Here is a 60948-nt window from a genome sequence, read left to right on the forward strand (position 1 = left end):
GTGTAGCGTGGCGCCACTCTTCCCTCTCCTCCGTTGGCCAAGGTGACTAACGCTCAGATTCTGCTCTCCCACACTAGCCTTCACACCGAGTCGCCGGTCCACTATTGGAGAAGGATGAGATCTGGGACGCCGTGGAGATAGACACGAGCCATAGCTGGGACGTCCTGCAACTCTACTTCCCGTGCCGCGCAGCCCTCCACTGCTAGAGGTGTCAAGCCCATCTCGTCGACGAGCAACAAAAATCACCTGCAGAGCGCGCATTGATATGCTTTCCCACGAGAAGCAAGCTTCAGCTCCGTCGTACTCGCCGCGCCGCCAGCTGTCAAGCCAGGCAGCCCCACTGACACTTCCATCTCCACCTCGTAGTTCGCCATGTCCGCACACTAAATAGCGCGCAGGGCGGATGGTGCCGGCCTGGCCCGCGCTGTGAGGGGACGGTTGTCGGGCATACACCCCAGGCCCACGAGTAGACCTTGGACGGCCCACTCAGGGGCGTTTTCAGACACGATCAGAACAAGGGATAGGCGTATCCCACTCGGACTAGTCAAGTATGTTTATGAAAAACTACTCGGGCCTTACCGAGTAGAACTCTGTAATAGTACCCGACTAGGACTCAAGACTTGTAACCCTGCCCTCCCGTGTATATAAGGGCAGATGGTGCCGGCCTAGCCCGCGCTGTGAGGGGACGGTCGGTGCTGTGAGGGGACGGCAAAAAATCTATGGCACTGGAGAGATTGATGTTAATTTTTGTGGCATCGAGAAAATTGACTCAAGAAAAAAAGAGAGAAAAGTGTAAAAATTCGTAGACAGGCCTTAAACTTGACATCCCTTAAAATTTGGCTTCATGGATTCCAAACAGAATTCGACCTGCTTTGGTTATGCTCTACTACGATGTTTACTATCATCGTTTGCCGCTCGCTGCTGTGTTATTAATAGGAGTTAGATAAGGTTAATGCATCAATGCAGCCGCTAGATAGCGGCCGGAGCTACACCTGAAGTCAGTCAAAATGACGTGATGTGATATTTATCCGGCCGTCAAAACAAAATCCGTACGCACTACTGCCGACGTGTGACGCAGAACGAAACGCCACACCTGCTTTGACTACTCCACCTCTACCATCCTTTTTTAAAAAAACTAAAATCTACTACTCCATTTATTAAAAAAACATGTTGATCGATGAGAATGAAGGTTTTGCTTCTCAATCAGTAGTAGCACGTGCGTGATCGCCGACCTTGTTGCTTTATCCTGCACCCTTGAAAGAATAGATCGACATCGTCGTACAGTGATGTTGTTAGCTGCTGCTGCCGCTGCCTCTGCCACGTCACACACACGGACAAACACAACAAGAAGCAGAGAACGTACAGTGATGGAATTCGAATCCAACAGCAGCTACCGTCCGGCCGTCACGCATGAGCTGACTCAGCATGCATGCATGCCAGTGTGTTCTTCTGGGTATCCTATTCTGCCGATCCCATCCTTTCAACTGCATACTGATCCATCAGGACATCATCATGCGTCGTACCGGTCACATTCAGCTCGTAACCAAACATTATATAACCTGTTGCGCGTTGCGGTGCAACAAAACTCTACAATTATCCTGCATGCAAAACCTATCACGTACGAGGTTTTTATTTTTTATTTGTTCAAAAAAAATCTAGCACTTACCAAATTTTGACTTCTTGTACGTGCATTTATAATTGCTTTGCTTCTAGGCACCGTAGTGGGTGGTGGATCGGAATCACTTGTCTGCAAAACCATGTCAATTTCCGTTCATCTTTAAGCGCTTAGGCAGAGGTTCCACAGGCAAAAAATGCAAAACTTTAAATGATATGGTGTGCCAAAAATGGCCTCTTCAGCAAGAGTCTTTTCATGTCAAAACGGTGTCTTTGAAAATCCCACGCGATTCAAATTTCAAAATGAGGTAATGATCTCTTCCTACTTTAATCATTGCATCTATTTACAGATATAATAATGATCACTAGTATAGTTTCTCTTTTATTTTATTTTTATGATGAGGGACTAGTACAGTTTCTCTTCTAGGGCCCAAGCAACAAAAAGTTATATACAATAGGCCGAGCAAGAGGGGATGGAGAGGAAAGCCCATTACGCTCTGAAAGTGAAGAATTTAGAGCCATTCTTTGGTGTCCCGTATTTCATTCATAGGCTTTCCCTAATTATTGTCAGCAGACGCCTCGCTTCTCTCCACCGCCCGCCGCGCCGAGCACGCCTCCACCTCCCCCCCCTCCCCTTCCCCCGATCCAGATCCACCCATCCCTCCGCCGCGGCTGCTGCGCCACCGCTCTCCCTCCCCTCCGCTCCTCCTCCTCCCGGGCGGCGTCGGCGCTGCGCAGGTCCCTCCCTCCGGTAAGAAACAAGATCCTACCTTGCCTGCTTCCGTGGGTGGATTTTCATCTTGCTCTCAACAAAAATCGAATCTTTCCATCGCCAGTAGGGTGGCACCAAGAATCTAATCTTTCTCAGTATGCACGTACAATTTGTCGTTGATTTGCCTGACACCCCCGGGTGAAATCAGTAGGTATATGGGTTCGAAATCGGTGGACCAAGTGCTTGATGCCGCCGCCGCGGGGGTCCATTACTCCGCGCTCCGTTTGGACGACCTGAGCCTCCAAGGTTCCATGTCTGCCGAGGAACAACCGACGACGTCAGGCCTGGAAAATGGCCACCAGGAGCCCTTTGTTATAGGTTAGTATACTTGATTGCTTTTTTTTTTGCTGTGCCATAATAATTCAATAGGACAAGCCAATTGCTTAACATAGTGTAGCCAGTTGCCCCCGAATGCGGCACGCTCTAATGCAGCTTCGGGTGCAGGTGTTGCTGGGGGTGCATCTTCAGGCAAAAGTACTGTTTGCAAAATGATCATTGATCAGCTGCGCGATCAGCGCGTGGTGGTTGTTACACAGGTTGGTGCTTTACTGCTTTGGTTATGTCTTCTGCTCTAACCTCTCATCTTGTGGCATATACATGTGCATTATACTAATAATACTAGTTCTGCATTACTGACGATGTCGTGTGATACTATGATATCTTGCTTGAAAATGAACTATATGCTAAATTATCGTGACATTCTGACCGATATATTTGCAAATCTTGCACAAGCAATGAGACTGTTTCTCTGATGTTTTTGCAGGAGTCCTTTTACTATGGACTGACTGATGAGGAATTAATCCATGTTCATGATTATAACTTTGATCATCCAGGTCGAATTCATCCTTCCACAAGAATTTATAACTTTGTCCCGAGAGATTGTCACTGATTATTCTGCTGTTCATGCTCCAATTTCAGATGCATTTGATACAGAGTTACTTCTGTCCTGTATGAAAAACTTGAAACATGGCAAAGCTGTTGACATTCCTAACTACAACTTCAAGACATACAAGAGTGTCCCAAACGCAAGGAAGGTACTACCCTTTAAGTTTGGAGCTATCCATAATCCACAAACCTGGTATACTGATGGTTGCATAGTCCTGAGCTCTATAAACTCTGAATATCCAGCTTTAAATTGCCAATGAACATCTGCACATTGTGCTGAAGAATTTTCAATGTTCTGACTTCTCCCAATTACAGCTTACTCCAAAAATATTATTGTAAAAACCATCTATAGTGTTATCTGACACACTATTTGGCCAACAACTTATTTCTTCACATTGGTTTCATATTGTAATTTTTTTTGGGCAAAAGAGCTAGCTTTCTTCTGATCTCTTCACGTTATTTATTGATCTATTGTTCAACTTGATTTTTACAAGCAGCGCTAATTTTACTATTGCTGCCAGGTTAATCCTTCGGATGTGATTATTTTGGAAGGCATTCTAGTTTTTCATGATTCCCGTCTCCGGGATTTGATGAATATGAAGATCTTCGTTGATACAGGTACTGATATTTGCATTATGAGATGATGATATTTAACTGTCCCTCTCTTGCCTATAGATATTCTGGAAATTCATTTTTATCTATTACATGAATTAGAAATATTTTATACAGCGCTGCTAATATTTTCCATCCTATCGATTTAATTTATTTTGATCCGTTCATGTTTATTTGATACTGTTCACTAGGATATTCTGACATCACGGTAAGAGTTTTTCTTTTGTTTGTTGTGAACTTTCAGCAATGGATATCAAGATAACTGTAAATTATCAATTCAATATATGCCCAACTGGTTCATTGTGAGCTTTGTTTCATTGCCACATGTTGAACATAGTATTTGCCTGTCAGTGAACTCTAGGATTTCAATGTGCACTAGTCCGTTTCATGGGAGTGTATAGCTTTTATTACATTCACTTCTATTGATTTCTCAGATGCTGATGTGCGGTTAACAAGGAGGATCCGTCGTGATACCATTGAGAAGGGTAGAGATATCAAAACTGTGTTAGATCAGGTTGCACAGCTTCTTCCATTTCAATTTTCCCCCATTACATCTAACAACATTTAGCTGAACTTGAATGTCTGTCCTCTTCATCTGTTATGTACACCCTTGACGACTTTGCTAGTTTTATCACTGAATGCAACTCTTTTTCTGCAGTACTCAAAGTTTGTTAAGCCTGCTTTTGAAGATTTCATCCTGCCAACGAAGAAATATGCTGATATTATAATCCCACGAGGTGGAGATAATGATGTGGCGATTGACCTAATTGTTCAGCATATCCGGACTAAACTTGGACAACATGATCTATGTAAAATACACCCCAATTTGTATGTAATTCAGACTACTTATCAGGTACCTAATGTAAACATATATTTTCTATTTTTGCAAAACCTGCGTGTTGTTTGATTCATTGTAGTAAAATTGAATGTAATATGCAATTCTTTAATCAGCTTTCATTTTGTATAACTGTGTTCTTGCTGCTTTCTTTCAGATAAGAGGCATGCACACAATTATACGGGATGCTGCCACAGCAACACATGATTTCATATTTTATGCTGATCGGTTGATTCGATTGGTCAGTATATACATGTATTTGATGAGTTTTCTTTTATATGGGTTCGCATGGTAGCTTGAATTTCCCTGTGGAAAATAGGTTGTCGAGCATGGTCTTGGTCATCTTCCGTTCCAGGAAAAGCAGGTCATTACTCCTACCGGTAAGTAGTATTGCACAGTGGTTATCTTCGTATAGTTCCTGGTGTTCTTGTAGTGCATATGAGTTACCTCTTCAAACACAATGGGAGTACATGCTTCAAGAGAACGTGGCAAAGTATAAAGCTTATGGTTTTTGAATCTTGACAAAGTCGTTGCATGCTACAGCTGTTACCATCCTATTTGCTTTAATATGGTTTGTCCTTATTAGCTAATTCGATTATCTTGCACACAAGCAAAAAGAAATGATCATTTGCTTAATATTTCAAACTTATACTCAAGCTAAATTGGAAAGTTCCTGGACCAATATTTTTACTGATCCAAACTGGGAGGGCCAAAGTACAGCCATGTTTTGGTCCTCAGTTGACTGAGACTTGATGCAAATTTTGTACAAAAGTGTGAATAAGACTTGCTAGAAATTATTTATATCGCTTGTTCAGTGTTGCTTGCATACTCAAAATTCCATGCTTTAGCAGCATAGGAAAAGTTTGACATGGTTGGTACAAATAGTGCATGTTATTGCTATGGTTATTGGGGACAGTGATTTATCTTCTTCCATAGTTCTTAATTATGTTTTCTTGTAACAAACCTATTTGGTAGGCCTACATGTGCTTGTACTCTTTATGGTCGGTGCTTTATATATTTTCCCTGATGCAGTTTCTTATGCATTCAGGATCTGTTTACACTGGTGTGGAGTTCTCCAAAAGATTGTGTGGTATCTCAGTGATTAGGAGGTACCGACTGTTTCTAAAATATTTCCCTTGTATGCTTTCTGAGGCTCTAATTGAACTAATGAATGGCACTCACATAGTGCCAAAACTTCCTGATTTTACGCCATGATAGTATCTTAGTGATATCATTATGCTGACAGTATGTCCTGGACAGCCTGTGCAAAAATGATCCATCAACACTTACGAATTCTATTGGTTGTACTGAACTTCGTTTTCAGCCTCATTTATGTGTGCTGTATGATCTACTCCCTACAAATACAATATAGTTGCATTGTCTATAGAAATGCTTTGCTGAACCCTCAGCACTAGAATTTAGCACATATTAAGGCATCTATGTTGTGTTTTGCTAATGATTTGTTACAATTGCTTTCCAGTGGTGAAAGCATGGAGAATGCACTACGGGCTTGCTGTAAAGGTATAAAGATTGGGAAGATTCTTATTCATAGGGAAGGAGACAATGGGCAACAGGTCTGTTTATTCGACTTTTGCCGCATGTGTTAGGTTGAGTCAAATTACTAAGATCTAAATCTCTTTGCAGCTCATCTATCATAATTTACCGAAAGATATTGCAAATAGGCATGTTCTGCTTTTGGACCCCATACTGGGAACAGGTTTGTTGTTTATTCCTACATACCTATGCACTGGACTACACTACTTTTCATGTGGATGAAATTACAAAAATCTGAATCGCCCTCTCCCCTCCATGCACATGACACAATAGTACCATTCTGTCAATAATCAATATGCATGCAACCTGCAAAAACTTTTCGATCTCCCTAATTTTATTATATCCTTACCTAAGCCTGTGTGATTTAACTGTGGAATCCTTTTGTCAATGGGGTCAATCTGTAGATAAAGCAATCCTTCTAGCCAAGTCCTAGCAACGAGCACTCACCAGTGCTGGCTATTGAGTTTATTTGAAAAGCTCAAGCCATTCGAGCTCCAGCTGAGTTGTAGCCAGCTAAAACTTGGGGCTCAAACCCTCACTAATCTTAAGCTTTTTTTTCCTCAACAAACCTTTACTAGGAAGGCTCGAGCACATAGAAGGGAGGTACTTCAGTGCTCTTTAGTAAAAGGCATCATTTTCCTATGCAAATATTTCTAGTTCTCTACTATTGTGTTCATTGGACAAAAAATCCGTTCTCAATATATGTTTATGTACTATTGGATATTAATGTCATCTCATTTAATCATGTTTTCATCAGGAAATTCAGCAGTTCAAGCCATCTCGCTTCTATTGAAGAAGGGTGTCCAGGAAGCAAATATTATATTCCTCAATCTTATTTCAGTAAGTCGTCTGAACTGCTGAGCATTTTCTTTTATTGGAGTGTTGTGCCATTTAGACTCGCCTACTCTTTGAAGCTCACGGGTTGTGCTTGTTACTCCATGGGAGAAATAACATATTATAAAAAAATATCATGGTTTACTGGAGCTTATTGTCTCCTAGCTTTATCATCTTAATTGTCCATTGTGACTAATACCACTGAAGCAATTTGGTAACTGTAACTACTAGTTAATAATAATCTTCGTATTACAATTTGACAACCTTTTTATATGTTGTTCCATCAGGAGGGTTCAGAAAATGATACTTTTCTAATTTCAGTGTGAAGTTAGTTATTAGATTTAGTTTCTCATCACTGATATACATGGTCGCATGTTTACCGAGGCATTACCTTCGCAGTTAGTGTGCAGTGGTTGAAAACCATAAAACTCATCACTTTTTTGCTGCTATCCCAGGCCCCCCAAGGAGTGCATGTGGTGAGCAAGAGATTCCCTAGAGTGAAGATCGTGACATCAGAGATTGAGTTTGGTCTAAATGATGATTTCCGTGTGATCCCTGGAATGGGTGAGTTTGGAGACAGATACTTTGGAACAGACGACTATCAGTCATCAACTCCTTTATTCTGCGAGGATAAAAATCGTGTCAGGTGAGCTGTTACTACAAGTGTCTTAATTCATTCATCATGACATCACACACTCGTCTTATCACTTAGCTAGCACATCTGCAAGAACATATCCTTGAGAATTGTCATGCAAGTGATTGACAGGCTCACTGTTAAACTTTGCAGGCTTTTGTGAGAGTTTTGCCCAGACACAAAGCAAGCCCCAGCTGCGGCATAATCTCCAATTTTGGGAAACTTATATCCGCATTTCAAAACTCTGGAATGCCCATATTATAATCAATGTATTCGTTACCGGGAAAACTGTGTACCATGGAACATCACAGACTGATCTCGCCTCTTAATATAATTGGAGCAATTCCATTTTCCGGTGCCATGAGACGTCTCGTCTCTTAAGCAGCCTTGTCTCCAGCCCATTTTGGAACTACAGAGGGCCGTGTTCTGCAGCCTCTACAGGGGATGGAATATATGTTGAGTTTTGCTTTCATTTCATGTAAACTAGGAAAAGGTGTCCTGGTTCATCGGAACTTCCAGCGCTAGCGCTGAACCAAAGGATTTGATCTTTCACCAACAAATTCGTCTTGTCTTGAAAGGCCCTCAAAGGCAATTCAAGCTTAGTGTAGTTCGTTGGTCGGTCTTAGAGGAACTCGTCTGTTGGCTGGGTTACCCATCCGTGTCTTGTATATTTACCACCTCTTTATTCACAAACCCCGGAGGTCAATATAAATCCTGAAAAATGTAGCCAGCCAGCCATCAAATTTTCCTTGTGATCACTGGAATGCTCTGGTCTGTCTCCATGCGTTGTGGCGTTAATCTTTGTCGAGAGATGAAGGTTCCTTCCTACTCCGACTAGTATTGTACTCCATCCGTCCACAAAAAAAAAAAGTCATCCTGATTTGTTTTTAAACAAATTTTGAATCGCAGAATGACTTAATTTTTTCTTTTTTCTTTTTGCATGTTGGCATGTCGCCACGAGTTGGAGATCAATTAGCAACAATGCTGTATGTAGCTGGTCAGGATGGCTGAAGAAGTCGTTTGGACTCATCAGGGCCACATGGCTGGCGCCCATCATCATAGGATCCATCATCTCACTACGATCGACAGCAGGGTATCCATGTGATGACAAGTTAATCAGATAATCATTGGCTAGATAGCTTCCAAATTAAAGAGCTGGCATCCTGTGATCTGGTTGCTTCTCCATTAATTGTTAAAAAGGAAAAAATCATCATACCCTCCTTGTTTTCCTTATTATACAGGTGGTTACAAGATCAGCTAAGAACCATGGACCATTATATGTGTAAAGTAGTGCTAGCAAGTTTAGATGTGTGTTAGGATAAGTGGTTGTGATTGTATTGAGTGAGTTGGATTTATACCCGGGAAAAAAATATAAGGGATGTGAGGGTATGAGATGCTTTATTCGAAAACTTGTGTATTCCTTCTTCATTCCGTCCGAAATTACACCGCATGCACATGTGCCTGTCTAGTCCACTCATCAGCAAATGAGAGAGAGAAAAAGGAAATCCTATCTAAATTCCTTAACCTTTTTTTTGTTACGTTTGCTCTGAAAGGCCAACGCAACAACCTCTTTCGTCAGCAGTACCACACGATTTTTATTTCTTCCATGGCTGTTTGGCAATAAAATAAAGCACCCCTTACTAAAGAGGAGGTGTTTGCATTGGTTCTACTCCTTTTAATGAATACTAGATTGTGCTCATCTTAATTCCTATTCCTTTTGGTTTAATCCTAAATTAAAAAGACATTAAAACTTTTGTGTTAGCCAAGATTTCAAAATTAAGAGCATAAATGTATGGAATTACTCCTTAATAGGAGCAGGAAAAAGCATATATGTTGGTTCTAAATGACAAGAAAAAGGAAAATGATGAGATGAATTGTGTGACCATGCGTTCAGGCCTTCTTGTAAGTGAAACAACAAACATAAAGTAATGATGAGCAGGCCCAAAGATATACAAATCGGCGTTACCTAAAGTGCATGACTGTGATTGCACCACCTAAAGTGCATTGTCGTTAGTTCATTTCACCTTTGATTGGGCCTTTCTGAAAATTATAGGCACACCATGTTGCTTTGTCTTTCTGAAAAGAAGAAGAGGGAAAGGGTTGAAAGGTTTTTCTTTTTCTTTTTCTTAAACAAAAAGCAAGGCCTGAACCTGACCAAGTTTACTTTGTTCTCTTCTCTTGTGCCCCCCTTATTTTTTTTATTGGAACATCTGGATGCAGTTTGATCTGCACTGTATGTATGCAGAATGCTGTGCTGTGACCAGCAACTCAAATCATTTTGTATTATTTTTCTTTTAAACGAAACCATCATAGTATAGGAATAGGTTGTACCTTGCCTGGTTGCAAATAACTAATAATGGACTGATTCGAGTTTTTCTATATGTTTGTGGTGAACAACTACTTGGATTGCAATATCTCATTTTGTGATCCACTACTTTGTAAGCAATCTATCCATCCAACGTGGGCGCTAATTACTACTTCCGTGCACTGTAAAGTACCAAATTAAAGGCTGAAAGGAATGTCAAAATTGTTGTGATTGCCAACTTGCTAATGATCGTCATGATTCCGTAAGCGGCAGATTGTTACGATCCAAATGACGCCACATCGATCATGCACAATGCATATGATTTTCAACTCAATTGGTTGGATCATTATTGGCAAATAATTAAATGGATCCATGCTCTCACATATATACTGTGTATATGTGTAGTTGTTTTCAGCTAGCTGTCAGTAGAGATCTCCTCCCCCTGCTTGGTGTGCTTGCGTTGCCAAATCAATGCAACCATATCCCCGCTGATCTTGTTTGTGGCCTGCATGTTGTACTACCGAATCTTCTTCTTCTTCTTCTTCTTCCTCCTTTGTCTACAACGACACAACTAAGCTAGCTAATGACTGGGGCAGGCGTAAACAACAAGTAAATTTGTTTAATTATGGAGTAATTGGAGGAAAGCTAGCTAGGTTTTTTTTCATTATTCAGCTGTCACGCTTATTACTATTAGTAGAAGGACCGGGCTTGTATGATACAGAATTTACATATATCCATGCATTTTCCTTTTACTTACCGGCAGATCACCAATAATGGAGTGTGATCACGTAGATGTCATTTGTCACCTACCGGCTGTGCTTACCAACCATGCATATCCACCAGCGGCGTCGGAGAGTGAAAGCAGGGAGGACAGGTGGCGCGAATTAAGCGACAAGCGATCCAGCCATCCGGGGGCAAGAGCAGCTGTCAATTTTTATCCTTTTTTTCTTTTATCTTTTGTGTTGCCAGGCTTTGGGAATGATTTTTTAAAACGAATCGGCCGGAGAGCTTTGGGAATGATTTGGACCGCCAACACTTTGACCTAATCTTTCCATTACGGTATAAATTAATTCAATTAGAGGAAGTAGCAGGCGATCGATGCGCGCCACATGCCCTTCTCTAACTCGATGCTCCCAGTTTTATAAACCCAGGGCCAGCTTCACAAGAAACGATCATCTTCTCATCAATTCAAAAGACGCCGTCCGCTTTGCATTCTTCTGAAATCTTTAAAAACGGCTCATCGAAGATTTGGCAATAACCTTCGTTGTAATGTCTTTTTAATTTTCGTTTCAGACAAACAGAGCAATACAAGGAAATCTTTAAAAACGGCTCATCGTTATCTTGAGAAGGTTAATTTGAACCCGCTGTGTGCCCGTAGAAGTCTTCTCCGATCCAGTGAGATTGATCGTTTGCTGGAAGAAAAGGAGAGGAGGGGGATATTGTGGAGTAGTAAGGGCCTGTTTAGTTCCCTCAAAATTCCAATTTTGGCACTATGTAAAAAGAAGATTCCCCATAACATCAAACTTGCGGTACATGCATGGAGTACTAAATGTAGATGAAATCAAAAACTAATTGTACAGTTTTGTTGTACTTTACGAGACGAATCTTTTGAGCCTAATTAGTCAATGTTTGGACAATAATTCACAGATACAAACGAAATACTACAGTTGCGTATTTATAGCAAAATCTCAACTTTGACACTCCCAAATTGAAAACTGCCTGAGTTGAACTTCAGCACGAGATTTGATAGGCCACCACCAGCAGTCCAGCAGTACGGTCCGTACAGGGGTCACCTGTTTTCTTGTATTTGCTCGCAGACGACAACCACCTGGCCATTTTACTACTCACACACAATCATCTTTACCTAACTTCCCTTTGAAATTGTTGATTGATCACAGGACGTACACAAACTAGAGGTAGCAGGTGCTCAGCTCGTCCACCACACGTCTTATCTTAAGAAAAGCTGTGCCGGGTTCTAGTTTCAAATGGTGTGTGTGGGTTGATATTACTACGTTGGAAATTGAAAATTCATCAAAATTCTCAACGAGATTTTCCACAACGTAGCGTTGGAGCTTTCATGGTTTGTTACTTCTTCTTCGGGACTGGCGCAATGTGGCGGTGGAAATTTCCAACGCCGTCTGCGATACAAACTCAAGAGACGAAGACGAATATTACGCCTGCTTCAAACGCGACAATTGGTTGATGATGACTTGTGCCATTGAATTCGCCAGTGGATTCTCGACGAGAGCCCCTACTTGGCGCATCAGTTATCGGTGTTTAAACCCGACAACCTACCGAGGAGGGTAGTATTTTAGTTAGTGGGGCTTGTTGAGATTAGGAACTCGAAGGTAAATACAGACACACGATTTAGACAGGTTTGGACCGTTGAATAGCGTAATACCCTACGTCCTGTGTGTTGGTTGGATTGAATTGTCTTGTAGGGGTCCCAGTCTCGCCTTATATTATCGGGAGCAGGGTTACAGGTCAGTTGATTACACGAATGCTAGTCAGATTCGACTAGACGAGTTCTACTCTTATTGCTACGAGTACTTTTTCTAATCCTCGACTAGTTCCTATCTTTCCACGTAGATTACACCGTCTTGCACCATAATATCCATGTTAGATGCGTCTCAGTATCCAGCCCTATACTTAGAACTATTCAAACATTACGATGGACCCATAGATATACGTTCAACCCCCTAAAAAAGTCTCTCTTATAATGTACTTTGTATCAACAAAGTGCCACACCACTAATGGAAAGTTTCCAAAATCTCTCATAAAACATCTTTATCAGTTGAAAAGAAGAAGTCTCGTATGATGATTGATGAAAGGTGCCCATCGTCCAGAGCCCAAGCACAGCATAAAATAGGAATATCATCATTTTTGAAATTTGTTTCCATGCTTTCCTTTTATCCGTTGGTTTTTGTTTTGCTCCACAGAAGATCTTGTCTCCTTGGGTGTGCGTGTCCCATCCATCCCATGTGTGTTGTTGTTGTGGACTCCCACTCCTCTCTACTCGCTGCCACCCTTGCCTGACCCTTCTTCTTCGCCAGTTCTTCACCACCCCCACCAAGAACCACCTCATCCCATCCCGCCCTCGCTCGCAGTTTCACCCACCCCAATCCATCTATCCAGAGGTGAAAAGCCACATTCACCAGCAAGCTTTCCTGTTTGCTGCATATAAATCTGGAAGGGGAACAGCACGAACAGGAGAGGGACAGACAGACAAGGGAGGGAGATCCGTGAGGAGGGAAGGCCGCCTCCATGGCTGAGAAGGAAGGCAACCTCGACGCCGTCCTCAAGGAGGCCGTGGACCTGGTATGCCTCTCCTCTTTTCTTTTTTGAGAAATTTCTCTTTGGCTTGTTGCACGAGCGACTTCTTGGGAAATTGAAGCCTGCGCCTTTCTGCACTTTCTCGGCTCCTTTTTCCTAGATTGCTGTTCATGCTCTACGAAAATCGCATCTTTTAGCAAAGACCTTGATAACCTGTATGCTGGCTCGTGGTCCTTGTTCTGTGGATTCCCTAATTCCAGGTGGCATTTTGGCACAGGGATTTTTCTTTAATTTCTCTGCCTATTTCTCAAATCTGGTTCCTTCACTTCTCCTTTTGGGTCCAAGGTACATTCGTAGAGACATTGGCATGTTTCTGCCCGTCTGATTCTGGGCATACTTGTTGTTACATGTAGTAGTAGGAGGTCTCATGGCGACAATTCAGTGACGGTCGTTGCATAGCTACAGTTGTTGATGTAAGGAATTGTGTCACTGAGCTGATGCTGCTTATCCTTTCTGCAGGAGAACATCCCCCTCGAGGAGGTGTTCGAGAATCTGAGATGCAGCCGCGAGGGTCTCTCCACTCAGCAGGCGCAGCAGCGCCTCGAAATCTTTGGCCCCAACAAGCTCGAGGAGAAGGAGGTCTGCTTTCATTCACGTTACCCCTTTCCCTCTCCCTCAGCGTGCTGGTTGCGTCGAATTGTCAGCTTCACATATGTAATGATTGCTTAAAGTTGGGATTTTTTTTACCGGTTGCAGGAGAGCAAATTTCTCAAGTTCTTGGGATTCATGTGGAATCCACTCTCCTGGGTCATGGAGGCTGCAGCAATCATGGCCATTGCTCTTGCCAACGGAGGGGTAAGACAGTGAAACCTATGAACAGAATTCAGATTCCATTTTCAAGCTCTTTCCACCCTGCTTTCTTTTTGGTTGGACTATATTACTAATTCTAGTTGTCCTGTGATAATGTTCATCAGGGGAAGCCTCCGGATTGGCAGGATTTTGTTGGCATCATAACTCTGCTTGTCATCAACTCAACAATCAGTTTCATTGAGGAAAACAATGCTGGTAATGCTGCGGCTGCCCTCATGGCTCGTCTTGCACCTAAAGCCAAGGTCCATTACCACCCACTTTATGTTGTTTCCCGCTATGTTCTGCACGAAGACTTGTTGTGTCTACCGAGCCCTTCCAGAGGTCTGAACCAACTTAATTTTGTTCAGGTGCTTCGTGATGGCCGATGGACTGAGGAAGAGGCAGCCATTCTTGTACCAGGAGACGTTGTCAGTATTAAACTGGGAGACATTATACCTGCAGATGCACGCCTCCTTGAGGGGGATCCTTTGAAGATCGATCAGGTTCTTCCCAATGCCATCATTTGTTATAATCACATAGCGTTTGATGAGCCATTGTGATCTTTTCCTCATAACTTCTCTTGCGTGAAAATAGTCAGCCCTGACTGGAGAATCACTGCCGGTCACCAAAGGTCCCGGTGATGGCGTCTATTCTGGTTCAACGGTTAAGCAAGGTGAAATCGAAGCTGTTGTGATTGCCACTGGTGTTCACACTTTCTTTGGAAAGGCTGCACATCTTGTTGACTCCACAAACCAAGTTGGCCATTTCCAGAAGGCAAGATTGAAACCCTGACTATATGAATGCATTCTGGACCGAATTATCAATGTATTCCATTGCTTATATTACTACTTGATTGGTGCAGGTCTTGACGTCCATTGGGAACTTCTGTATTTGCTCAATTGCTGTGGGGATGTTTGTTGAGATCATTGTCATGTATCCCATCCAGCACAGGGCATACCGCCCTGGAATCGACAACCTCCTCGTCCTTCTCATTGGAGGCATCCCCATAGCCATGCCGACAGTCTTATCTGTAACTATGGCTATTGGGTCACATCGTTTGTCTCAACAGGTTTGCTGATGGATCATCACATCTTTGTAGTTCTGTTTTCTTTATGGATGATCATATCATCAGATTTCAGTTTTTTCCTCTCTGTTGATATAATATTTAATGAGTTTAATAGTATTTCTCCAGGGAGCTATCACAAAGAGAATGACTGCAATCGAGGAGATGGCTGGCATGGATGTTCTTTGCAGTGATAAAACTGGAACATTGACCCTGAACAAGCTTACTGTGGACAAGAACCTCGTTGAGGTGAGAGAGGAACAACTATTAGCATTCTCTTAGCTCTCTCATATCTGGTTTAAATAACTTCAAATTTGTCATCCAGGTGTTTGAAAGAGGCATTACTCAGGATCAAGTGATTCTCATGGCTGCTAGAGCATCTCGTACGGAGAACCAAGATGCCATTGATACTGCTATAGTTGGGATGCTAGCTGATCCTAAAGAGGCATGTTGCTTTGTCATAGGCTTGAAGCAGAGACGGATGATTATATTGCTTATATGATAAAATGACTCTTTGTCCATGTTTTTGTGCAGGCACGTGCCGGCATCCAAGAAGTTCACTTCCTACCATTCAATCCTACTGACAAAAGAACAGCATTGACATACATAGACAGTGATGGCAAAATGTTTCGTGTTAGTAAGGGTGCACCTGAGCAGGTACCACAAGAATCAAGAATTAACTAATTATGGCTCGATATCTCAGCATTGCCTTATGAAAGCATTTCATTCATATTTATATATCATTGCATATAACATCATGCCATTGCTCAATGAATGGACTGCAGATTCTCCATCTGGCTCACAACAAGTCAGAGATAGAGAGGAGGGTCCACGCTGTGATTGATAAGTTTGCAGAGCGTGGACTTAGATCGCTTGCTGTAGCATATCAGGTGAGAAGACAATGCAGCTTCTATCTTGGCTTGCTATCCACATTGCACTCACCACAAGAATAACATGAGCATGTTAGGTCCATTTTCTTCTTTTAAAGAAATGCAAGGTCCATTTTGTCTATCAGTCACACCACTAAATGTAATGACTATCATAGATCACCAGTTTTATGCATATTTTGCCTTAGTGGTGAACTGTTCTATTTTACTTATGTAGGAAGTACCTGAGGGGAGGAAAGAAAGTCCTGGTGGCCCATGGCACTTTGTTGGTCTGATGCCACTTTTTGACCCTCCAAGACATGACAGCGCTGAAACAATTCGAAGGGCACTCAACCTTGGTGTTAATGTCAAGATGATCACAGGTATAGTACCAGATGAACAGTATCAAAATGATCTCATTTCCTATTTCTTCAGCTCCATATTTCTGAGTGAATGTGCCTTTGATACATCCTATTCATTAATAGAACATATTTTTTTATAGAAGTACATTGTGGTCTGGTGGTGGCTTCATCACACTGACAAGATTGTTCTCTGTTTCTGTTGATCCCAGTGTTTTGATTTGTTTTCTAACGTTCAGGTGATCAGCTGGCAATTGGAAAGGAAACAGGACGTCGCCTAGGAATGGGTACAAATATGTATCCTTCTTCTGCTTTGTTAGGACAGAACAAGGATGAGTCTATTGCTGCTTTACCAGTTGATGATCTCATCGAGAAAGCCGATGGTTTTGCTGGTGTATTCCCTGGTATGTTTTTTAATGAGGAACAAATATTGTTGGGAGGAGGCATCATGATCTAATTCTGGATTAATTGAGTATTTGTTTTTCTCCAGAACACAAGTATGAGATCGTGAAACGTCTGCAAGCACGGAAGCATATCTGTGGCATGACTGGTGATGGAGTAAATGATGCACCAGCCCTAAAGAAAGCTGATATTGGTATTGCTGTTGCTGATGCAACTGATGCAGCCAGGAGTGCTTCAGATATTGTCCTCACAGAACCAGGACTTAGTGTGATCATTAGTGCTGTGCTTACAAGTCGTGCAATTTTCCAGCGTATGAAGAATTACACGGTATGCTAGAAGTGGAAGTATGCTCTCAACTATGCTATGTCTTTCCTTGTGCTATTTGACTAATGCATTTTTATTATGAATAACAGATCTATGCTGTCTCGATCACCATCCGTATCGTGGTATATTTTCTTTGTCTGTCAGTACTTCCGAGCTAAAAGCCTAAAACTAGATCATTGCACACTGGTTCCGTTTGGAATTAAATTTCTACTGAATTCAACACAAGCAAAACTGTTTGTGATATTCCCATGCATACCTTTTCTATATACTCATCTAGCATTACAATTACACACATGGATCCTACAATATTGCCTGAGGGTTTAACTATCACTTTTTCTCCTTAATCTCGACAGCTTGGATTTATGCTCCTTGCCCTCATTTGGAAATTTGATTTCCCACCATTCATGGTCCTAATCATAGCAATTCTAAATGATGGTACTTTCCTCCCTCACTGAGTCACTGTCTCCGAAAGATGTTGAAGTAGAAACCAGGAAAGGTTCTAATGCTATTTGACAACTTGGTGTGATGAATAGGTACCATAATGACTATATCGAAGGATCGTGTAAAACCATCTCCACTACCTGACAGCTGGAAGCTGGCTGAAATTTTCACAACTGGAGTTGTCCTTGGTGGATATCAGGCAATGATGACTGTCATCTTCTTTTGGGCTGCATACAAGACAGACTTTTTCCCAGTAAGGATTCTTTTCATGAGTTAATTCAGTTGAAATTTATTCTTAACACTAGGGTTGGCTAGAGAACTTCTACTTTTTTAGGGCCTTTACTTATTTTTGCTTACTGGTATTAAAACATTTCAGAGAATATTTCATGTTGAAAGCCTTGAGAAGACTGCTCAAGATGATTTCCAAAAGCTTGCCTCTGCTGTCTACCTGCAAGTCAGCACTGTCAGCCAAGCTCTCATCTTTGTGACAAGGTCCCGGAGCTGGTCATTTGTTGAGCGTCCTGGGTTTCTACTGGTCTTTGCTTTCTTGGTTGCGCAGCTGGTGAGCTCTTACTCCCTTTCCTTTTTTTTTGAGGGCATCTTACTCCATTTCCTTCTGAATAGGTTTGGGAGTTATAAGTTGATTGAGGTAAATCTCCCGTTTAATTGCAGATTGCTACGCTGATTGCTGTGTACGCTGACTGGGCATTCACTTCAATCAAAGGCATCGGGTGGGGCTGGGCTGGTATTGTGTGGCTTTACAACATCATCTTCTACTTCCCGCTCGATATCATCAAGTTCCTCATCAGATATGTTCTTAGTGGGAAAGCATGGGATCTGGTCATTGAGCAAAGGGTAATAAGTTAATAATATATGCTGCACCAATTGTGTATTGGAGTGCTGGGCATGATGATCGTGTGGCTAACGTGCATCATCATCCTGTAGATTGCATTTACAAGGAAGAAGGACTTTGGTAAGGAGGAGAGGGAGCTGAAATGGGCACATGCACAGAGGACCCTCCACGGGCTGCAGGCACCGGATGCCAAGATGTTCCCAGAGAAGGCTGGGTACAATGAGCTGAACCAGATGGCCGAAGAGGCGAAGAGGAGGGCCGAGATTGCAAGGTAGGACCACAAACGACTTTGTTGCTAAATAGTTGGTACTTTCTTATGTGTAACATATTCTTTAGGTCCACTCCTGCCCTTTTTTCTTCCTCATGAATGCATTATTAGTACTGATAGATCCATTTGTGGGGGATGAAAAGTGGCTTTTGTGGTACTGGTAGACAATAGTTAGTAAAGGTGCTTGATAATTATGCAAAGCTGATTGATGGGGCCGTGGATGATTTTTGCAGGCTGCGGGAGCTTCACACTCTCAAGGGGCATGTGGAGTCTGTTGTCAAGCTGAAGGGGCTCGACATCGAGACCATCCAGCAGTCCTACACAGTGTGATATTGCCTGTCCAGAAGAAAGGATTTTTTTTCTTTTTCCTTTTTGGCCACCGAAGTGTGAATTTGACGGTGGCTGGCCTCTCTTTTGTTTTATTTAACTGAACTGCAATCACATCACCGCCAAGTACTTGAAATGAGACGGAATCGCTTGATCTCTGTAATATGTCTTGTCGTCGCATGGTTTACTAGTAAGTAGTAAGTTTTGGTCGCCTATCCAGTATCCTACATAAGTGATAAGTGCTTGAAGGCGAAGGGAGCACAGTTTTTGGCCGTCCATGGGAATGGGATGCATGTGTTGTTACCGGGGGTGTTTCGGAGGAGGGGGCTAAATTTTAGCTCCCGTCACATCGAATGTTTGACACTAATTATGAGTATTAAATCTATATTAATTATAAAACTAATTACACAATCTCTAGGCTAAAGGCTAAATCGCGAGACGAATCTATTAAGTCTAATTAGTTCATGATTTGACAATGTGGTGCTACAGTAACCATTCACTAATGATGGATTAATAGGCTTAATATATTCGTCTCGTGATTTAGTTTAGGGGTTCTGCAATTAGTTTTGTAATTAGCTTATGTTTAATCCTAATTAGTATCCGAACATCCGATGTAACAGGACTAAAATTTAGCCCCTCCTCCCAACCAACTCCGAAAGAAAGATTATGTCTGTGTATCTTCTTTTTTTTTTCTCTCTTGCTGTGGAACATCGACCTACCGACGATAGATGAATGATTGGCTAACTGTTGTGGCATGTGATGTCTGGGGCTTCAGCTTCAATGAATGAATAAAATACATGCATGGAGCTGGAGGTGAGCATTGAGATGCTTCCTTTGCTGGAACAATGCAATGTGTTCCAGATCTGTGCTCCATCTGCAGGTAGGTTCATATGTTGCCTGCTGGTCCCTGCATGCCAGATGGCTGCCTTTCTGAGCTGTGTGACGGCTGGAAACAATCTCATGGCCACTGATATCATCCGGAAAGTTTTAAAGGAGAACATGAACATGTACCATCTGTATAAATAAATTGGGGTGCGTGGAAATCCCTGCTAAAGTTTAGCACCTATCACATCGGATGTTTAGATGTTAATTAGGAGTATTAAATATAGGATAATTACAAAATTAATTGAATAGATGGAGTCTTATTCGCGAGACGAATCTATTAAGCCTAATTAGTTCATGATTTAACAATGTGGTGCTACCGTAACCATTTGCTAACGCTGGATTAACTAGGATAGATTCGTCTCGTGAATTAGCACAGGAATTCTGCGATTAATTTTATAATTAGCTCATATTTAGTCCTCCTAATTAGCCTCCGAACATTCAATGTGACACTGCTAAAATTTACCACTACACAATTCCATTTATAACATTACCCAAATATTGTTCTGACAATTGTTGTGAAGCAGCTCCCTCCGGCCCAAGTCGGCCCAGGGAGAGCAATCATGCCGCAGCGGCCCATAACACTGAATCGGCCTACTTGTTGAGGCGAGAGCTCCCACCACCACCGCAAGCGGGGCAGATAGCTTCGACGAAATGCCGCCATGGCCGCCGTGTCTCCAGCCCACCCTCTCCACCGCTCGCCGCGCCACCGCCTTCTCCTTCTCCAGGAGCAGGAGGAGCCGCCTCTCCTCCTCCTCTTCTATCCCCGCCTCCGTCTGCGCATCCCCGGGCGACCACACCCACCAGCAGCAGGTAAATCAATCTTACAGGCTTACCGCTAAGAGCTGCCCCCACGCCTCACACTAGGTGCTGCCCATGTGTCTAGAGGGACAACGAGGAGCAGTCGTTGGTCGTGGTGGGCGGCGGCGCGGCGGGGGTCTACGCCTCCATAAGGGCCAAGACCCTGGCGCCCCACCTCAACGTCGTCGTCGTCGAGAAAGGGAGGTTCTTGTCCAAGGTCAAGGTCTCCGGCGGTGGCCGATGCAACGTCACCAATGGCCATCACCTTGAGCCCATGGTATGCGCAATCCCCTAGTATTGCTCTATCCTTGTCATTTATGCTTGTTTGGTAAGTGGCAATGTTGCTCCTCTGCAGGGACTGTCGAGAAATTATCCTAGGGGGAACAAGGAGCTGCGAGGATCGTTCTTCACCGCTCATGGCCCGCAGGACACCATGCGCTGGTTCACAGACCATGGTGTGGAGCTCAAGGTAGCTAGCTAGCTTTGTTGACACCACATCTGACTCAGAATCTGTATGTGTGTGCATTCCTCTGAACCAAACTACCCATTGCTAATTGCCATGTCAGACGGAAGATGATGGCAGAGTCTTTCCTGTCACTGACAATTCAGCTTCAGTAGTAGACTGTCTGCTGAACGAAGCTAGAAGACTTGGAGGTACCTTTTGCTAATTGTCTTTGCAGTTAATTTCCCCCACATGTCGTCACTCCCTGACCAGTCCAAAACCAAATGGTGAAGTTTCTCTGCAGGCCGGCAAAGCTGTGCCTAGTGTATCTGTGACTCAGCATGGAAAGTTTGTCCTCAAGGTTGAGAAGCGTACTGCTGATCTTGTTGATTACCTCAACGCTAACTATGTTTTGGTTGCGACAGGGAGCAGCCAACAGGTCTGGGAGTCCCCCTCTCTTTGCATCTTGTCAAAATATAACGTGTCACAAAGTTACATTCTTAACATTTTTCTTACCTGTAGGGCTATTCAATTGCTGCACAACTTGGTCACTCCATTATTTCACCAGTGCCCAGCTTATTCACATTTAAGGTTGCAGACAAGCGACTGGCTGATCTTGCTGGGGTATGCACCCACAAATGCTATTTTCGATTCCCATGCTAAGAATTATTCTCTCCAGTAATGTAAGAGTGATGTTTCAGAATTCGTGCAGCCAAATTGCATAGGTTTCCTCTGTGCATTTACCTATTTTTTTCATAGTTTATTCTACCAAGGAGCATGAGTAAACATCAAATACTTGTGCCTTATAAAGGAAACCTGAGTACACAGTTGTTGTTTTTTCTTTTCTTGAGAGCAGTACTGAACTGCAACCACATTTACGCTTTTCTTCTGCTATGTAGGTTACATTTCCAGTAGTCAAAGCAAAATTGAAGCTAGATGGCGTACAAAAGAGTGCTCCGGAATTAACTCAGGTAAACAGGCTAATTCTTTTCAGCAATGGGCTTACTCTGAGAGAGGTAGTCAACTAGTCATGCACATTTGCTTACACTAGGTGCCTTTTGTTACAGACTGGCCCTATGCTAGTTACACACTGGGGCCTTAGTGGGCCTATTGTTCTTCGATTGTCTGCATGGGGAGCACGTGAACTACATCAATGCAACTACCAAGGTATGAATTATGATGCAATGAAAGACGCAGTAGATTGACAACTGGGCAAAATGTCACCGTTATCATATTTCTAATTTGAATTCCTCATCATTGTTGTGCTGTAAAACATATTGTACTCAGTACATCCAGAAGATGCAGAACACTCCATTGTACTCTTTCGTCAATGCATCTGCAATTTGCTACTTTAATGAAACGGTTGACCTTTTAGATTATCATTTACTGAATTATGCATGTTAGCAAATTTCTTAATGATGCAACTGTATTTGAATTTCATATTAGAATTTTTTTAGTGTAAAGAGCATTTGGACATCTATAAACTATATCAATTTTATTATCATTTAGAATCTTTGTTCCTTTCCTCAAATTCAGATGGTTAGCCCTTTCTGCTAGCCTTTAAGTTTCTATGGCACCCTGCCATGTAAACATATGTAATATGTTGCATATTTTATTTTCCTTGTTGCTCTGTTATCCAAGATTTACTGTTTTGCCTCTTCATCTGATGCACTTCTCTAGTTTTTTTTTTCTGTCTATCATCAAATACATGAAAATTGAGGACAGGAAAGCTTACTGTTGACTTTCTGTACAGTCAATTGTATCCAATTTCTTTGGTGAAATCTATACACTTCTTTCAACACAGGAAAGCTTATGGTTGACTTCGTACCTGACATTCATATTGAGGACATGAGGCGCATCCTATTCCACTACAAAGATCAGCATGCGGTCCATTTCTTTCTTTGCACTCTTGCATTTACATACATACTAAAATTAGTGCCTTAAATCTTCAAATCAGGATTAGCATTTGTTACTGCTTACTGGTCTGTGTCACATTGGAGCATTTTGATCAAAGTTTTAAATGACCTTCTAATTCATTAGAGAAATATTTCTCTTGTGAACATTTTGGCAGTTCCATTAAAGAATTAATGACAAAGTTGAACTAAAAAATGTTGATCCCTGCAGAAGCATAAAGTAAATAACACCTTTCCCATGGAGTTTGGCCTGGTGAAGAGATTTTGGAGATTCCTGCTAGAACAGGAGGTCATAAGATTACTGAATAGCTCTTTACTCATCACTTTAATCAGATGATTTAATCAAGTAAAGTCGTGTTTGCAGAATTTAGATGGTGATATGCACTGGGCCTCCATGCCAAATAATCATCTAAACGCAATAGCCCTTCGGTTGAAACAATGGATATTTGAGGTTGTTGGGAAGGTTTGTAATATCCCTATATGCCAATTGAAATTTCTCGGTCTAAAATAGGGCAGCAACAACGTTTCTGCCAAGACTCACTGCCTATTATGGTATCATCGTACGTAGGGCCAATTTAAAGACGAATTTGTGACTGCCGGAGGGGTTCCAATTTCAGAGGTTCATAGTCTTGATTGCATTTTTCTTGAACATGAATCAACTTGCACATGGACCTAACTTGTTTCCCTGTTGTTATAGATATCACTTGGCACGATGGAAAGCAAGAAACAGCCAAATCTTTTCTTTGCTGGAGAGGTAAGTATAGAACATGAACTTTTAATGGGTAGCAATAATGCAATAATCTCATGGAGGGTGTTTTTTCTGCAGGTACTCAATGTTGACGGGGTCACCGGTGGTTTCAACTTTCAGGTCAGTAGTGTAAAATTCGTGAAGAATTGTTTACTTGAGAGAGTAAAAGGCTCACAGCAAAGTTTGGAGACAAGTCTTGAATGGAAACTTGAAACTTCTCAGGAGAAGATTTGTAACTAGCTTTAGTTGTCTGTTTTCCACAGAACGCATGGACTGGTGGGTACATAGCTGGGACAAGCATAGGCACGTTGGCATTGACAAGCAACTAGAAGGATCATAGAAGCAAACGGATTGAGTGATGAAGTAACTCCTTAGATCATCTGGGGGGATGATTCAGGGATATCACTAATTTTAAGGATATCCAAGATGACCAGGATTAGGGAGCTACATTTGCTAGTGAATCATAACTCTACTACTCTAGCCTAACATGGGTTCCATATACAGTAGTTAAGAGTCTAGGCATACAGATTGCAGTCTGGAATGACAGTAGTTTCGATCTAGTTCAACAAGTTGTGAATTGTACTTGACCGATCAGAATGCACATCGAAGTATGTTCCTCTGTCTGAATTGTCAACGTTCAGTACTTTGGGTTCTGACGAAGATTCCTGTGAGCCCTGGCAGTCAACCTGTCACAAAGGAACATGGAACACCTGATGGAACAATTCTTACTGGCTAATCCAGCCAATTTAATCTCATGCTAAACGAACAATGAGATCTCTAAATGTTATCACAATCACATTAAACAGTTTCCAAGCATAGACTATTAGACTACCAGACTACACCTGACCTGACTAAAACACCCTATGGATCAAATCAAAGCAGGTGCGAATCTTTATCTATTCCAAGCTAATTGTTCCACAAAACTGCACCTGCTTAAAAAGGTCCTTTATTTCTGGCTCAGCCAATAACCTCACTACAACAAATGCATGCGCTCAACATATGGATTATGCAACCATTTGTTGAGTGGCTCTCCACAGCCAACGAAGCAGCCAGTGTTTCCACGAGTGGTGAAGAATGGGAATTCGAAGAGATTCAGAAGCTTCTGAACAGACTGTCTAACCAGTGACGACCCGGTCACCCTGCTCCTCCTGCCCCAGCCCGTGACAATGTCAATCCTTTCAGGGGCAGTTCCCATTGTCAGAATCTGCCTGTGGAACCAGGCAAGTGTCCTGGACAGGGCAGTTACTGCAGTGCCCTCGGACATCAGATGAAGGTTGATGAGCCAATAAGACGAGCTCTTCTCCCTCACAGAATCCGGGTAAACGTTCTTCTGTGCGGCAACCTCCCATATAAGGCCTGCTTCCTCCTTGAGGCCGGACTTGTGCAAGAAGTCTATGACAGCATCTATTAGACCCCTTTTACTCTCTCTGTCCTCACTGTGCATCATGTCCAAGAAATAACTGGTGTGATCCCTGACATTCTGGCCACCAGGTTCTGCGTCAGGCAAATACAGCAAGAACATGTGAGCCGGGTGTCCAGTGATCGACATGAGCTGGCAGCATAAACCCATCTGAGTCTGAGCCTCAGTGCAGCAGCTCAGCAACAAGGTGTAAGTCTGCAGAGATGGAACAAGTCCTTGAGCAAGCATGTTCTGAAGCACGATATAGGCATCTTGAAATCTATTTATCTTCAGAAAAGCACTTAAGAGTGAATTGCAGGTAGGCACGTTAGGCTGCAAACCATCCTGAAGCATTGCTTGGTACCATCCTAGTGCCTTATCGACGTTGCCAACTTTGCCCCAGAGGTCAACCAAAAGACCATATACTGGCTCATCAGGAGTCCAATCACGCCTCATCTCAATGAACACAGCTTCAGCCTCATCCAGATGGCCACAATGACCGAGAACCTCCATAACAATGCTGTATGTTATTTTGTCAGGACGAAACCCAGCAACTTGCATGTCCTTGTACAGCTTAACAACATTTTCATAATTTCTTGCTTTGGCCTGAAGCGCAATCATGATGTTGTAAGTAACAAGGTTAGGCGTGCAGCCATTTTCAATCATCTCACAGAAAAGCTTGTAAGCAGCTGCCAATTGACCACCTTTTCCAAGGCAATTCACCATGGCACTGTAGGTGAAAGTATCTGGTGAGAGGCCTACCTCTTGCATCCTGCCATATAAATCCATTGCAATGTCCAGGTATCCAGCCTTAGCATGGATATCAATCAATGTACAATACGTAACCCGATCAGGCTCGTAACCAGCTTCCTGCATTTCCTCAAATACTTTAACAGCCTCCCTTAGATAATTAGCACGACCATATGCGTGTATTATTCTGTTGTATGTTACCACAGTCGGTTTGCAGTGAGCTCTGCTCATCTCCTCAAGAAGCTTCCTCATGATACCAAATTGCCTAGCTTGTCCAAGAATACCTATCATAGTTGTGTAGGTATGACCATCGTGCTTGAACCCTGATTGCCCCTTTAACCATTGAAAAAAACCAAGAGCAATAGTGTGGTCATGCAGAAGCTTGAGTACTTGATTAGCCTGGAATGCATCTATCTTGCAATGAAGACTATCCAAGACATGTTCTGTCATTGGACCCCATTTCATCTGCTGCAGTGTGTGATAGTACTGTTCAACTGCCCGCAGCGACTTCAATGATCTTAAGTTAGATTGGGGACCTCCGCCATGAGCTTTTATTGCTCCAGTAGGACTCTGAAATTTATTGCCAGAACCACTAAAGCCATTCAGACCTGACGGATTCCGAGTTTGAACTTCCTCCCGCTGGGCTTCTGAATTGAAATTATTAGAATGATAGTTTGCATAGTGTTGCTGACCAGCACGTCCTTGATTCCTTATTTGTGACGGTGAACCAGAAGCAATAACAGAGGGCCCAGAAAAACTTTGTTTTGGCCTTGCATAGCCAGCTCTTGGGACTCCCTTCTCAAAACCATTACCCATGGAAGGGTTATAAGGCAGCTTTGCCTCAGGAAAGCTATCCTCATTATGTGCTCTGTTATTAGAACGGTTATCAGATAAAGTCTGATAAGAATAGTTAGTACCCATCTGTGGAGCATGATCAGTGCTTCCATTATTAGATGTCGATCTTAAATTAACGAGCTCAGAATATACACCAGCTCCTGCAATTCCAGACTGAGAAATGCTTCGGGCTGTCTGCTTAGATGGCTGTACATAAGCACTTCCTGGAACCTTATGATGATTACGAGGATCATTGCTTCTGTTGCTTGATGCAGCCTCCTTTACTGGAGGTGAGGTGGAGGGAATGGCATGAACAGCTGGAGCTGGGTGGGCAGTAGACTGACCAATTGATCCAACAACAACATGTTGTACAGGAGGCTGAGTCTTCAAGGAAGCTCTGTGCGTTGAGCGAGACTTCTGCTCGATACCTCTTGCAGCCTGCCTCTTTGGAGCATAATTCTCATCCTCGGGGCAAGTGCATGAAGCTCCATCCGTGCTACCACACCTTGATCCATTAAGGTAGAAGGATCTTGCACACTGAGTTAGGGTGCCGAGTTGCTTTGTCCGCAACATGAACTGCAAATTTAGTTCACAATATGTAAGAACTCTTAAAGCTAAACAGGTACTCCAAGGTTGCACTTCTGAATTAAAAAATTGATCAGACAATCATATAAAATGAGTCAAATAGCACTCTTTTGATCTATGATAAGTATTTTGGCATAATCTAAAGCACAAGGACTCAGAAGCAGGTCAAAAAAGCAGATCCAAGGGCATACTGCAAGCCGCTGAGCAAGGATTTCTTTTACTAGTATCAGATTGTGCAAGATGAATGAAAATATGGAGTAGCATGTGTGCCTCCATGCTGATATATCCAATCTATCTAACATTGTGACTAACAAATGAAGTTATTAGGTTCGAGATTTGTATGCCAGCAATGTTAACATTATTTTAAACCATGGAATTTGCAAGTTTATTTTCTGCGTCTGGACAAGGATGAAAGCACAGAATATAAAACGGCCATGGTAATTCATGCATTTTGAAGATTAAGAACCTAGTGACATTTAGAAATGCAAGTGGATGACAATCAAACAGCCTATGAGTAGTCATAATATTGATACCAATGTCTATTTATTGAATCTTAGAAAGCGTAACAACATATAATTGGTAAACAAAGTATTGCCTAAGCACAAGAAAAGGGAATGGTGCATACAAGGGCTATAATGCTACTTCTTGTACTCCTTTTTTACAACCATTTGTCTTTGATTTAAACAAAAAGGAGAACAATAAAATTTTTGTTAAGGATATGAAGCAAGTAGAAATGGTGTCAACTCATATAAGGTGACAAATGGTGACTCCAATGGCAGCAGGTTTTTTTTTTGTTACATCTATGTTCAGATAGTAGCAGAAGAAGAAATAGCAAGAAACAGGGGGAGGGATGGGCAAGAAGAGAGGGGCATACTGGTTAATAAATTAAACCACAAATTCCAACAGTGTCAATGTAGAGTAGTAGGTTTCTAACCGCCACTTAAATTCATATGGCCCCTCAACCGCAGACCTGAAAGAAAAAGCCAATGCAAATCAACATACAAGGTTTATGAAGCACTGCTAGCAGTATATCAAACAAGTAGAAAACAAAGTCAGACAGCCTACTATGCTCACTAAAATTCTAGCCAAGATTCTGCAAAGCAAGTTATGTGATTCCTAAGCTAACACAGCTAAGGACAGGGGCACAATGTAATAAGGTTGTCTCTATAAGCCAGAAGCCATTCGGCAAGAAAGCAGCACATAAAGGTCATGCTCAAATAATCAGCTAAGAAAATAATTTGAAGAAAAGTTCAATGCTAGGTCAAGCAAGGACATAAATTTGTTCAGCAAGAAAATAGGGGCTCAAATGTACAAGCCCCAACAATATGTACATTTGCCAGATATAACACGACAAATAAGCCAGCTTACATGGCCACTGCCATAAGCCGAAGGAGCCCTCTCCCATCAGTTTCAGCCTTTTGGATTTTACCAGTAAGTTTTAGAAAGACCTCCCAGTTTGCATGTTTTCTGGTTGGAGGGGCCAAGAATAAGTCCAAAATGGGAAGTTCTATTTTTGGCCTTATTTTCAGCTTCTCTTCTATGCCCAGAAAGTGACACTGAGGTAGCAGACAGGCACAAGCAGGTCCTGAATATATGGAAGTGCCCTAGACACAAAGCAGAAGAATACAACAGAAGTAGTTTTCTGTTGCATCTATAAGATGTGAACATTCTAGGTCTATCAGCACCAAGTCTTGAGTCAATTCCAACATAATAATACATAAAGATTGCATAGTTTGTTTGTGGGTGTTTGTGTGCATAAAATCAGGGACATTTGTCAGGTTAAATGAATCCTGAAATCCTTGTGAATTCTGATTCGTTCATGATCCAAAGAGGCCAGATCAAGTCGGAAAACAAGTTCCAAAATCTAACCATCCTCTTGAAGAGGTAAATGATTTACCCAACACAAAGGACGGACGTAATGATTAGAGCAAGCAGAGTACGCAAATGCAATATTGTATGGTGATTATGGATCAGGTGCATGTAATGTATGCGTTGTAGGACATTGCAGTTCGAAAGCAGGGGCGGGCCTCTCGTGGGGCGCGCGGATTGAGCCCCAAAAAATCTTGGAAAAAGAAGCTGCGTAGTGGATGGAATTGGCAGCCCAGCACGGTGGCGGAGCTAACGAATTTGCAAGCGAATGGATCGTTTCCCCCCTTGGGTTGTGACTTGTGAGGGAAGAAACAAAGATTTGATTTTTTTTTCCCCCAGTGGTGCTGACCTCGGTCGCTGGCAGCAAGGAAGAGAAAGATCCTAGCAGCTGGCGAAGCACTAGCACCTAATAAGGGAGAAAGGAAGAAAGAATTGAATTCCTTACCGAGGATGGATGGATGGACGGTGGCGTTGGGGAATGAATGAGCCCTTTGAGAGGAGGCGGCGGATCTCCACGGCACCGCCTAGCAGGAGGGAGGCGGAGGCAGGGTAGAGGAGGGGAAATCCATGGAGGTGGGTGGGTGGAAGGCTTTTCTTGCGGTGGGGGTTGTTGTCCTCTCCTCCCGCGGCGCCGGCGCAGAGGGAGGGGAAGGAACAGCAAGGGAAAGTCAAGTCACCACCAACAAGTGAACAGAGCCAGAGGAGGATTCGTTATTCGTTTTGTTATGTAATGTATATAGGTGATTTGATCCTTTTGGAATCGGATATTTGTGTTCCCTGTGATGATCTCATCCTTTCCTACTTTTCCTAGCTAGTGCTCTGGCGGGCAGTTGGTGGATGTATACATTAATTGGTACAAAGGCGAGGGTGTTTGTGCATGCTCCCTGATCAACTTCCTACGCAAGTCAACCAAGCAGCGGGATCGGAGGACTTGTTCGGCAGTTGACAGGATCACCATCAGATATTCAGATCGATTCCTTCCTTCCTTGAGCTGCCTTTCTATATATCCATTCTGTATTTGTATTGAACCATGGCAACAAACGAGAAAGTACAAGAAAGAAAGATACACAAAAAAAAAGAGAATTTCCTATTTAACATCGGAAAAATGATCCCTTTTTTCTTTAACCCTCAAAATTTTTTCCTTCCACACTGACTTCAACTTTCGTTCCCAAATTAACATTGTTCGATTTTTCATCCAACCACCGTTAAATTCCCTATTAAAAGACCATTTTGCCCCTGTGAAGAACTTGGCCTCCATCGCAACCACCCTTCTCCTTCCTCCCTCCCCTTATCTCACTAGCGCTGCAACTTCCGCGCTCGCCCGCGCCTTGGCTGGCACCCGCCTGCGCCCACGCTAGCCGATGCCGCACCAACCGTCGCCCGCGCTGCACCCTGCCCCTGGGAGCTCGAGCCACCTCTCCATCGTCGCTGCGTCCTCCGACCACGTGAGCCACCTCTCTAGCACCTGCGACGCCCGCAACCTCTACGCACCGGTGGCCCCAGCAGCGCCGCCACCAGTGCAGCTCGAACGTGTGCCGCGCCACGCTCGGCCCCCCAGCACTCAAAGCATGAGAGATCGCCCTAGAACGGGTCCACGCGCAGTCGCTGCCGCCCGTCGCCCGCCGGGATTTAGTACCTCATGAAGAGGGTGGTCGGGGCAGGCTAGGCGCACAACGACGGTGGGGGCCAACGACGCTTTGATCCTATGTCATGATTAATTAGTTCCTCTAATGTTTGCTTTAGTTTGAGAGATGCTGCAAGTAGGGTGGTTTCAGAGAGGGGAAGGGAGGAAGGAGAAGGGTGGTTGCAGTGGGATCTACGTTTTTCACAGGGGTAAAATAGTCTTTCCATAGGGAATTTAATGGTGGTCGGATGGAAAATTGAACGGAGTATCAATTTGGGAACGAAAGTTGGAGTTAGTGTCAAATAAGGAAGGAAAAAATTTTGAGGGTCAAAGAAGAAACGAGTCATTTTTTTTGTCAAATAAGGAATTTTCTCCAAAAAGAAAGAGGCTGTCTACACCAAACTCACTCGGGTGTAGAAGATCCCTCCCACACTCGAAATTGTGAACCGTTAGATCCGAATCGAACGGTTGCGATGGATCAAACCCTTTCCTTATCTTCTTCCACCTCTCTACCATCTCCTTGTCCACTCCAGCTTGCCACCTCCCCCCGCACCGCCGGCCGCCCCTGCCCCCCGCCTCGCAGCCTCGCCACCAGCGTCGGTGAGGCCCGCCTTCCCTCCACCACCGCCCCTCCCTCCTCCCACCTCTCTCCATGCTCCCACCATGGGAGCTTACCTCCGCAGCTCGCCGCCGCCCTGCCCATCTCCGGTGGCTCTCGCCGCCGGATACGCCACCATCGTCTCTACCGCTTCCCTCTTTGTTGTTACTCACCCCTGCCGCCTCTACTGCTCATGTAACAACCCATGGGCTAAGTTGGACCAAACAATTTAAGTGTCATGAGGTATGGTAGCTCTAAAATAGTCCCAAATGGGAAGTAGAGAGTGAGTGAGGTCAACTTAAATAGATAGCTCTAGGAAGCATTACAACCTCGGTTTAACCCTTTTACACGAAGCGAGGATGAAAGCGTAAGCAGGTTGCAGTGTAGGTGTGGTCCACTCAGCGTGCAGAGTGGGCATGAAGGCGTTTTCCTAGACACCACAGGTAACCCCATCCCAAATCCAACCCCGAACCCTAACTTGCCGGAGCTCAAGAAGAAGGTGCTACCGAAGCTCAAGAAGGTGTTGCGGCGTGGAATGATTGGGCAGCTAAATTCGAGTGTGTGGGGAGTAGAAATACTCGAGTGCCAAAAGAAAAGGGTTTTCTTCGGTGGTTTTGTGCCGCTCATACGGAACATGGAAGGAATCCAGCCAAATATCTGTCGCTGCCTCAACCAGCTTTGCCGTCTTTTCAGCACTGGCGTGAATTCGTCCACGTCATCATCCAAGATTGTCTTACGTGGCTCCCACCCCAATCAAATGCCATTGCCAAAACGGAGTCGATGAGCACTGTCCCAACGATACAGTAGGACAACTCCAACTAGATGGGCCCGGCATAGATGGGCCGACCAAGAGTTCAATAATGCGTCAAAACTGCTGCTATAGCTTGCGAAAATGTGCTTGCATTGACGAGCGCAGCGCTCAACACATCAATCAGTACTTGGTTCACCACACAATGTAGGGGTAAACGTGTCAGAGCGTTCAACTTTCTAAAAAATTATTCAAAACAGTGTTGACGGGCTCACCGATGCAGAGGTCGTTGAGGGTGTTTATCATGAATTCAGCTCCATCGCTAAAGCTAAAGTCGGTAAAAAAAACTAGTTTCATAGATTTTTATTTTAGTTTTGACTTACAAAACGGCTTCATATTACAGTGTTCCAATTTACGCAAAATTGAAGCTGAAATAAGTCCGGCCAAATAGAATCTAGTGTTTGGCGAGGCTTCTCCGTTCGGGCATTTTTAGGTGAAACTCTACCAAACACCAAGAAATAGCTCTGCGAGAGAAGTTTCTAGAGGAGAGAATCTGTTTATTCGACTGCATAGGTGAAGCTTAAACTTTTTTGTAAGGTAGCTTTCCCACATAAGTTGCTTCTTCAAGAAGCTGTTGGTAAAAAAAAATGGCTACATGTTTGGCGGGCTGGCTTTTCCACCAGCTTTTTAAGGGACCTGAGCAGCGGGACCCACGTGCCATCGTCCTCTCTTCCCCTTCTTTTCCGCCCCTGCTCTCACACCGGCAGCGCCACCCAACTGCGAAGCCGGAGGAGGTCAATCTTGTTGGAGGCATTTGAATCCAAACAGAACCTGAATGTCTGAAAACGATGGATCATCACTGAGGGCCTGTTTGGCTCTGGGTGTTAAAGTTTAACACCCGTCACATCGGATGTTTGGATGCTAATTAGAAATATTAAATATAGATTAATTACAAAACTAATTACACAAATGGAGTGTAATTCGCGAGACGAATCTATTAAGCTTAATTAGTCCATGATTTAACAATGTGGTGCTACAGTAACCATTTGCTAATGATGGATTAATTAGGCTTAATAGATTCATCTCACGAATTAGCACAGGGTTCTGCAATTAGTTTTATAATTAGCTCATATTTAGTTCTCCTAATTAGCATCCGAACATCCATGTGACACTGTTAAAGTTTAGTATCTCGTATCCAAACACCCCCTGAGTGTGGGGGCTCTTCTCTGCAGGTAAAGCAGAGAGAACGTACAGGTGGATGGATTAGATGGATCATCACTGGGAAGCAGAATTATATTATATTAAATGCAGCGGACAGAGTAAAGCAACAACAGTATATATATATATATATATATATATATATATATATATGAGGATTGAGGATTGGATACAGTATATTGTACTGTATACATAATACATCCATGGTTATGACATGATATATTCGAAGCATGCGTGCATTCTTTGATCTGTATTGTATGGATCGTTGCAGCTTCAGGCAGGCAGCGGCATATTATGCAGTTAGGGGTTGTTTGGCTCCCTAGGCTAAATTTTAACTCCTGTTACATCGGATGTTTGGACACTAATTAGGAGTATCAAAAATATAGGCTAATTACAAAACTAATTGCATAACCCTTAGGCTAAATTGCAAGACGAATCTATTAAGCCTAATTAGTCCATGGTTTGACAATGTAGTGCTACAGTAACCATTCACTAATGATAAATTAATTAAGCTTAATAGATTCATCTCGCGATTTAGCCTAGGGGTTCTGCAATTAGTTTTGTAATTAGCTCATGTTTAGTCTTCCTAATTAACATCCGAACATCCGATGTGATAGGGTTAAAGTTTAACCTTTGGTATCTAAACACCCCTTAATCGATCGGTAGCATCTACAATCTGCTGATGGTAGCGGCGGCAGCGTACTTCTTGAGGGCGTCGCCGGCGTTCTTGAGGTTCTCCGGGACGGGCAGGTTGCAGAGCAGCGTGACCCTGGACTCGGATATCTGAGGACCCTTCTTCCCCGGCGACGACGACGATGGCTCCTGCTTCCATAGCTTCACCTCCCACACCTATAATTGATTTATTGAAGCATGCATGCATAATTGTGGTGCTGACAAGAAGATCAGTAACAGAAATCTAATTACACACAGAGTCGTGACGCAACCGATCGAGGCTTTGTTGTGTATAGTAGTATAAAATCAACCTAAAGTCTAGATGATGCGTATGACGACTCTAATTACTTACTGTGCTTTGTGCATGCCGTGCACGGTACTCCTAGTACATCCAGTCTAGAAATACATCCTGCTGAATAATATATTAATGAGGGTTCTTTGGGAACCCAAAATGCCGTAGGGATCCCTATATTTTCCCGAATAATATATTTATCACTTACTTGTCGTTTAATGTGCCTTTTAAATTCAGTGAACCTACAAGGCTAGGTTCATTTTTTCTTAAACAACATCTTCCTGAATAATGTGGCCAAATAAAAATATTAAGAATGATGTCTACTACTAGCTGCTGCTTTGATATATTATAATTTAACTGGAGTGTTCCCTCAATATTGGTTATAATTAGGGTTCTCTGTTGTTATTTTTCTAAACAGGGCCTGCTAGGTGCTACGGCCAGATCAAGAACAAGTCATACCGAAAATCAAGTTGCAGCCATAGTGTCTCTGAGCAGAAAAGAGATGCTAGCTGTTACCTTAGTACCTTAGGACTACCACTGCATGCCATGTATTCTGGCTTGGCACTTTTTTTAAAAGAAAAAAAGAGAAGCGTGCAAGGAGACACAGGCAACCGGAGGCGCGCGCATGAGGCTCCATTTGGCAGCACAGGGCTAATTAATCCTGGAAGAAATGATCCCACGGGGGATGTCATTTGGATTTTGGAATCCTCTCCCCCGCCGCTGTTTGGGGTCCTGACGCGAGGGGGCAGTCTAGCAGGAGGGTTTTTGCCCTGTCACTGTGGTTTGCGGATAAGACGAATGGCGTGGATCCTGTCCCTTCAATCCTCCATTACAATCGCCTAAATCAAAGTAATTAGAGCTGCTTGCTTTGCTTGGGACAAGGGTATATACCGTACCTGGGTTGAGCGGCCGACGTGGACGGGGGCGGCGCGGGCGAGGACGACGTCCCCCACGGCGGCGCTGCGGAAGTGGTTGATGCTCAGGCTGACGCCGGCGACGCGCCGGTACCCCGACGCCATGTGGGCGCCCATGCTGGCCAGGCCCTCGGCGATGAGCGCCGAGACGCCGCCGTGGAGCACCTTGAAGGGCTGGCAGCACCTGGCGGTGACGGGGAGCCGCCCCGTCAGCTGCGACGGCGAAACCTCCTCGATCTCGAAACCCAGCGAGTGGAGCACCGGGTCGAGCTCCGCCGTCTTGTCGTCCTTGCTGCTGATCTGCTGGCGCTGCTGATCCATGGTCCGGTGGTGGGCGACGGAGAGGAAGAGGAGGTGGTTTGGTAGTAGGTGGATTATTATTGGTCTGGTGGTGGTCTGCGAGCACGAGGAGGAGGGAGGAGGAGGACAGCGGCAGCAGTGGTCGTCACTCTCAACGGACCATGTCTTTATGCGCTGCGCTGCCTCTCCATTTGGTTGGTTGGTTGCCAAGAAATGAAAACAAAACCAGCATCAGAGAAAGCGGCGCATGAACCTCATGTCCTGCCCAAGTATACTATATGCTCATTCGTGGCATCATCAAAGTAACACTGACCAAATAAAATAAAACATCACCACTCTAATCCTCCCTTCGCACACGGCTAAGCATCCAGACCTCAGCAAGCAGCAGCAAACGGGCTGAGCCCCCGTGCAACCTCGGGCTTTATTAGGCCCAAAAGCCCTGCAGCAGAGCTTATACTGCGTTAATTAATTTACAGCCATTCTTAAAAGAAAAAACTAACTTACAGCCAAATACTAATGTATACATGAAGGCGTGCATAGTGCCTGAGCATATATGAAATCAAGAAAGAAAGAAAAGAGATGTCGCAGTTCGTGTAACCATATAGAGATTAAAATGCACATGCAATCGTGCACATCTAGTATTTTTCAAATCTAGATTAAAATGTTACAGTAGACGCGCAATGATCAGACCATGCCAGCTCCAAATCTAGTATTTTTCAATTCAAAAGGAAGCTGATAGGCTACATTATTGACATTTGATAGAGATACGCACGTATACTGTACTAATTACAATCTACAAAACCAGCTGCTCAGGACAAATACAAATAGTAGGTTACAAAACAAAATGTTGTTAAAAAAACGCAAAAATGTTTAGGTAGAGCTCTCAAAATATGTTTAAATTAATTTGATGCCCAAGTTTTCATCCACACCCACATTTTGGACTGTCGTGTGTCAGGAAAATGGGAGACGTGGACGTGGTGATGACCGATGCGCGGCAGCCACGCAGGCAGAGGCGATGGATGACGCCGGCACATCCTCAGACGAAAGGAAAACGAATCACACCCAGAAAGGAGGCGGCGAAAAGAAGAGACAGTTCCAATCCCCTTCCGATTCCAATTTTTTCCTATTATAACAGAAAAAAAAGAGGAGAGAGAACCAACCATCCAATCAGGCAGGTCCGGCCGCCGGCGATGGCGACGCCACGGGCGCGGACGCGCTGGTCGGCGCTGGCCGCCAGCGCGCTCATCCAGTGCTGCGCCGGGAGCTCCTACTGCTTCGGCGTCTACTCGCCGGCGCTCAAGGCCTCCCAGCGCTACGACCAGTCCGCGCTCGACGCCGTCGCCTTCTTCAAGGACATCGGCGCCAACGCCGGCGTCCTCTCGGGCTTCCTCGCCGCATGGGCGCCCGCGGGAAGGCGCCGCCCCTGGCTCGTACTCCTCGCCGGCGCCCTCCTCTGCGCCGCCGGCTACATCCCCATGTGGCTCGCCGTCGCCGGGATCGCGCACGCGCCGCTCCCGCTCATGTGCGCCTACATGCTGCTCGCCGCGCAGGCGCAGACCTTCTTCAACACCGCCGACGTAGTCTGCGCCGTCGAGAACTTCCCCGATCGCCGAGGCACGGTCATCGGCATCATGAAGGCACGCCATTTCTTCCCCTCTGCTTCTTTGCTTTTGCTCTGCTCAGTCGTCTCGTCCCCAAGGCCATGTTTCAGTTCACGCACTGAGGGGCCGTTGACCTGTTAATGGTACCCCACTATGTTGTTTGTTCCTCTCTACTCCAGCCCTGAAATTGATCGAATCATCACAGAGATTGTATCGTTTCTCTAGATTTTTTTTTTGCAATTTTCTCATAAACCTGTAATTTGGGCTCTTTTCATCTTATTATCTATTGCTATTGTCTAGGATGTTTTTTTCTGATGCAACAGGAGGGGAAAAAAAATTCCCCCCCAGAATGGAATTTCAAAGCCATCTTATCAGAAAAACTGATTGTCTTACTCCAACAGCAGAGGATATATTGGAAACAAAGGGGCAATATTACATGGAGTGAATTTTACTTTGACCATGTAGCATGTATACCAGGTAGTTCGTTTATTGACAGAAGTTCACTGTTATGGAGCTTTTGTTTCTTAGGATCACTGTTGTGACCTTATAGCATGTATATGTTACCAAATCCGAATGTTGTTGATTACTTGACCCAAGTGCATCATATTCTGCTCTGTTCCAGTACAGAAAATTATTGTTGATCCAAGCACTTCCATACTGATGCTAGCACTGTTCTCTCCCCAACTAACCTGAATTCAACTTTTTTGTACTTTTGCAACAGGGTTTTCTAGGCCTAAGTGGGGCGATACTAGTCCAAATATACCGCACTCTCCACATTGATCCTACCGCGTTCATACTGATGCTGGCAATTTTGCCCACAACCATGACGGTGATGCTCATGTCTTTTGTCGACGTCCACAGCACGCATGAACGGTACAACAAGAAGTTCCTAGATGCTTTCTCTCTTATCGCCGTTACTGTTGCTGTTTACCTAATGATCATCATAATCTGTGATCAAGTGTTCATGATAAGTTCAGCTGCGCAGACTGTTTGTTTTGTGATACTCCTGCTGCTAGCCTTATCTCCAGTAGCCGTTGCTGTAAAGGCCCAGAAGCTAGAATCAATACAACATGAAGAACCAACTTCTTCAGAACAGAGAATTGGATTACTCCGGGAAGAGGTAGCAGAGGGTTCTGAAAGTGCCAGCTCAAGTACTGCACTTTTGGGGTCTAACCAAGACCTGTCTGCAGGCAAAGAAAACCTGAATGTGCTACAGGCCATGGGAAAACTCAACTTCTGGTTGCTCTTTCTAGCAATGGCTTGCGGGATGGGATCGGGTCTAGCCACGGTGAACAATATCAGCCAGATCGGCGGCTCCCTTGGCTACACAAACAAGGAGACCAGCACACTAGTGTCACTTTGGAGCATCTGGAACTTCTCAGGGAGGTTTGGTGCAGGCTTCATCTCCGATCATTTCCTTCGCCTGCGAGGAGTCGGCAGGCCATTCTTCATAGGTGCCACGCTATTGATCATGAGTGTGGGTCATGGCATCATCTCCTCCGGTCTTCCTGCATCGCTCTACATTGGCTCGGTGCTCGTTGGCCTGTGCTATGGGTGCCAGTGGGCTCTTATGCCAAGCATAACGTCTGAGATCTTCGGGTTGAACCATTTTGGCACCATCTTCAACATGGTGGCCGTTGCAAGCCCCGTTGGGTCTTACATCCTCTCGGTTCGGGTTGTGGGATACATATACGACATGGAGTCGACACCTCATGAGCATGGCTGCCAAGGTAAGCACTGTTTTGCACTCTCTTTTATGATCATGGCCTGTGTGTGCGTGTTTGGGTCTGTTGTTGCATTCGTGTTGTTCGTCAGAACAAGGAAGTTCTATAGGCGGGTTGTATATGCAAGGTTGCAGTCTTTCCTTGACAAATGAGACGTGCACATGTAACAACCTAAACTCTATTCTCAGTTTTTGCTAGTGTATCGATGCCATCGTTTGTATGCCTGAACATATTTACCTTTCAAGAATACAGATTACAGACACAGGGAGGGTGAGGGGATGGTCTTGTGAACTATGACAAACGTAGCCTGAACAAACATATTTGTACCTTTTTTTTCGTGAGTTTGCGATTGAGATGGGGAACCATGTTGCCTTAGCCTATATATGTAAATGTTGGCCTTACAGCATGTATGTGATGTAGGAAATAAAATTGCTTCCACATCTTGATGTTTGTATGGCCTGAACATATCCCTTTCAAGAATACAACACTGGGGGAAACATGGTCTTGTGAACTCATGTCAGAACAAACGTATACCTTGGCTCTACCACTAGGCCGTCTGATGTTTGGCTCCTATGCATTCTTTTGTGAGTTTGGGATTGAGAAAGGGAAAACCATATTGCCTTAGCAGCCTATATGCACACATCTCACCTATGTTTGTTTTCTGTCCAACTTGCTTCCACATCTCACACCTATGTTTGTTTACACATCTCACCTATGTTTGTTTTCTGTCCAACTTGCTTCCACATCTCACACCTATGTTTGTTTACACATCTCACCTATGTTTGTTTTCTGTCCAACTTGCTTCCACATCTCACACCTATGTTTGTTTATCTCCTCATGTTCAATTTGTCTTCTTTTTCTATATGCGCATTTTTCATTGGAAGATGCGGCCAAAACTGGTACAACTTTGATGATTATACAGTACGGTATTACAGAAGACGAATGTTCATGGAAAGGAAATTCCATACAGTATGTAACAACTTGCATTGACGAGTGAAGACCTCACTGGTGGAAAACTCACCTTTAGTCCCGGTGGGTAAGGGACATAGATCCCGAAAAACTAATCGCGACTAACTATTCGGGACAAAAGGTCCCTCTCTTTAGTCCCAGGTCATTCATCCAGAACTAAAGATCCCCTTTAGTCCCGGTTATTAATACCAACCTAGATTAAAAGGTTAAAAAAATAAAAAAAGAGGTCTCGCACCGACAGCCGCTCGCTCCGACCACCCGCCCACCCACGCCGCTCGCACCGCCCGCCCGCCTGCGCTCGCGCCAGCCGCCGCTCGACCTGCCGTCCCTAGCAGGCCTGCCGTCGGGAGTCGGCCGCCCGCCCGCGCTAGCTCGCCCGCACCGGCTGCGCCAGCTCACCCGCCGCTCCGCCTGGAAGAAATTAAAGGGAGAGGAGGAGGAGAGAAGATAGAAGAAGAGAAAGAGGTTGCACGAGGAGAAAGGGAGAGGAGGCTTGTGCGAGAAGATAAAAGAGCGCTGCCTGCCACCGGTGGAGAGAGAGCGCTTTTGTCCCGGTTGGAAACACCAACCGAGACAAAACGCCCTGCCAGATTTTTTCAGCCCACTAGCCGTTACAACCGGGACTAAAGGGGAGCTTTAGTCTCGGCTGGTCTTTCCAACTGGGACTAAAGCTCCCCTGTCGGTGGTTCATTTTTGACCCGGGACTAAAAGCCCTTTAGTCCTGGGTCCAAAGACAACCGAGAAAAAAAATGTTGGATGGAACCGGTGCCTGTAGCTGTCAATGTAGCACATCCGACAACAGACCTAACTAGCTGATGTGCTACTGAGGATTGAGAGGGTTGGCGCCAGAACACAAGATAGTCGAAATGTTCCACTAGGCAAGGCTCCTGGGTTGATTGACTAACCATGAACATGAAAGGATCACATGTTGGCTTAGGTACGAAAGGTGATTGCATTATTCAATTCAGCCTTCTCCGATCCATCATCACTAGCTAATAAACAAGATCATCACTACCTTACTTGTCATTTGTCACCTCCGATCCTTTGGTCTCACCGTTGCTCATCTTGGCTTCAGTGGACAATGACGTTTTGTCCTTCCCTTTGTCTTCTTCTCCTTTGGTTTCCTTCGCCGCCTTCTCCTTGGCTTCCTTTGCCTCCGCCTCCGCCTTCTCCTTGGCCTCCGCTTCCTCTTTCGCCTTTGCGGCGGCCGCCTCCTCCTTGGCCTTGTTCAGAGCTTCCACTAGAGCAGCCAGGCATGCGTTGGTGTCCCTCTTCTTCTTCTTGGACATGGGCATCAGGTTCTCGGCGACGTCCGCCGGCGATATCTGGGTCTCCTCGAGCAGCCGCCGGACCTCGCCGAAGAGGTCGTGCTCGGTGATGTCCAGGTAGTTTTTGGCGAGCACCTTGAAGGCCTCGAAGCTGCAGTAGGACATCTCGATGTGCTTGTCCATCCGGCCTCGCCGGATCAGCGCCGGGTCCAGCTTCTCCTTGTGGTTGGTGGTGAAGATGATGATGCGCTCGCCGCCGCACGCCGACCAGAGGCCGTCGATGAAGTTGAGCAGCCCGGAGAGCGTGACCTTGGTGCTGTCGTCCTTGTCGGGATCCACCGGCAGCTTGGGCTTGTCGTCGCCCTCTCCGTCGGTCTTCTTCTCTGCTTTCTTGTCCTTGCGCTTGCCGGTGAGGTCGACGGAGCAGTCGATGTCCTCGATGACGATGATGGACTTGCCGGTGGTCTCGATGAAGAGCTTGCGCAGCTCTGTGTTGTTCTTCACCGCCGTGAGCTCCAGGTCGTAGACGTCGTAGTCGAGGAAGTTGGCCATGGCGGCGATCATGGTGGACTTGCCTGTGCCTGGGGGGCCATACAGCAGGTAACCACGCTTCCACGGCTTGCCGACCTTGGTGTAGTAGTCCTTGGCCTCCCGGAACGCCTCAAGGTCGTCGAGGATGGCCTCCTTGTCGTCGGGGTCCATGGCGAGCGTGTCGAACGTGGCCGGGTGCTCGAACGGGACGTGGCTCCATTGCTTCTTGCCACCACGGTAGGAGCTCCAGCTGCTGCTGGGGTTGTTGGTGAAGAGGCGGCGCTCGCGGTTGCGGACGATGACGGCGCGGCCCTCCTCGAGGACGAACGGCAGGTAGGAGTCGACGACGAGGTCCCGGTGGCGGCTGTGGAAGATGACCCGGTAGAAGCGGCGCTCGTCCTCGCCGGGGTATATGCTGATGACGTTGGACCTGGCGATCTTCTTGGAGGCGTGCCACCAGATGGTGGCGCCGTGGAAGGTGTCGGTGACCTCGTCGTAGTCGTCGACGGAGACCTGGAGGTTCTTGCTGTCCTTGCCGAGCTCGGCCCTGAGCTTGCGCGCGCGGCGGGCGCAGGCGTCGGAGAGGTAGGCCTCGACGGCGAGGTAGAAGTCGCTGCGGCGGAAGCGCTCGGCGCCGTACTCGGAGATGGTGATCTCGAGGTAGGGGTTGAAGTAGGAGGCGAGCTTGTTGGACCAGGTGGCGAGGCGGAGGGTGAGGGTGGCGGGGATGTGTCTCTGCACCACGGACCAGAGGAAGAGGAAGCTCGCCAGCGCCGACCCAAATCCGGTCCACTTGTCCACAGCCGCCATGGCTAGCTTTTTTAGTTCAGGGGATCGATGATTTGTTGCTCACATGTTGTGAGTTTATATAGACAGCATGCATCATGTGCTTGACTTGGAGTCAACCGCTGCTGGCTGGGCGCCGTAGGAAGGATCCGGAGCAGGTGAGGTGATGAAGCTGTCGCCATTGTCGGAGCTAGTGGCTGATGGCAAAGCAAAAGCGGTAAGTATTTCAATGCATGCTTTCAAATTGGGCCGCCCAGGCCGGCCCAAATGCGTGCGTCATCCTTGGATATATACATGCATCATGCATGACCAGTAGCTGCTTGCGTGTCATAGTCATACACAGTCATCATCATGCGAGAGCTTTGCCTCCACGGCTGTTCGTTTGCCGTCGTCTTTTGTCGTCGGAAGGATCCTCGTAGCAGAGCAGAGCAGGTGAGAGCGGGAGAGATGGAGACGGCCGAGATGGATGGCAAAGGAAGAATTTGCTTTGAAATTGAAGCCGCCCAAATGCGTCATTGATTTGTATTAATTTGGTCGTCTCAGCTCAGCTAGCATGACTCGATGGTGCGTGCAATACAAGGTACCCTTCCCTCCGTTTTGGCTTTACTAGATGGTGCGTGCAGTACAAGGTACCCTTCCCTCCGTTTTGACTTTTCTAGGTTGTCTAGATGCATAATAATATCTATAAATTTTAAAAAATTAAAATAACCTGCAATTTGGAATGGATGGAGTAGCATATACACACATAGACACCCTTGTCCAGTCTCAGAGATCGTCAAATTGCCTACGTAATTTTACTCAACAAGTAATATACTATATATTGCATGCAATACGTCGTCTAGCAGACGTAACCACAAATTAGAGTCTGACGCCATGATTCAGATATCATGCTGCCTGCGTCATGATTCATGCATGCAGCTGCTCATCTCCCGCCATACACACAACACACTTGATGTTGCTAGTGTTAATCTTTTCGAGGCTAGTCTTGGGCCATGCCGGCCGGCCGGAACCTTTTCCATCTTCCAAACAAAAACGCTGGACAGCAGGCATGGGTCGTCCCTTTCATGCATGCCACATCTATCTCAGCTCGCTACTTCAGGGTCTATTTGGATCCACAAACTAGTTGTTAGGTACCTAATTTTAGTTGGGGTGGATCTAAATAGGGGAGTGTTATAGTCTTATAATTAACAAGAGTGCACCTAGAACTGCATCCTATAAGATATGGTTTAGTGTCACGACCCAAGACATTCATGCATCCAACAACGTCAACAGCTAAAGATAAAGAAAAGGGTGGGGCAAGAAATGAAAGCTGAAAAGAGGACGAAAGAATAGAGAGAAAGGTCCGGGTTGGGCAAAAAAAAAATAGAGAGCGATTGGATCTTGATCGTCTGGACTCAAAATTGAAGTGTTGAGAATCATTGTGTGCAGTAATTAGTTAACACAAATCATTATATTGTTTATTTATGGTTTATCACTATATGAGTTGGAAATGAACTTTTGTGCATCTATTTAAGTTATTCATGTTGATATCCAATTATCCATGCAATGCAGGTAGGTCGGAAATAATATTTATCAGGACACGTCTATTTCATGCTAGGGCGTTTGTAGGCCACCAACACTCAGCCTTTGAGCTAGTCGTCTCAAATCCAATGGTTCTCGTGTTTTTTATTATCTTCAGCCTTCCCTGATCTTTGTCTATTGCCTACACTCTTCCAGTATCGGCACCTAATGCACATTCATAAATTTCATATTTTCCGATGAGCATCTTTCTCTACTACCTTTTTGCCACCACATTAATCGGGCGTGCCATATGCATCATGATGCCCTACGCTGATAATGTCCAGTTGGCAGTCCTATTGTTGATATCAACCTAGCTATCTCACTACCTCAACTACTTAAAAATTTACTAATTAGTGAATGTTTGGTATGTGAGGATACTTATGTTTTTTACATCCGAAAATATGAATTTAGACGGATCTGACAAAGCCAAGACTTTGGGTGATTATTTTGGCATATACATAACTTCAAATTAAAATTGATAGTCAATAAAGTTATACATCTTTTCAAGAACTGCAATTTACATCTTGTGAGCTAAAGTTTACAAACATAGCCTGAACAAATATATGCATACCTTTTTTTGGTGAGTTTGGGATTGAGATGGGAACCATATTGCTTTAGCCTATATGTACATATCGGCTTTACAGTATGTATATGGTGCAGGAAATAAAGTTGCTTCCACATTTTGATGTTTGTATAGCATGAACATAACTTTTTCAAGAATACAACAATGGGGAACATTGCCTTGTGAACTCATGTCAAACAAACATATACCAGGCGTTTAAACCGGCAACCTAAGGAGGGATACCTCGAGGTAGTAGGTTGGTTAGTGGAGCTTCATCGAGATTAGGAACATGAAGGCAAATGCGAGGCATGACTTAGACAGGTTTCAGCCGCTAGTAGCGTGATACCCTACATTTGGTAGGATGTATTGCCGTGCGTTGGTGTTGGTTGTACTTTTGTATGAATCCTAGTCAGCTAAGATTGGAAGAATCCTACTTTCGAGTACTTTTCTAATATATGATTAGTTGCCCTCTCATGATCGGGTAACTACGCCATCCTGGATCGCTAGCTTATCCCCTTTCCAGGATGATCCAAGTCATCACAAAGGGCCCATTGATCCTGGTCCGTCAATACCAGGCTCTACCACTAGGCCGTCTTGATGTTTGGCTCCTATACATTCTTTTGTGAGTTTGGGATTGAGAAAGGGAAAACCATATTGCCTTAGGAGCCTATATATATATATGTACATCTCAGCGCAAGCAGGCAGTACTACCGGCTGAAGCATTTTAGCACTAGCAGCAGGAATTAGGAGCACATCATTTACTTGATACATGCTCACGATTGGGAACTTGCGATTATATAGAGCTGGCTACTTTCCAACTTGCTTCCACATCTGCCACCTATGTTTGTTTAGCTCCGCATGCTCAGTGTCTCCTCTCTTTTGATACATGCACATTTTTCATTAGAAGATGCGGCAAAAACTCGTATAACTTTAATGATATTACACAACACTCCGCAATACAAAAGTTAGAGAAGAGGAATGTTCACAAGGTTACTGGAAATGAAATTTCATAAACAGTACATAACAACTAGCATTGACGACCTTGTAGGTGTGGCGCATCCGACAGCCAGATCGACCTTATACTAGACTAAACGCTGAACGCTAAGGTTTGAGACGATCGGCGTCAGAACACAGAAAAATGACAAAAAGCTAGACTCCTGGATCGGTTGATTGACCATGAATGGATCACATATTCACATGTATGTTTTTTTTCCCGATAACTTAGCTAGCAAGTATCCCTCCGTCTCAAATTATAGGTCGTTTTAGCTTTTTCTAAGTTCTAGATATATAATATGTCTAGATGCATAACAAAATCTACGAGCCTTAAAATGCCAAAATGATCTATAATTTGGAACGGAGGGAGTATTTCATTAAGAAAAAGTAAGATAAGTTTACAAAGCACGTGACCTCAAACCAAAACACAGAAGGAAGATCCCATGTTGGTTACGAAAGGTCACTGCGTTATTGAATTAAGCCTTCTCCATCACTAATAAACAAGCTCACTACCTTCATTAGTTGTCATTTGTCGCATCCGATCCTTTTGTGTCACCATTGCTCATCTCGGCTTCAGTGGACAATGACGTTTTGTCCTTCCCTTTGGCTTCCTTCGCCGCCTTCTCCTTGGCTTCCTTTGCCTCCGCCTCCGCCTTCTCCTTGGCCTCCGCTTCCTCTTTCGCCTTTGCGGCGGCCGCCTCCTCCTTGGCCTTGTTCAGAGCTTCCACTAGAGCCGCCAGGCATGCGTCGATGTCCCTCTTCTTCTTCTTCTTGGACATGGGCATCAGGTTCTCGGCCACGTCCGCCGGCGACATCTGCGTCTCCTCCAGCAGCCGCCGGACCTCGCCGAAGAGGTCGTGCTCGGTGATATCCAGGTAGTTTTTGGCGAGCACCTTGAAGGCCTCGAAGCTGCAGTAGGACATCTCGATGTGCTTGTCCATCCGGCCTCGCCGGATCAGCGCCGGGTCCAGCTTCTCCTTGTGGTTGGTGGTGAAGATGATGATGCGCTCGCCTCCGCAAGCCGACCAGAGGCCGTCGATGAAGTTGAGCAGCCCGGAGAGCGTGACCTTGGTGCTGTCGTCCTTGTCGGGATCCACCGGCAGCTTGGGTTTGTCGTCGCTGCCGTCACCGTCGTCGGGCTTCTTCTTCTTGTCCTTGCGCTTGCCGGTGAGGTCGACGGAGCAGTCGATGTCCTCGATGACGATGATGGACTTGCCGGTGGTCTCGATGAAGAGCCTTCGCAGCTCGGTGTTGTTCTTGACGGCCGTGAGCTCGAGGTCGTAGATGTCGTAGTCTAGGCAGTTGGCCATGGCGGCGATCATGGTGGACTTGCCGGTGCGCGGGGGTCCGAAGAGCAGGTAGCCGCGCTTCCAGGCCTTGCCCACGGACGCGTAGTAGTCCTTGCCGTCGCGGAACATGTCGAGGTCGTCGACGATCTCCTGCTTCCTGTCCGGGTCCATGGCGAGCGTGGCGAAGGTGGATGGGTGGCCCAGCAACTTCCAGACGCGGGGCCGTCGGGGAGGTCGGCGCGGTCGGCGCAGGGGGCGCTGAGGTAGGCCTCGCTGCGGCCCCATTCCAAACTACTATTCATTTTGATTTAACACCAGGGCAGTGTTTAGAAAAGGATGGGTCACTGCAGTCTGCATGCATGAACCACATGTCAAACAAGGCCGATAGAGTGATTATGGGTTACGGCCCAGTTTGAGGTTAGTTGGGTGGTGTAGGTGCATAATAAATTGGGCCGTGCTTATTACGTATTTCCTTTCAGCAGAGGCCCAGTTGACTGAGCTGCATGCATAATCTATTGTCAACTGACAGGCACAGCCTGTTTATTACGACGTCTCAAGATCAATGAAACAAGGCGACAAGTGCCAGAAAGGAAAGAATCAAATCAAATCGGCAGTCAAGCCCAGCCCAAATTGTTAATCTTATCCGGCGTCGCTCATTGCTGCTGGTGCCGGTAGTGAGTGAATCAGTGATTTGACGAGGGAGTAGCTAAAATGATTAGTAATTTGGTACGAAGTGATATGATCTGATATGATGAGGTTGCATGACTTGGCCATTCCACAATCTTTTAATTTAGCAATATATCGAGAATCCCACACTACAATCTTTTAATACCAGTTAGGGAGATCAACCGGTAATTAGGTCGCCCCTACGCGCCGCGGGGCAAGCTCTTTGGTACCGGTTGGTAGGGTACCCTTTAATACCGGTTAAAATAACCGGTACTTAAAAGACCCTCTCTTGCTAGTATCGGTTGTACTATACGGGCCGGTACTAGAAACGATTTCTTCAGTAGTGCCAAATGAAGCTGTTGAGCTCTCTGAAAATTATTGTAGTAAGATAAACATATAGACTACAGAGGTGCATGCAGTGCAGTACAGTAGTAACACAAACCAATTCAATAACTGTGCTAAACCATCCTGCAGTCGGGCGGGCCATCAAGAAACATAGAGAGATGTCAACTTGGAGTATTAACGGTTGGCGGCCAACCACCAACGGAACATCTATCAACTGTTGGCTGCCTTGGCATTGAGTTCCAATCACCTCCTTTTCAGCCTCTCATTTTGTCAACGGCAACCGATGCGTACCTCTGGTTTTGTTAGAAAAAAAAAACGAACGGCATCCGATCCGATCCATATCCTTCACCGTCAATTTGTCTCGTTTGCACGGCGGCACATGTAAGACGAAGCTAAAAGTCGTTGTTGAAATCCAATTGGTGGATACCACCTGTACACATGAAAGTTTGATTTGTCCTAGGTCAGTCTCAGGACACAATTTTATTGCACAGTTATTAAGATTGAGAATAGGGGGTGTTTGGATACGAGGTGCTAAACTTTAACAGTGTCACATCGGATGTTCGGATGCTAATTAGAAGGACTAAACATGAGCTAATTATAAAACTAATTGCAGAACCCTGTGCTAATTCGCGAGACGAATCTATTAAGCCTAATTAATCCATCATTAGCAAATGGTTACTGTAGCACCACATTGTCAAATCATGGACTAATTAGACTTAATAGATTCGTCTCGCGAATTATACTCCATCTGTGCAATTAGTTTTGTAATTAGCCTATGTTTAATACTCCTAATTAGCATTCAAATATCCGATGTGACAGGTGTTAAACTTTAACAGGGTGTTCCCAAACACCCTCTAGGTAATTGTACTAGTGAAGTGTCGTAGGAATGAAACTTCTCTCATATCTGATGAAACTCTCCTCATAAATAATCTTGTCAAGTTAGCAAAATTGGATTAGTATAAAATTTAAATCCCATAAAACTTGAGACTGTCTGTGTGTGTATGGAAGATTAGGAGAGAGAGAGATTAAACATAGGGTGTGTGGATCGGCGGCCTGATGCTCCATCCACTTCCGAACCATCTCCTACACATACCACCTCCTTGGGGTAGGCAGCTCAATGCTGCTGCGTTCCCACCAACCCATTCCAATCCAACTTGACATTACAATATGATACTAGTACAGTAGTAGAAATGCTCTTGGTTTGTGTAGCTGTGGTCGTACGTGTCTAATGATCCAAATTATATATTCAGTTGCAGTTCCAATCCAACCCAACCCCGACGGGGGAGAGCACAGAGTAGACTGTTCAGTCTGTCTGCACTCTGCACTGCACCCTGGAGCCAGCGAGAGGCAAGGCAGATCGATCCCATCTCTTCTTCGCCGGCAAGCGATGGAGATGCGGCCTAGCGCCGCCATCTGCGCGCTCCTGCTGAGCCTCCTCCCTGCCTGCCTCGCCTTCCCGCTATGCACCGACGCAAGTCAGTTCTTTTACTTCTTCTCCTTTTTCTTCTTCGCCTGCTCAACAGTTATGGATTGCAGAGGCGCCGGTGCTGCTCAACACCACGCTCAAATTCTGCGCCTCCTCCGCCCCCGCCAACAGCAGCAGCTGCTGCGACGCCGCTGCCGACGCCGCGCTCAGCGCCCAGTTCGACGAAATGAAAGTCTCCGACGCCGCCTGCGCCGCCCTCCTCAAGTCCATCCTCTGCGCAGTGAGCATGCCTCCTCCTCCTCCTCTCCTATTCTTGTCCCTAGCTCGCTACTTTTACTTTTATTTACAGCGTCACGCAAACCGCCCTTCTTTTTATTTACTACTAGGAGGTTTCTCTTCAGTTGGATTTGTTACTTTGCCCCTTGCTGATGCTGCTATTAGTCACCTTCGCACCTAGTGGCAATTAACAGATTTTTTTACCGCGGAAATGACATACTTACTTCACAAAAAGAACTTTGCTGAGTGCAGAATGGTTGCTATAAAATTAACTGAAATGAAAAATAAATACTTCAGCAGTATCATACACAAAACTACCTAAGAGTACTGTACAATTCTGGGTAGCCTAGCATCTTTCCGATTAATTTAGGCCATGTTTAGTTTCCACCAAAATACCAACTTTGACACTATGCAAAAAGAAGATTCCCCATCACATCAAACTTGCGATACATGCATGGAGTACTAAATGTAGATGAAATCAAAAACTAATTGCATAGTTTTGTTGTACTTTGCGAGATGAATCTTTTGAGCCTAATTAGTCAATTTTTGGATAATAATTCACAAATACAAACGAAATGCTACAGTTGCGCATTTATGACAAACTCCCAACTTTAGCACTCCAAAATTGGGAACTAAACAAGGCCTGAGTTTGGTTGCCAATACCCTCCGCAACTGAAATTTAGATGTCTCACTCAAAGGGGAAAAGGGGGGCAAAAGATATTTAGATGTCAATACACTGGATTGAATTGAACAACTCCCCTTGCAGAAATGCAGTCCATATTCTGCTGACTTGTTCGACGCCGGGCCAAAGATTCGGACGATTCCCTTCCTCTGCAACTCCACCTCCTCAGCAACTTCTGCTCAGTCCAAGGAAACCACTCAGGACTACTGCAAGCTTGTCTGGGAAACTTGCAAGGATGTCAAGATAACGAACTCTCCCTTTCAACCTCCCCTGCAAGGCAGTGCACCGCCTCCAAGCTCATCGTCGAAGCTTACTGATGCCTGGCAGTCTGAAAATGACTTCTGTACCTCTTTTGGTGGTGCGCCCAGTGATCAGTCCGTATGCTTTAGTGGCAACACGGTTTCATTCAACGCCACACAGCCTTCGCCCTCGCCTAAAGGGATATGCCTGGAGAGGATTGGTGACGGATCCTACCTTAACATGGCTCCTCACCCTGATGGATCAAATAGGGTTTTCTTGGGCAGCCAAGCTGGCAAGATATGGCTGGCAACTGTACCTGAGCAGGGATCGGGGGGTTCCCTGCAATTCGAAGAAGCAAGCCCATTCGTTGATCTGACTGATCAGGTGCACTTTGATTCAGCCTTTGGACTCATGGGTATGGCGTTCCATCCGGACTTTGCAACCAATGGCCGTTTCTTTGCCTCTTACAACTGTGATAGGACAAAGTCGCCCAGCTGTACGGGAAGATGCTCTTGCAATTCTGATGTGGGCTGTGATCCCACAAAGCTCGGTACCGACAATGGTGCTCAACCATGCCAGTATCAAGTGGTTGTATCAGAATATTCAGCCAAAGGGTCCTCGGCAAATGTTTCTGAGGTTCGCTAAGCTCAACATGCTCTTCCATTCATGTCTTGTCTTGGTATTCCCTGAACCTCATCCGCTCACATTATTCTTTAACCGTTTTCTGTTAGGCAACGTCTGCTGATCCATCTGAAGTTAGAAGGATTTTTACCATGGGGCTACCTTATACATCTCAACATGGAGGCCAGGTACTCTTTGGACCTGATGGATACCTCTACCTCATGATGGGGGATGGTGGAGGAAAGGGAGATCCTTTTAATTTCGCTCAGAACAAGAAGTCACTTTTGGGCAAAATTATGAGGCTTGACATCGACAATACACCGAGTAAGTCTTCGAGCCTTTATGCCGTTTGCCTTCTTATTCAAATTGATATTCTTTGTTGCTTTGCTCAAATTAGAATTCTAACTTTTACCACTCTCCGTTAGCCCCTTCGGCTTCCATGGTTACATCTCCATAAACTGCTCCTGGGTTTCCTCTTAGTTAGTTTACATGAAAACTTTGGCATCAGCACTAAAGGACAAAATGGTATTCCTGGGTCCTAGCCACCAAACGCAACCATCACCTCCAGTGGGAGTGTGAGTCTATTCCAATGATGCATCTATTTTTGGCTTTTAGTATTAGGATTAGTCAAAGATGCTAGATGAGACTAGGATCTTCTGATTGGCAGCATTATTAGCTATCTTTCGTATTTAACTCTAGTCAGAAGGTTGAGGTTATAAAATCTTGGAGGCATTTGTCACTTGTACTGCAACAATTCAGCCTATAAATTATGGCTAATTGGTTACTTTTGCATTCCATCACAATTTTTTTTTTCTTTTTTGGGTATCAAGAGCAGCATCATGAACATGATCTGACAATTTTGTTCTAAGATTTCTGTTTTTTTTATTCACTTTTCAGGAGCGAGTGAAATCAGTAACACAAGTTTATGGGGGAATTATTCTATTCCAAAAGATAACCCATATGCTGATGATAGCGAGTTACAACCAGAAATTTGGGCATTGGGTCTTAGAAATCCGTGGAGATGCAGCTTTGATTCTGAGAGGCCTTCTTACTTCTACTGTGGAGATGTTGGGCAGGTACCATTCAAGACCATATGTAGTCAATGTTTAACTTGCCAGCTGCTAATTTTGAGTTGCTTCGTTAGTTTAAAAGCCCTGCGTGCTCAGGCTTAGGGATTCGTTGCTTATAGTCATCGTTAGGGAACTGAATATGTGTACTTTGTTTGAAAACAACAGTTAATTTGAGTTTGGACCTTAACCGTGTAGGATCAATATGAAGAGGTAGATTTGATCTCGAAAGGTGGAAACTACGGATGGCGTGCGCTCGAGGGTCCACTTGTTTACCATCCAGCATGGGCACCTGGAGGGAACACGTCACTCGACTCCATAAACGCCATCCCTCCTATCATGGGTTACAGCCATTCTGATGTGAATAAGAACATTGGATCCGCATCAATCATGGGAGGTTATGTCTATAGAGGGTCCGCTGATCCCTGCTTGTATGGAAGGTATAATCAATCATCGCTCATTCAAAATATTACTATCTCAATGCATAGATAGGCTTGTGTTCATCTGGGACTCCTTTTGTGCAGCTCAATCCTTGAAAGTTGAAACTTCACTTTTAAGGTGTATCTGTTAATGTGTTTTCAGGTACTTGTACGGCGACCTGTATGCTTCCGCCATGTGGACCGGCACAGAGACCCCGGAGAGCAGCGGGAACTACACCTCCAATCTGATTCCCTTCAGCTGCTCCAAGGATTCTCCAATACCCTGTGACACAGCTGCTGGGAGCCCTCTCCCGTCGCTTGGCTACGTATACTCCTTTGGTGAGGACAACAGCAAGGACATCTATGTGCTGGCGAGCAAAGGCGTCTACCGAGTCGTCAGGCCCAGCCTCTGCAGTTATACTTGCCCAACGGAGAAACCCGCGACGAAAAATGGGACGACGCCTGCTGGTCCTTCATCGAAGGCACCAGCCACAGCACTGGGCAACCAGATGGGAGTGCTCTTGCTGTCTATTATAATGTTTTGGGTTTTGATGAGATAGAATCCTGCTGAGCCAGTCATGTGCAAGGATTATGGATGGATGGTACGTTCCATACGTTAGGAAGAAATCGAAATAATAATGTTTCAGCTAGGGATCCTCTGTGATATACATGTATAGCATATGAGTGTCAGCCTGATCGACTATGGTAAAACCTGCAGGTTGCTCTAGGGTGTTCAGTTGTTTGCAAGGAAAACAGAGAAGGGTGAAATTAACTTTATTCATGTATATATGTCACTGGAGACTTTATTCCATGATCACATCACATAGGGTGATCTGCAGTTCCTGGTCCCGGTGGTGGGGATGCTGCTGCAGTAGCTTGGGTCCATGTTGCAGATGGAGGGCAGGGTCTTTGCCATCTCCATCACCTTGCTCATCATCTGATGATGATCGGAGCCCGGCAGACCGCCGCGCTGCAGCTCCTCGACCGTGCTGCGGATCGCCCTGCACCTGCAGCTGGGTGGCATCTGCTCCAGCTGCTCGCAGCAGCGCAGCCGCAGCCGCCGGCAGCTGCTCATCCGCCATTTCCAGGGCCAGGTGATGGGCATCGCCGACGCCGTGCACTGCTGCTTCAGGTAGTCCCTGCACGCGTCCATGGTCTGCCCTTCCTGGCACTGCTTCTCCTCCACCTGTGCGTGTGCGGCGCCGATGATCGAACTAGTGAGGGCGAGGAGCGCGAGGAGGAAGGTCTTCCTCTTGTTGCCCATGCTGTATTGCTGAATCAGCAAGCGACGAGGGGGTTGTGTTTCTGTTCAGGCCTTCAGGGTGAAGATGCATACAAAGACAGGACAAAGGTGAGATGAGACGAGGCTACCTTTTGATGGTTTTTTTCAGCAAGCACTTGCTTCTATCGTCTGTATATATAGTACATGATCATGAACTGCTTGGCCCTTATGCCAGGTGTCAGTGCAACCTGTTCGCTTCAGCTTATTCAGCCGGCTTATCAGTCACCAAACAGTGTTTTTCTCTCACAATAAATCAACCGTTTCAACTTTTCAGCCGGCTTATAAGCTGAAGCTAACAGGCTAGGTGATGGTTGAATGATCATCATCAGAACCACCTTGGAATTAGCAGCACAGGTAGTACCGTGCAAGCTAAAGCTCTCTCTATAGGCGACGATGGTTCGTGTACTGAATCTGTTCTCTTTTGGTTGATATGTTTGTTATAAGTAGAACTCTGTCCGTTCCAAATTGTATGTCGGTTTATAGATATTATTATGCATCTGGATATCCAGAGGTATAATAATATTACCAGTTATTTTAGCTTTTCTAGATACACCTATAGATTTAGAAAAATTTAAACGACTTATGTTTTGAAACAGAGGGATATCATTAGCGACTTTATTTATTAGACTAAGTAGAGTTGCGTATCTAATAAATGCAGAAGCTGGGATCATTAAAAAAAAGTTTGCTTTGCCGGCAAAATCAAAATAAACTAAGTAGTGGGAGTACGGCCAAAACAAAAAGGAGCGTTAAAAACGTTGACACGTCAACCACCCGCGCTGCCCCACTACTAAAGCAAAGTACCCCGCTGCCGCCCCCTGCTGTTCTGAGTCGCTGCCCGCTGGGCCCCACACCCACACCCACATCCATCGCCGGCGATGAAGCCCCTCCTCTCCCAGTCCCTCCACGCCGCCGTCGACCGCCGCTGGCTGCTCCCCCTCGCCGTCGGCTCCGCCCTCTCGCTCCTCCTCCTCGTCGCCCTCACCACCTTCCCCCTCCCGTTCCCCTCCTCTTCCTCCTCCACGCCATCCTCCGCCCTCTTCGTCGAGCACAAGCTCTCCCCGACCCCGCCGTCCCCCGCCGGCGCCTCGCTGCCCCGCATCGCCTTCCTCATCTCCGGCTCCGCCAAAGACGCCTCCGCGCTCCGCCGCGTCCTCCTCGCGCTCTACCACCCCAGGAACCGCTACATCCTGCACCTCGATGCCGAGGCCCCCGACTCCGACCGGAGGGACCTCGCCGCCGCCCTCGCCGCCCACCCCGTCATCGCCGCAGCGGACAACGTCCGCGTCGTCGACCGCGCCAACCTCATCACCTACCGCGGGCCCACCATGGTCGCCAACACGCTCCACGCCGCCGCCGCCTTCCTCTGGGGCCACGCCGGCGACGGCGGCTCAGACTGGGACTGGTTCATCAACCTCTCCGCCTCCGATTACCCGCTCGTCACGCAGGATGGTAAAGGGCCTTTCTTTCTCTTCATCTGATTTATGATCCACCGAACCCGCCCGCCTTGGATTGTTGGATTGCAAATGTAACTCTCAAGCTTGCTGCTGCAGATCTGATACATGTCTTCTCCAAGCTGCCGCGTGATCTCAACTTCATTGACCACACTAGCGACATCGGATGGAAGGAGTACGAGCTTCCTAGCTTCCTTAATGATTGTGTCCGCTGACCACTGTGGATGCTGACTGGGGCCAATTGCCTACCTTGTTGTTTGTCATGGTGTACAGGTTTCAGAGGGCCAAGCCCGTGATCATTGACCCTGGTCTCTACATGAAGAAGAAGGCCGATGTGTTCTGGATACCACAGAGGCGGAGCGTGCCGACAGCCTTCAAGCTCTTCACTGGTATGTATGTTCTATTGTTCTCAACTGATATGACCTACTAGCCAAAAGATTCACATTCAACCGTTAACCCATCAAATTGTGTAGAATTCGCCAGGCATTTGTGCAGATTAGTATAGCTCATAACTTATGCTTGCAATTGTTGTTCCCGGCTAGATCTGTTGATTTGCTCTTGCCAAGGTTGTAGGAATTTCAAAATTCATTTTTTTTACAATTGAAATGTGATGTCAAAGCTTCAAGCTATACACTCATGGATCCCTGAAGCAGTGCTGGTCATTTCTAGTTGTGGTGACCAGTTCAAAATTTGGATGCGTGAATTGATACAGGGGTCAGGGGTTGTCACCAACTTCAATTAATCTTTAGTATGATAAATTTCAGCTGTCAGTTTACCTTAGGTATTCTGCAAAATACTGCACACAGCAGATGCACTGTATTTGTAGTTCGTCATTTATATATTGTATATTGCATTATTGCGGAAACTCTCCTTGGTAACATTACTCTCCTTTCATATGTAATCTTGTTTTGTGTGATCTGATTGCTGTAACAAGCATTTGGGATTCTGTTTGTTTGTTGCCTGTAGTAGGCAAACTTTGCATGCCAAATCATTTAATATAAAGATGAGCTCGTGTTTTACAGTTTTGGAAACCAATCTTGGCATCTCAGGCTTGCCTACTGCATATACTGGCTGTCATTAATTTGAAAGCCTATCTTTGTCTTCTGTGTCAGTTACTAAGTCAGAAACTGTGTCAACAAACTTGCCATAAAAGTATAGTTTTTCATTAATGTGGTGGTCTACTATTTCACATCCATCGTCCATCATGCTTTTAATAGCATGGAATTAATTGATTCCAGATTCTTAAATAGTGACTACAACTCAGTTATAACTTATAAGTACTCTAGGTTCAAGCCGCTTAAACAGATAACTACAAGATGCAAAAATGCAGAGCTTACCTCTGCAACGAAGACAAGTTGCAGTATTCATCACTACCAATAAACAATTGCTTTCTTTTGAAACTACCACCTAAGAAATTCTTTGGCATGCTTTATTCGTGTGAGCTTTTGAGGAATAAGTATCATGTAGATGTAGAGGCAGCTGATGATGAAATGGCATTGCAGGTTCCGCTTGGATGGCACTGTCTAGGCCCTTTGTGGAATACTGTATATGGGGCTGGGACAACCTACCTCGCACAGTGCTCATGTACTACTCCAATTTCATCTCCTCGCCAGAAGGCTATTTCCACACCGTGGTCTGCAACGCTGAGGAATTCAAGAACACGACCGTGAACCACGACCTGCACTACATCTCGTGGGACAACCCTCCGAAGCAGCATCCGCACTACCTGACGGTGGAAGACTTGGACAGGATGGTCGCTAGCGATGCGCCGTTCGCTCGGAAGTTCCACGCAGACGACCCTGTGCTAGACAGGATAGACGGGGAGATCCTGTCCCGCAGCGTGGACATGCTGACCCCTGGAGGCTGGTGTGCAGGAACGCGAGAGAATGGGAGCGACCCTTGCTCGGTGATAGGTGACACCAGCCTCCTTCGGCCTGGGCGTGGAGCGGTGCGCCTGCAGCGGCTGATGACGTCGCTGCTGTCAGAGGAGAAGTTCCACCCAAGGCAGTGCAAGTAGCGTGTTGCCTCTGCCCCAAATCTGAGCTATATATGGTTGTTTGTTCTACACACGCATGGACTGCTGCTGCTGCTGCTGGCGTTGCATACATACTTTAGTTGTTCTGACTTGTAACAGGTCGTCGCCGTTTTGTGAGGCAGCTGCCGTTTAACCTGTGCCATGTTGCTGATGTACTTCCACATTAGTTAGCTCATCTGTAGAGCCTGTTGTGTCGTATCTCCACATGTAGTAGGTATGAGTATGAACCTGGACACCCGGTGATGAATATATTTCCAAGGATAGTGTTATTGGTTTTTGAGGTGCAATATTGATTTCCATGTGCCTTTGGCATGTTGGTTTCTTCTCTGCTCTGGGATGTTAAGCCATTCTCAGCTGCTTCGTCTGCACCGTGGAGGTCCGGGTCCAGGTGATGTTCCATGTTGAATGTGGTGTAAGACTTGGTCTGCTGAGCTTTGCTTATTACTCCAGGTACGTGCAATTGCGTCAACAAGGCCGGTCATCCAATCCAAGGTAACTAGTAATCAACAACGCGGTAGAGGAGAATAGTGTCTAGTCGTCTGGTCAATGGATGGACCAACAACGGACGGCTCTGATCCCTCCTCTCCCTTGTGTGCACGCAGCAGGGCTTGGCATCTACTAGAACCCTTGACATTCTAATCTCAAGGAGAAAGAGAGACCTGGATTATTATTACTTTACTGATAATCCGTAGCAGGGCAGGCGTACATAGTAAAGACCACCACTTCCTTGTTCACAAAGCCTAAGACATTTCCTTCCTCTTGGTTCTCTGCCTCTTCCTTCCTTCCTTCTCAGGGGGCGGTCCTGGTCTGGTCGATCGGAATTACTACTTAATTCGGAACCGGAGAAGAAGAAGAAGATAAGGATCATCCATGGCGCAGGCGGCGGAGGGAGGTCTGATCTACGGCATGGTGGCGCGGGGCACGGTGGTGGTGGCGGAGCACACGTCCTACACGGGCAACTTCCGGGACATCGCCGTCCAGTGCCTGCACCGCCTGCCGGCGGGGAACAACCGCTTCACCTACACCTGCGACAACCACACCTTCAACTTCCTCGTCACCGACGGATACGGTATACTATGCCTTCTCTGCTCTGCTACATGCTTAATCTTGATCTGTTTTGCTCTGCTTAAGTTCCAATCTCAAATTCTACTCTGTTCCATTCCAGTAGAATACACCGCTTCTTTCCTGCTAGATTGAGTTGAAAATTAAATATAGTATAATACACCGCTATCATGTACTTATATATTAGGATATCCTTTGGATTATTAGCTATGCCTCTTGTTTATCCTTTGGACTCTGTCTACTATGGCTGCCTGTGCAACCACTCTGCTGGTTTATACCATACTATAATATAACAAATTCTTTCGGTTGGATTGTAAACTTCAATTAGAGAACTAGCTGCTGGCTGTATCCTGATGATCATACGAGTGCTTTTGCTGCACTTTCTGGATCAATAGGTTGTAGTAGTTTAGCTTACACCGATATTCAGAGTCGCAGTTGCTCCAATTCAGAAGAAACATTCAGTCAGAATCATCAGCACTCAGAAGAGGAGTTTGAATTGGTCTGTTCTTGGAGACTTTTGATCCTGGCGTACTAGGATTTCCTTAGCAATATATATGTATAAATTCTCCCAATTTGACAATAATCTATTGCTCTCTGATGCCAATCTTGTCCACTGTTATATTCCTTGTCTCCATGCCAAGTTATCCCCCTAGTCCCGTCATACATACAATACATTTTTTTCGAAACGAACCGGACAGGAGAGTTGCCGATTATATTAAAAATAAGAAGGTCTAGACTGGATGCTTACAAAGCACCAATAGGTGCAAAGAAGATAAAAAAAACTAATTACAACCCTTTGTAGGGAATGTATTAACAGCGTTCATACATACAATACATTATCTGCTACTGAAAGCACAAGTGTGTGATTATTGCAACACAAAGCAATAGCATCCAACTGACTTGACTGAAGCATCGAAATGAATCGCAGCATACTGCGTTGTTGCGACCGAATCAGCTGGACGGCAGATTCCTATGGCCTTCCTGGAGATGATCAAGGAAGATTTCAACAAGAGATACGCAGGGGGCAAAGCAGCCACAGCTACAGCCAACAGCCTCAGCCGAGATTTCGGGTAACAACGACAATGCTTTCCATCTATGTATCTGCAACTGCAAATTTCACTGGCGTGCATGGCAGGCCGAGGCTTCGAGATCAGATGCAGTACTGTACGGATCACCCAGAGGAGGTGAGCAGGCTGTCCAAAGTGAAAGCTCAGGTGGATCAAGTGAAAGGCATCATGATGGAAAACATTGACAAGGTCATCGATCGCGGAGAGCAGATCGATGGGCTCGTCACAAGGACGGAGCAGCTGCACGACCAGGTCTGTGTCTGTTGCGAGTTACTAGCTAGCTACCTCTGGCGCATCTTAACAATTAACATGCTGCTGCTGCTGCTGCCTTGCAGGCTGCTGATTTCAGGCAGCAAGGTGCGCGGGTGCGTCGCAAGATGTGGTACCAGAACATGAAGATGAAGCTCATCGTCCTCGGCATCGTCGTCGCGCTCATCCTCATCATAATCCTCTCAGTTTGCCATGGCATTTGCAAGTGATCTGATCCATTCAGCCTTTATTAGTTCATTAGTTAGAATGTTTTGGATTCGGGGGGGTGCTGGTGGACTGTACAGGTTGGTTGAGCTTCCACTCGACAATGCATGTGTTAACCACATCAACTCCAATCATCATTACTAGTATTTTCTTGATTATTCAAACCAGTATAGGTTTTACGCATGGGTGGGTGTAATAACAACGTGATATACGAAAAGAAATATACAAGAACAGGGAGGTTACAAATCCTCCAAAGATTTCACTTTCCGTTTGGATGGATTTTGTGGCCCTCTTTACCCTAACTCTCTCCCAAGCAAAAGAACAAGCATTGTATACTCGAGTTGGAAAAGAGTTCTAAATAGCGTTCTAAATAGCGGGCTAAGGAGAGTTAGCAGCTGGACTCTAAAATAGCTAATAGCGAACTAAAAATATCCATATTTCAACCCCTTGGAATATTCACGTCGGGAAATAAGAGCTTGTAGCTGAAAAAATTGTAGTACCAGATGCACTGAAGGAACTAGAGCAGCTTGGTAGCTAGTTAGTAGCTGCCTTGTTATTATCACTTACGGCAATGACGTCTTTTTTGAAAAATCGGACGGGTTAAGCATCGATGTTGTAACTATTTTTTCGGCATGTTTCATAGTGAATGTTGTATGAAACATAATGTTCATGTTGCGGCGGGAATTTTCTATCCTAAAGTCGAAAGTCAGTTTTTGGTATATTCCTCGATGTTGTAACTATATATTTTTGTTGCAGTTATTTTGTTTTGATGTTGCAACGGAGCATTGTTTTGATGCTAGCAGTGCCGTATCATTTATTACTCTCCGTGCATATAGTAAGAACAAAGATAGATGCAATTACAAACCAAGTACGTACGTTGCCATATATAATAA

The 60948-nt window shown here is 45.1% G+C and overlaps 12 protein-coding genes across 14 annotated transcripts; 7 read left to right on the forward strand and 5 right to left on the reverse strand.

The window, feature by feature from the left end:
- The first annotated feature begins 2115 nt into the window (after nucleotides 1–2115).
- On the forward strand, nucleotides 2116–8101 carry LOC117849648 (uridine kinase-like protein 3). Its single transcript, XM_034731269.2, has 16 exons — nucleotides 2116–2365; nucleotides 2535–2704; nucleotides 2831–2922; nucleotides 3150–3219; nucleotides 3305–3420; nucleotides 3793–3889; nucleotides 4318–4397; nucleotides 4542–4736; nucleotides 4876–4959; nucleotides 5038–5098; nucleotides 5767–5827; nucleotides 6199–6292; nucleotides 6363–6435; nucleotides 7030–7112; nucleotides 7562–7752; nucleotides 7894–8101. The coding sequence occupies exons 2-16, from the start codon at nucleotides 2542–2544 to the stop codon at nucleotides 7901–7903; spliced, it is 1470 nt and encodes a 489-aa protein (XP_034587160.1). The 5' UTR covers nucleotides 2116–2365; nucleotides 2535–2541; the 3' UTR covers nucleotides 7904–8101.
- A 4929-nt stretch (nucleotides 8102–13030) lies between these two features.
- On the forward strand, nucleotides 13031–19283 carry LOC117848889 (plasma membrane ATPase 1). Its single transcript, XM_034730467.2, has 21 exons — nucleotides 13031–13363; nucleotides 13838–13957; nucleotides 14075–14173; nucleotides 14293–14430; nucleotides 14536–14670; nucleotides 14762–14941; nucleotides 15030–15236; nucleotides 15360–15479; nucleotides 15556–15675; nucleotides 15765–15887; nucleotides 16016–16120; nucleotides 16335–16479; nucleotides 16695–16859; nucleotides 16946–17184; nucleotides 17271–17303; nucleotides 17535–17616; nucleotides 17715–17875; nucleotides 17999–18184; nucleotides 18295–18477; nucleotides 18568–18746; nucleotides 18977–19283. The coding sequence occupies exons 1-21, from the start codon at nucleotides 13310–13312 to the stop codon at nucleotides 19071–19073; spliced, it is 2871 nt and encodes a 956-aa protein (XP_034586358.1). The 5' UTR covers nucleotides 13031–13309; the 3' UTR covers nucleotides 19074–19283.
- Nucleotides 19284–20567: 1284 nt separating this feature from the next.
- Nucleotides 20568–24483, forward strand: LOC117847891 (uncharacterized). 3 transcript variants are annotated; one of them, XM_034729192.2, is made up of 15 exons: nucleotides 20570–20765; nucleotides 20839–21030; nucleotides 21109–21222; nucleotides 21320–21407; nucleotides 21489–21634; nucleotides 21718–21819; nucleotides 22095–22166; nucleotides 22263–22362; nucleotides 23000–23082; nucleotides 23320–23397; nucleotides 23473–23571; nucleotides 23677–23727; nucleotides 23806–23862; nucleotides 23935–23976; nucleotides 24120–24483. In XM_034729192.2, exons 1-15 carry the CDS (start codon nucleotides 20607–20609, stop codon nucleotides 24183–24185), a joined length of 1449 nt encoding a protein of 482 aa, XP_034585083.1. In that variant the 5' UTR covers nucleotides 20570–20606; the 3' UTR covers nucleotides 24186–24483. The 3 variants fall into 3 exon arrangements, with proteins under 3 accessions (XP_034585084.1, XP_072149026.1, XP_034585083.1); XM_072292925.1 differs by lacking the exon at nucleotides 23320–23397 and having other exon boundaries at nucleotides 20569–20765; XM_034729193.2 differs by lacking the exons at nucleotides 23320–23397; nucleotides 23473–23571; nucleotides 23677–23727 and having other exon boundaries at nucleotides 20568–20765.
- An 87-nt stretch (nucleotides 24484–24570) lies between these two features.
- On the reverse strand, nucleotides 24571–29993 carry LOC117847890 (pentatricopeptide repeat-containing protein At1g18900). The gene is made up of 3 exons (XM_034729191.2): nucleotides 29739–29993; nucleotides 28299–28394; nucleotides 24571–27415 (listed from the first exon to the last, which is right to left on the reverse strand). The coding sequence occupies exon 3, from the start codon at nucleotides 27410–27412 to the stop codon at nucleotides 24830–24832; it is 2583 nt and encodes an 860-aa protein (XP_034585082.1). The 5' UTR covers nucleotides 27413–27415; nucleotides 28299–28394; nucleotides 29739–29993; the 3' UTR covers nucleotides 24571–24829.
- A 3590-nt stretch (nucleotides 29994–33583) lies between these two features.
- On the reverse strand, nucleotides 33584–35896 carry LOC117848862 (1,4-dihydroxy-2-naphthoyl-CoA thioesterase 1). The gene is made up of 2 exons (XM_034730429.2): nucleotides 35342–35896; nucleotides 33584–34330 (listed from the first exon to the last, which is right to left on the reverse strand). The coding sequence occupies exons 1-2, from the start codon at nucleotides 35678–35680 to the stop codon at nucleotides 34151–34153; spliced, it is 519 nt and encodes a 172-aa protein (XP_034586320.1). The 5' UTR covers nucleotides 35681–35896; the 3' UTR covers nucleotides 33584–34150.
- Nucleotides 35897–36737: 841 nt separating this feature from the next.
- LOC117848861 (protein NUCLEAR FUSION DEFECTIVE 4) lies at nucleotides 36738–39246 on the forward strand. Its single transcript, XM_034730428.2, has 2 exons — nucleotides 36738–37296; nucleotides 37982–39246. The coding sequence occupies exons 1-2, from the start codon at nucleotides 36850–36852 to the stop codon at nucleotides 39134–39136; spliced, it is 1602 nt and encodes a 533-aa protein (XP_034586319.1). The 5' UTR covers nucleotides 36738–36849; the 3' UTR covers nucleotides 39137–39246.
- Nucleotides 39247–40886: 1640 nt separating this feature from the next.
- LOC117846806 (AAA-ATPase ASD, mitochondrial) lies at nucleotides 40887–42659 on the reverse strand. Its single transcript, XM_034727895.2, has one exon. It carries the CDS (start codon nucleotides 42560–42562, stop codon nucleotides 40970–40972), a length of 1593 nt encoding a protein of 530 aa, XP_034583786.1. The 5' UTR covers nucleotides 42563–42659; the 3' UTR covers nucleotides 40887–40969.
- Nucleotides 42660–45977: 3318 nt separating this feature from the next.
- On the reverse strand, nucleotides 45978–47219 carry LOC117847806 (AAA-ATPase At3g28510). Its single transcript, XM_034729092.2, has one exon. The coding sequence runs from the start codon at nucleotides 47111–47113 to the stop codon at nucleotides 46172–46174; it is 942 nt and encodes a 313-aa protein (XP_034584983.1). The 5' UTR covers nucleotides 47114–47219; the 3' UTR covers nucleotides 45978–46171.
- A 1860-nt stretch (nucleotides 47220–49079) lies between these two features.
- On the forward strand, nucleotides 49080–53465 carry LOC117848508 (HIPL1 protein). Its single transcript, XM_034729939.2, has 7 exons — nucleotides 49080–49428; nucleotides 49490–49659; nucleotides 50422–51213; nucleotides 51309–51522; nucleotides 52096–52274; nucleotides 52464–52705; nucleotides 52848–53465. The coding sequence occupies exons 1-7, from the start codon at nucleotides 49182–49184 to the stop codon at nucleotides 53242–53244; spliced, it is 2241 nt and encodes a 746-aa protein (XP_034585830.1). The 5' UTR covers nucleotides 49080–49181; the 3' UTR covers nucleotides 53245–53465.
- Nucleotides 53466–53498: 33 nt separating this feature from the next.
- LOC140222314 (hordoindoline-A-like) lies at nucleotides 53499–53948 on the reverse strand. The gene has a single exon (XM_072292477.1). The coding sequence runs from the start codon at nucleotides 53946–53948 to the stop codon at nucleotides 53499–53501; it is 450 nt and encodes a 149-aa protein (XP_072148578.1).
- LOC117848510 (beta-glucuronosyltransferase GlcAT14A) lies at nucleotides 53621–57739 on the forward strand. Its single transcript, XM_034729940.2, has 4 exons — nucleotides 53621–55415; nucleotides 55517–55592; nucleotides 55691–55806; nucleotides 56920–57739. The coding sequence occupies exons 1-4, from the start codon at nucleotides 54842–54844 to the stop codon at nucleotides 57432–57434; spliced, it is 1281 nt and encodes a 426-aa protein (XP_034585831.1). The 5' UTR covers nucleotides 53621–54841; the 3' UTR covers nucleotides 57435–57739.
- A 262-nt stretch (nucleotides 57740–58001) lies between these two features.
- On the forward strand, nucleotides 58002–60322 carry LOC117848511 (vesicle-associated membrane protein 721). Its single transcript, XM_034729941.2, has 4 exons — nucleotides 58002–58521; nucleotides 59443–59584; nucleotides 59650–59833; nucleotides 59917–60322. Exons 1-4 carry the CDS (start codon nucleotides 58323–58325, stop codon nucleotides 60058–60060), a joined length of 669 nt encoding a protein of 222 aa, XP_034585832.1. The 5' UTR covers nucleotides 58002–58322; the 3' UTR covers nucleotides 60061–60322.
- The last annotated feature ends 626 nt before the right edge of the window (nucleotides 60323–60948 follow it).

The sequence above is a fragment of the Setaria viridis genome, chromosome 3 (genome assembly GCF_005286985.2).
Source record: "Setaria viridis chromosome 3, Setaria_viridis_v4.0, whole genome shotgun sequence".
In the NCBI taxonomy this organism is placed as follows: Eukaryota; Viridiplantae; Streptophyta; class Magnoliopsida; order Poales; family Poaceae; genus Setaria; species Setaria viridis.

What these genes read in the sequence shown, in the direction of transcription:
- LOC117848508 (XM_034729939.2), top strand. Translation starts at nt 49,182, where the DNA reads ATGATCCAAATTATATATTCAGTTGCAGTTCCAATCCAACCCAACCCC. An exon ending in TCAAGTCCATCCTCTGCGCA is followed by an intron (nt 49,660 to 50,421) that starts GTGAGCATGCCT and finishes CTCCCCTTGCAG; the next exon opens with AAATGCAGTCCATATTCTGC. An exon ending in ACTGTGGAGATGTTGGGCAG is followed by an intron (nt 52,275 to 52,463) that starts GTACCATTCAAG and finishes TTAACCGTGTAG; the next exon opens with GATCAATATGAAGAGGTAGA.
- LOC117847891 (XM_034729192.2), top strand. Translation starts at nt 20,607, where the DNA reads ATGCCGCCATGGCCGCCGTGTCTCCAGCCCACCCTCTCCACCGCTCGC. An exon ending in ACATCAATGCAACTACCAAG is followed by an intron (nt 22,363 to 22,999) that starts GTATGAATTATG and finishes CTTTCAACACAG; the next exon opens with GAAAGCTTATGGTTGACTTC. An exon ending in GAGGGGTTCCAATTTCAGAG is followed by an intron (nt 23,728 to 23,805) that starts GTTCATAGTCTT and finishes CTGTTGTTATAG; the next exon opens with ATATCACTTGGCACGATGGA.
- LOC117847890 (XM_034729191.2), bottom strand. Translation starts at nt 27,412, where the DNA reads ATGTTGCGGACAAAGCAACTCGGCACCCTAACTCAGTGTGCAAGATCC.
- LOC117848511 (XM_034729941.2), top strand. Translation starts at nt 58,323, where the DNA reads ATGGCGCAGGCGGCGGAGGGAGGTCTGATCTACGGCATGGTGGCGCGG. An exon ending in CCTCGTCACCGACGGATACG is followed by an intron (nt 58,522 to 59,442) that starts GTATACTATGCC and finishes AATGAATCGCAG; the next exon opens with CATACTGCGTTGTTGCGACC. An exon ending in AGCCTCAGCCGAGATTTCGG is followed by an intron (nt 59,585 to 59,649) that starts GTAACAACGACA and finishes CGTGCATGGCAG; the next exon opens with GCCGAGGCTTCGAGATCAGA.
- LOC140222314 (XM_072292477.1), bottom strand. Translation starts at nt 53,948, where the DNA reads ATGGGCAACAAGAGGAAGACCTTCCTCCTCGCGCTCCTCGCCCTCACT.
- LOC117848510 (XM_034729940.2), top strand. Translation starts at nt 54,842, where the DNA reads ATGAAGCCCCTCCTCTCCCAGTCCCTCCACGCCGCCGTCGACCGCCGC. An exon ending in CCCGCTCGTCACGCAGGATG is followed by an intron (nt 55,416 to 55,516) that starts GTAAAGGGCCTT and finishes TTGCTGCTGCAG; the next exon opens with ATCTGATACATGTCTTCTCC. An exon ending in AGCCTTCAAGCTCTTCACTG is followed by an intron (nt 55,807 to 56,919) that starts GTATGTATGTTC and finishes ATGGCATTGCAG; the next exon opens with GTTCCGCTTGGATGGCACTG.
- LOC117849648 (XM_034731269.2), top strand. Translation starts at nt 2,542, where the DNA reads ATGGGTTCGAAATCGGTGGACCAAGTGCTTGATGCCGCCGCCGCGGGG. An exon ending in CCAGGAGCCCTTTGTTATAG is followed by an intron (nt 2,705 to 2,830) that starts GTTAGTATACTT and finishes CTTCGGGTGCAG; the next exon opens with GTGTTGCTGGGGGTGCATCT. An exon ending in TCAAAACTGTGTTAGATCAG is followed by an intron (nt 4,398 to 4,541) that starts GTTGCACAGCTT and finishes CTTTTTCTGCAG; the next exon opens with TACTCAAAGTTTGTTAAGCC.
- LOC117848889 (XM_034730467.2), top strand. Translation starts at nt 13,310, where the DNA reads ATGGCTGAGAAGGAAGGCAACCTCGACGCCGTCCTCAAGGAGGCCGTG. An exon ending in TTGCTCTTGCCAACGGAGGG is followed by an intron (nt 14,174 to 14,292) that starts GTAAGACAGTGA and finishes AATGTTCATCAG; the next exon opens with GGGAAGCCTCCGGATTGGCA. An exon ending in ATCTGGTCATTGAGCAAAGG is followed by an intron (nt 18,478 to 18,567) that starts GTAATAAGTTAA and finishes ATCATCCTGTAG; the next exon opens with ATTGCATTTACAAGGAAGAA.
- LOC117848862 (XM_034730429.2), bottom strand. Translation starts at nt 35,680, where the DNA reads ATGGATCAGCAGCGCCAGCAGATCAGCAGCAAGGACGACAAGACGGCG. An exon ending in ACGTCGGCCGCTCAACCCAG is followed by an intron (nt 34,331 to 35,341) that starts GTACGGTATATA and finishes AATCAATTATAG; the next exon opens with GTGTGGGAGGTGAAGCTATG.
- LOC117848861 (XM_034730428.2), top strand. Translation starts at nt 36,850, where the DNA reads ATGGCGACGCCACGGGCGCGGACGCGCTGGTCGGCGCTGGCCGCCAGC. An exon ending in CGGTCATCGGCATCATGAAG is followed by an intron (nt 37,297 to 37,981) that starts GCACGCCATTTC and finishes CTTTTGCAACAG; the next exon opens with GGTTTTCTAGGCCTAAGTGG.
- LOC117847806 (XM_034729092.2), bottom strand. Translation starts at nt 47,113, where the DNA reads ATGGACCCGGACAGGAAGCAGGAGATCGTCGACGACCTCGACATGTTC.
- LOC117846806 (XM_034727895.2), bottom strand. Translation starts at nt 42,562, where the DNA reads ATGGCGGCTGTGGACAAGTGGACCGGATTTGGGTCGGCGCTGGCGAGC.